The 72,089-nt window shown below is 39.3% G+C and overlaps 2 protein-coding genes and 1 pseudogene across 2 annotated transcripts; 1 reads left to right on the top strand and 2 right to left on the bottom strand.

Annotated features, from left to right (window-relative positions):
- The first annotated feature begins 12,724 nt into the window (after positions 1–12,724).
- On the top strand, positions 12,725–53,387 carry LOC119505310 (zinc finger protein 345-like). The gene is made up of 5 exons (XM_037797998.1): positions 12,725–12,785; positions 15,412–15,522; positions 45,723–45,849; positions 46,109–46,204; positions 49,483–53,387. Exons 2-5 carry the CDS (start codon positions 15,508–15,510, stop codon positions 51,228–51,230), a joined length of 1,986 nt encoding a protein of 661 aa, XP_037653926.1. The 5' UTR covers positions 12,725–12,785; positions 15,412–15,507; the 3' UTR covers positions 51,231–53,387.
- Positions 53,388–60,997: 7,610 nt separating this feature from the next.
- LOC119504974 (non-specific lipid-transfer protein-like) lies at positions 60,998–61,887 on the bottom strand. Its single transcript, XM_037797617.1, has one exon. The coding sequence runs from the start codon at positions 61,837–61,839 to the stop codon at positions 61,417–61,419; it is 423 nt and encodes a 140-aa protein (XP_037653545.1). The 5' UTR covers positions 61,840–61,887; the 3' UTR covers positions 60,998–61,416.
- A 6,729-nt stretch (positions 61,888–68,616) lies between these two features.
- Positions 68,617–71,109, bottom strand: LOC119504782 (annotated as a pseudogene).
- Positions 71,110–72,089: the final 980 nt, after the last annotated feature.

Genomic DNA, 72,089 nt, shown 5'->3' with positions numbered 1-72,089 from the left:
CTTATCCATCCATAAACTAGACAAAGGGGAGTGTGGTCCATATGGCTTTCCCCCTCATAAGCTACATTTTTATACAATCATCTTCAAGATTCATGAGTTCTGGGTTGTAGTTTGATAGTTTCAGGTATTTACTGCTAGCTACTCCAATTCACCAGAACCTAAAAAGAGTTGTCTATATTGTGCATAAGAGTGCCCACCAGAGTGAATTCTTGGCTTCTTTTGGAATCTCTCTGCCACTGAAGTTTATTTCATTTCCTTTCACATCCCCCTTCTGGTCAAGAAGATGTTCTACATCCCATGATGCTGGGTCCAGATTCCTCCCTGGGAGTCATATTCCACTTTACCAGGGAGATTCACTCCCCTGGGTGTCAGATCCCATGCAGGGTGGAGGGCAGTGATTTCACTTTCCAAGTTGGCTTAGCTAGAGAGAGAGGGCCACATCTGAGCAACAAAGAGATACTTGGGAGGAGGCTCTTAGGCACAATTATAGGGAGACCTAGCCTCTCCATTGCAGCAACAGTCTTCCCAAGGGCAAGTCCTGTGGTAGAGGGCTCAACCCATCAAACCACAAGTCCCCCATGTCTGTGAGCACATTAGCAACCATTGAGGTGGGGAAGCCCAACACCCCTGCATTGTCCACCAGCTCCTCAAGGGGGGCTCTGCATATTTTTTTCATTTTTTTTAATTAGCTCTTTTTTTAAAATCTACTATATAAAAAATAAAAAATTTTTAAAAATTTAGAAAAACATACAATAAAAAACATTTCAAACAGACCATAACAAGGGAGGAAGAAAAAGACAACTAACCTAAGATAAGTACTTTAATTCCAACATGTTCTGACTCTACCCGAAGAAAGTAACCTAATGTATTAGTTAGGGTTCTCTAGGGAAACGGAATCAATGAGAGGTGTCTCTGATTATCAAATTGTAAAAGTGACTCACACAACTGTGGGTATGCATGGGTCCAAATTCTGTAGAGCCATCAACAAACTGTCAACTCCAAGGAAGATGTCTGATGAACTCCTCAGGAAATGCTTCACTGGGCAGCCGAAGAAGAAGTGAAGGTCCTCTGTCTGTCTTGCTTATAAGTCTTCAACTGATTAATTGGATCAAATCCAGCCAATTGAATTCTCTCATTGTAGAAGGCACGCCCTTTGATGAGTCATCAGTCACAGGTGCAGTCAATTGACTGATGATTTAATAAACCAGGCTGTTGGTTTATCAACCAGCCTCAAATGTCCTCACAGCAATTGTTAGGCCAGTGTTTGCTTGACCAGACAGCTGGGTCACCTGGCCAAGTTGACACATGAACCTAACCATCACACCTAATATAGCAACATATCTGTGAACTTGTTCCTACTATACCATCAGAAATTAACAGACAAAGTCATTCTTGGGCATTCCCAAAACATTAAATTTAGCCACTACAGCTTATCTGTTCTTACTGGATTATTGTCCCCCTTCCTTAATTGCTCTCTATCACTAGTTTCCCTACATTCTGCATTATAAACCATTTGTTTTACATTTTTCAATGTTCACATTAGTGGTAGCATATAGTATTTCTCTTTTTGTGCCTGGCTTATTTCACTCAGCATTATGTCTTCAAGGTTCATCCATGTTGTCATATGTTTCACGACATCGTTCCTTCTTACTGCTGTCTAGTATTCCATCGTGTGTATATACCACATTTTATTTATCCACTCATCTGTTGAAGGACATTTGGGTTGTTTCCCATCTCTTGGCAATTGTGAATAATGCTGCTATGGACATTGGCATGCAGATATCTTTTCATGTCACTGCTTTCAGATCTTCTGGGTATATACTGAGAAGTGCGATCGCTGGATCGAAGGGTAGCTCCATATCTAGTTTTCTAAGGAACTGCCAGACTGACTTCCAGAGTGGCTGAACCATTATACAGTCCCACCAACAATGAATAAGAGTTCCAATTTCTCCACATCTTCTCCAGCATTTGTAGTTTCCTGTTTGTTTAAGGCAGCCATTCTAATTGGTGTGAGCTGGTATCTCATTGTGGCCTTAATTTGCATCTCTCTAATAGTGAAGCTGAACATATTGTCATGTGTTTCTTGGCCATTTGTATTTCCTCTTCAGAGAACTGTCTTTTCATATCTTTTGCCATTTTATAATTGGGCTGTCTGTATTATTGTCATTGAGTTGTAGGATTTCTTTATATATGCAAGATATCAGTCTTTTGTCAGATACATGGTTTCCAAAAATTTTTTCCCATTGAGTTGGCTGCCTCTTCATCTTTTTGACAAATTCCCTTGAGGTACAGAAACTTCTAAGCTTGAGGAATTCCCATTTATCTATGTTTTCTTTTGTTGCTTATGCTTTGGGTGTAAAGTCTAGGAAGTGGCCACCTAACACAAGGTCTTGAAGATGTTTTCCTACATTATCTTCTAGGAGTTTTATGGTACTGTCTTTTATTTTGAGATCTTTGCTCCAATTTGAGTTAGTTTCTATGTAGGGTGTGAGGTAGGGGTCCTCTTTCATTCTTTTGGATACGGATATCCAACTCTCCCAGCCCCATTTGTTGAAAAGACTGTTATGTCCCAGTTCAGTGGCTTTGGGCACCTTATCAAAGATCAGTCAGCCATAGATCTGGGGGTCTGTCTCTGAATTCTTGATTCAATTCCATTGATCAGTATGTCTATCTTTGTGCCAGTACCATGATGTTTTGACAACTGTGGCTTTATAATAAGCTTCAAAGTCAGGGAGTGTAAGCCCTCCCACTTCATTTTTCTTTTTTAAAGTGTTTTTAGCAATTCAAGGCATCTTCCCTTTTCAAATAAATTTGATTACTAACTTTTCCAAGTCTGCAAAGTAGGTTGTTGGAATTTTGGTTGGGATTGCACTGAATCTGTAGATGAGTTTGGGTAGAATTGACATCTTAATGACATTTAGCCTTCCTATCCATGAACATGGAGTATTTTTCCATCTTTTAAGGTCCCCTTCTATTTCTTTCATTAGAGTTATGTAGTTTTCTTTGTTTATGTCTTTTACATCTGTGGTTAAAGTTATTCCTAGGTACTTGATTTTTTTATTATTGAAAATGCCACCTTTTTCTTGAGTGTCTCTTCAGTTTGTTCATTTCTGGCATATAGAAACATTACTGACTTATGTGCATTAATCTTGTGTCCTGCTACTTTGCTACATTTGTTTATTAGCTCTAGTAGCTGTATCGTCAATTTCTCAGGGTTTTTCAGATATAAGATCATAACATCTGCAAACAATGACAGTTTTACTTCTTCCTTTCCAGTTTGGATGCCTTTTACTTCTTTGTCTTGCTGGATTGCCCTGTCTAGCACTTCCAGCACAGTGTTGAATAACAGTGCTGATAGCGGTCATCCCTGTCTTGTTCCTGATCTTAGAAGGAAGGCTTTCAGTCTCTCACCATTGAGTACTATGCTGGCTGTGGGTTCTTCATATATGCTCTTTATCATATTGAGGAAGTTTCCTTCAATTCCTACCTTTTGAAGTGTTTTTTATCAAAAAGGGATGTTGGATTTTGTCAAACACTTTTTCAGCATCTATTGAGATGATCATTTGATTTTTCCCTTTTGAATTTTTAATGTGTTGTAATACATTGATTGATTTTCTTATGTTGAACCATCCTTGCATGCCTGGAATGAACCCCACTTGGTCATGGTGTATGATTTTTTTAATGTGTCTTTGGATTCGATTTGCAAGTATTTTGTTGAGGATTTTTGCATCTATATTCATTAGGGAGATTGGACGGTAGTTTTCCTTTTCTGTAGCATCTTTGCCTGGTTTTGGTATTAGATTGATGTTAGCATCATAAAATGAGTTAGGTAGTGTTCCATTTTCTTCAGTGTTTTGAAAGAGTTTAAGTAAGATTGGTGTCAGTTCTTTTTGGAAAGTTTGGTAGAATTCCCCTGTGAAGCCATCTGGCCCTGGGCATTTACTTGTGGGAAGCTTTTTGATAACTGACTGGATCTCTTTACTTGTGATTGGTTGGTTGTGGTCTTCTGTTTCTTCTCTGGTGAGTCTAGGTTAATATGTTTCCAGGAAATTGTCCATTTCCTCTACATTATCCACTGTGTTGGCATACAGTTGTTCATAATATCCTGTTACAATTTTTTTAATTTCTTCAGGATCCACCATAATGTCACCTTTCTCATTCACTATTTTGTTTATATGGGTCTTCTCTCTTTTTGATTTTGTCAGTCTAGCTAGGGGCTTGTGAATCTTGTTGATCTTCTCAAATGAACCAACTGTTGGTGTTATTTATCCTCTCTATTGTTTTTTTGTTCTCTATTTCATTTATTTCTGCTTTAATCCTTGTTATTTCTTTTCTTCTACTTGGTTGAGGATTGGTTTTCTGTCCATTTTCTAGCTTCTTCAGTTGATCTATTTGTTCTTTGATTTTGGCTCTTTCTTCCTTTTTGATATATGCATTTAGTGCTATAAGTTTCCCACTAAGTACCCCTTTTGCTGCATCCCATAGGTTTTGATATGCTGTGTTCTCATTTTTATTCATCTCTATATATTTAGCAATTTCCCTTGCTTTTTCTTCTTTAACCCACTGATTGTTTAGAGGCGTGTTGTTTGAACTCCAGGTATTTTGTATTTTCTAAGTTTCTGATGGCTATTGACTTCTAATTGTATTCCATTGTGGTCAGAGAATGTGCTTTGAATGATTTCAATTTTTTTAAATTTATTGAGGCTTGTTTTATGTCCAGCATATGATCTATTCTGTAGAAATTTCTGTGTTCACTAGAGAAGAATGTGTATCCTGGTGATTTGGGATGTAATGTTCTATATAGGTCTGTTAAATCCAATTCATTTATCAGATTGTTGAGGTTTTCAGTTTCCTTATTGGTCTTCTGTCTGGTTGATTTATCTATAGGAGAGAGTGATGTGTTGAAGTCTCCCACAATTATTGTGGAAACATCAATTGCTTTACTTTTGCCAGTGTTTCTCTCATGTATTTTGTGTCACCTTGATTGGGTGCATAAACACTTATGATTGTTATTTCTTCTCATTGAGTTGCCCCTTTTATTAGTATGTAGTGGCCTTCCTTGTCTCTCATAACATCCTTACATTTAAAATCTATTTTACCTGAGATTAATACTGCTACTCCTGCTTTCTTTTGGCTGTAGCTTGCATGAAATATTTTTTCCATCCTTTCACTTTCAATTTCTTTGTGTCCTGGTGTCTAAGATGAGTCTTTTGTATGCAACATGTTGATGGTTCATGGTTTTTGATCCATTCTGACAATCTATATCTTTTAATTGGGGAATTTAATCCATTTGCATTCAACATTATTACTGTGAAGGCATTTCTGGAACCAGCCGTCTTATCCTTTGGTTTATGTTTGCCATATATATTTTTCCCTTTCTCTATTAATGTCCTTTAATGTACCCATACTGAATCTCTTTAGTACTGAACCTTTCTGCATCTCTCTCTCTCCTTTCTTTGTTTCTATGTCAGTAGGGCTCTCTTTAGTATCTGAAGTAGGGCAGGTCTCTTGTTAGCAAGTTGTCTCAGCATTTGTTTGTCTGTGAAAAATTTAAGCTCTCCCTCAAACTTGAAGGAGAGCTTTTCTGGATAAAGTATTCTTGGGTGGAAATTTTTCTCCCTCAGAATATTAAATATGTCATGCCACTGCATTCTTGCCTCCATGGAGGCTGCTGAGTAGTCACTACTTAGTCTTATACTCTTTCTTTTGTACGTGGTGAATTGCTTTTCTCTTGCTGCTTTCAGAACTTGCTCCTTTTCTTCAGTATTTGACAGTCTGATCAGAATATGTCTCAGAGTGGGTTTATTTGGATTTATTCTATTTGGAGTTCGCTGGGCATTTATGCTTTGTGCATTTATATTGTGTAGTAGGTTGGGGAAGTTTTCCTCAACAATTTCTTTGAATACTCTTTCTAGACCTTTACCCTTCTCTTCCCCTTCTGGGACACCGATGAATCTTAAGTTTAGATGTTTTATTTTATCTATCATATCCCTGAGATCCATTTCGATTTTTTTTTATTTTTTCCTTCATTCTTTCTTCTGTTCTTTCATTTCCTGTTCTGTGGACTTCTAGGACACTGAGAAATTGTTCAGCTTCCTCTAGTCTTTCATTGTGAATATCCAGAGTCTTTTTAATTTGGTCAACAGTTTCTTTTATTTCCATAAGATCTTCTATTTTTTTAATTTACTCTTGCAATGTCTTCTTTATGCTCTTCTAGGGTCTTCTTTTTGTCACTTATATCCTGGGCCATGGTCTTCTTGATGTCCTTGAAATCCTTTGCCATGTTTTCATTCCTCAATTGTAGTTCTTTGATTAATTCTGCGAGGTACTTTGTCTCTTCTGATAAGTTGATTTGTGTGTTTGTAGTTGGATTCTCCATATCGTCTGGTTTTATCATACGCATTGAGATTTTCTGTTGTTTTTGGCCTCTTGGCATTTGCTCTGCTCGACAGGGTTCTTTCAAGTTGTAAAAAAAAACTATCTAATTTTTCAGAAACACAGTTTGGTGGCGTACACTTTCTCTAACTAACCAGCAGATGGCATCTGTGTGTCACCTATACCTCTCAAGTCAGTTCTCCACCTTGTCCTCATGGTATGCAGAGAAACGATTCTTGTAGGTTCCAGCTGGAGAACTCAGCCTGGGTGTGTTGCTGGAGCCGTCCTTCCTGAATGCGGGGCACTTGTACAGGTGGCCAGGGAGGAAGGACAGCCTCAATATTCAAATCCCCCCGGTTCCCGGAGCTTCAAGGCCACCACAAGAGTCCAAGCCTTCATTTCATTTCAGCCCCAGCCCCTCTCTCTCACTGTCCCAAAAACCATCGGACTTGGTGTAGCATCCCTGGGTTCTCCAAGCAGGTCCCCCTGCCCAGCCATGATCCTCCAGGACCTCTGCTGAGGGAATGCTGTGCTACATCAGCAGTGTGCACCGTCCCTCAAGGGAAGCCCCGGGCCGCTGGATCGTGCCAGAGCGCTTTCAGCTTGATGCAAAAATGGCCGAATGGGGCATCTCTACACCCCCCTCCTCACACAGTTCCTCCTTCCCAGCTCTGGGACAACTGGCGGGGCTCTGGGCTGTGGGCACAGCCCCGGGAAGGAGTTTATCCAGCCCTCCAGGGAGCCAGCTGCTAGGCGCAGGGTTTCTTTCTGCTTCTGGCTCTCTCCTCTGTTCCCTGGGCCCCAAGGGTATCTGCAGTGGGCTATCTTCCAGGCCAGAGACAAAGAGGCTGGCCCAGCCCCCTCTTGCTGTGTTTTACCGTGTAGTTCCCACAATCACAGCTGCAGACGCTCCTGGGTGTTTCCCTTTTTTTTTTTTTTGAAAGAGCCCATTGGTCTCCAAATGCCAAACCCTGGCTTCCCCAGATCGCCGCGTGGCTGCAGGACTTCCAGCCAGCTTACTCACTCATTTCAGAATGCAGACTCCCAGTTCCACCAAGTATACAACCCTGGGAACTAGCAGATCTCGTCCAGCTGGCGCATCGCTGTAAATGGTATTCTGGGTCACTCTCTGGTCCTTATCTAGTGTTTTTCATGGAGGTGTTCCTTCGTCCTGTCTCACCTAGCCGCCATCTTAGTTTCTCATATAAAAGGATTCTATGAACAACTGAATGCCAAGAAACTAGACAATTTAGAGGAAATGGATAATTTCTTGGAAACACATGAACAGCCTGGACTGACCCGAGAAGAAACAGAAGAACTTAACATACCAATCACAAGTAAAGACATCCAATATGCCATCAAAAAGCTTCCTACAAAATAAAAGCCCAGGGCAAGGTGCCTTCACAGAGGAATTTTACAAAACTTTACAGAAAGAACTGACAACATTCCTACCCAAACTCTTTCAAAAATTAGAAGAAATTTTACCTAACTCATTTATTTTATGAAGCTAGCGTCACTCTAATACCAAAACAAGATAAAGATACTACAGAAAAGGAAAACTATAGGCCAATATCCCTAATGAATATTGATGCAAAAATCCTCAAAAAAATACCTGCAAATCCAATCCAAAGACACATTAAGAGAATGATACACCATGATTGTTCTGGTTTGCTAATGCTGCCATTTTGCAAAAGACCAGAAATTGATTGGCTTTTATAAAGGGGGTTTATTTGGTTACAAATTTAGTCTGAAGGCCATGAAAATGTCCAAATTAAGGCATCAACATAAGGGTGCCTTCACCAAAGGAAGGCCAGTGGCATCCAGAAAACCTCTGTAAGCTGGGGAAGACACATGGCTGGTGTCTGCTTGCTCCCAGGATGTGTTTCAAAATAGCATTCTCTAAAATGTCAGCCTCAGCTTTCAAAAGCCATCTTCAAAATGTGTCTCTCAGCTGCAGCAGTGAGCTTCTTCTGTCAGTTCTTATATAGAGCTTGAATGATTAAATCAAAAACCACACCAAATGGATGGAGCCACACCTCCATGGAAATAATCTAATCAAAGATATTACCCACAGTTGGTTGGGTCACATCTCCATGGAAGCAACCTAATCTGAAGATTCAAACCTAATCAATACTAATACATCTGACTCCACAAGGTTGCATTAAAGAACATGGCATTTTGGGAGACATAATACGTCCAAATTGGCACAATGACTAAATAAGGTGCATCCCAGTCATGCAAGCGTTGTTCAACATAAGAAATTCAATGTTATACAACACATTAAAAAACCAAAAGGGAAAAATCAAATGATCATCTCAATAGATGCTAAAAAAGGATTCAACAAAATTCAACATCCTTTCTTGATAAAATCACTTCAAAGGGTAGGAATTAAAGGAAACTTTCTCAATATGGTAAAGGGCATATATGAAAAATCCACAGCCAGCATAGTACTCAATGGTGAGAGACTGAAATCCTTTCCCCTAAGATCAGGAGTGAGACAAGAATGCTCACTCTCACAACTATTTTAACAAAGGCAATATACAAAATATACTTTTAAAAGGCAATATACCAAATCTAAATGTCTGTAGGTGTGTGTAAGGGAGATGTATGAGGTTCTTGGTGTTGGTGTTTTCGATTGACTTTTTTACTGTATTTTAGTTTACATTTATTTTTCCTTTTGTTGCTTTTAAGTTGTCATTTATTTCTCTCTTTTTTTTCTTTTTTCACCTGTTCCTCTTTCTTTGTGGAAGAAATGGAAGCGTCCTCATATAGATAGTGGTGGTGAATGCATAACTATCTGATTATACAGGGAACCATTGATTGCTTATTTAGGATAGAATGTATGGTGTGTGGATAAAACTGACTAAAAAATATACAGAAGGATACAAGTCCTGGACAAAAGGTGAAGAAAGGGATGTACCTATTCACCACTGGTGTGGAAGTAGGATGGTGCAGCCCATCTGGAAGGCAGTGTGGTAGTTCCACAGAAAGCTAAGCATGGAGTTACTATATGGTCTGCAACCCTATTATTGGGTATACATTTGGAAGAACTAAAAAGAGGGACACAAATGGACATTTACACAGTGGGGTTTATAGTAGCAGTATTCATGATTTGCAGTGGATGGAGCTGGCATAAGGGTACACTGACTAATGAATGGAATGGCAAACTGTGGTGTGTGCATACAGTGGAATATTGAGCTGCTACAAGAAGGAAAGAAGTGATGAGGTGAATGGACCTTGAGGACAGTATGTTGAGTGAAATAAACCAGATAAAATGGAAAAAATTTATAATGCCTCAGTAATATGGACTAACTATAATTTTGCAAACTCTGAGAAATGAATTTGAGAACATAGGTTATCAGGGGAAGGCTTAATGTAAAGATTCCTAGAGTGTGAGCTCTTACAGCAGTTACAACTATTTGTGAGTTGTAAGGGCTATTTCTAACTTCTGGGATGCTGAATTCTTTGTGTATTACCTGGTCGGTCACTGGAACTTTGGTTACCTGTGTGACACCTGAGACTCAGAACCAATGTCCAGCAGCTTTGAATGTCAGCAATATGCCCTCCAGCAAATGTTAAAAGAGTCTGAAAAATGGGATCAGACTTCAATTAGAGATATGAATGAAATGGATGTGGTTAGAACTAAGGTAAATCAAACTAAAGGGTAAAGGATGATATTGTGGTGTTTTAAAACTTCAACTTCTATGTGAGACCAAAGGAAGTGTTTATTAGGTGCAAAACCTATATTTTTTGTAACACACAATATATGTATGTGTTGGAAAATTCCACTCCAAACACTGTAATTACATGAACTTTGCAGAGGAAGTGAAATCTGTTTGTTTTGCACGGGTAAGACCTGATACATCCCAGAGTAATGTGGGCAGACAATAAAAAATGTGTTTGCAAAGCCCCCTTGAGGGACTGGCAAAAATGTGGAAATATTAAATTTCCCCACCAGGGGAATAAATGATTTTCTCACAAACATTGGGGGCTAAAAATTTAGAAGGCCAGGACCTTTATCTTGGCACTTGCCCTTATGAAGTTTGTTACACCAAAGGAGAGGCTAAGCCTACTTATATTTGTGCCTAAGTGTCACCCCCAGAGAACCTCTTTTGTTGTTCAGATGTGGCCTCTATCTCTAAGCCAATTCTGCAAATAAACTCACTGCCCTCCCCCTTCCATGGGACATGACTCTCAGGGATGAAAATCTCCCTGGCAATGTGGGACGTGACTCACGGGGATTGTGGGGAACCAAGCCTTTCATGCTACTTAGACCATATCCGGGGTGGCGGCCTGGAACGCTGGGCCGCAAGCCTGCATGGAACACCGTGCAGGCATGCCTTGTAAAGATGTGTGTCTTGTGACTATGACAGCAGCATTAACCATTGACCCCAGATTGTTTCTTCTTATCTGCAGCAGGATGTAAAGATTAATATCTGAGAGACCCTGAATGCTTTTGATAACGTAGCATAGTCTTGCTTTGTGTAACAAATGAATAAATAACTGGAGCACAGGTACATTAGCACCCACTTGGCATACAATGCTGTGGGTCCCCTGCTCCCTTAAATGTTAACTTTGTGTCTGTGTTTCATTTCTGTGTTGCCCCGTCAGCAACAGGGGATGAGCTTGACCCTGGCATCACGGAATTGAGAAAGCCTTCTTGTACAAAAAGGGGGAAGAGAAGTGAAACAAAATAAAGTGACACTGGCTGAGCCATCTCAAATAGAGTCAAGAGGTCTTTCTGTAGGTTATTCTTATGCATTATAAAACTATCCCTGTTTAGTTTTTAGTGTATTGGGCTAGCTAGAAGGAAATACCTGAAACTGTTGAACTGCAACCCAGTAGCCTTTATTCTTGAAGACAAGTGTATAACTATATAGCTTACACTGTGTGACCGAATGATTGTGAAAATCTCATGGCCCCTACTCCCTTTATCCAGTTTATGGACAGATGAGTAGAAAAATGAGGGCAAAAAGTAAATGAGTAATAGGGAAGGAGGGGCTTATGTGATGTTTCAGGCGTCCTTTTTTACTCTAATTTTTATTCTTATTCTTTTTTGTGTGTGTGGTAACAAAAATGTTCAAAAATTGATTGTGGTGATGAATGAATAACTATATAATGTTACTGTGAACTGATTGTGCACTGTAGATGATTGCACGGTGTGGCAACCCATGGCCTGAGCAAAACAGGCCTGCAGATCTTTAGTGCACAGCAGTCTCCATGACCTAGGCAGCTAAATGCTTAACCTATTGTCTTTCTAAGCCAGTAAAGAAAAAAAAAAAAAAGGGTAAATTGACCTTAAAATGTAACTTTATGCAAGCAGGCAGGAAATGAGAGGCTCTTAGTCTCACAAAAAGAGCAAAATGTAATTGTTCAGGTGTTATTCTAGTCCTTCCTGCACCACCCCCCAGGTCAGAGTGACCTGTTCCCACATCTATGCTCCCCTCACCCTTAGGAAGGCCTTTGTCTTATACCCTTATAAAAGGCTTCCTGTCCTTTTTGCAGCACTTGATTCTCTTCCCTGCGAACACGATGCTCGCCCAGCCTGAGAGAGCTGTCATGATCTCTCCATGACTCCTCACCCTGTAAGTAAGCCCTAAATAAAAGTTCATGTATCAGAAAATGCTTGTTGTCTTCTTTGGTCTCTGGACTGGCATGGTCCTCATGGGCTGTGACACATAGATTGTGAATATATCTCACTAAAATTGAATTTTTTAAAAATCCCAACCTTTTGGTTAAGATCAAGTGTAAAACCCAACCTCATTCACTTAGGCCACACACCTAAACTGAAGTAACATCCTGAGGAGATCTCATTTGCCCTCCTTATTTTTCACTCTAGGCTCTTGCTATTTACTCGAGGGCTCTCCTTTGTCCTCTCACCACCTGCACCGTTGGTTCTGACCAGGGGTTCCCAGATCAGGGGTTCTTGTCCACACAAGAGCCCACCTCCCCGCTAGCTACTACGAGTCAATCTTGTCGTCTTCCAGTGCTTTTTTCCAGACCTGCGTCCCAACCTGCCTCTATCAGGAAACTATCCCCGAATCCACCTACTCCAGATCCTCATCCCCTGCTCTGAGAGAATCTCTGAGTTCCTGGGAGGAGAGCCCAGTCCTGTACGGAAGAAACAAGTCCTCAATATGGCCTCCCCCATAGCGAAGCCACAATGTGGGCGCGGCCATCTTGCCCTCGGCCTTTGTGGCCAAAGGACGCCATGTTTGCTATTAGCGGGCGGTGGCCTCGACACCCCACTGAGCGTGCGCGGTCCCGGCCGGGTTGGGGTGGGGGGTGGGGGGGGGGGGTGGCGTAGTTTCTGACGTCATAGAGAGGTTCCGGAAACGGAAGGAGTCCTCCCATACTGTGGTGGTTGTTACCTACATCACCGTGAGCCGAGAAGTCTGTTGTCCGGAAAGGTAAGTGGTAATCAGTGAAGGTTGGGTTCGTGGGGTCGGTGAGAGGGTTTCTGTGCGCTGAGCGTCAGAAGTCGGTGCTAAGGTGACCACTTCATCCTGGTTTATCCGGGACTCCCCGGCTTGAACCCTGAACGCCGCGCGGCGTGGACAAAACAGACTGGCTGGTCCCTGGGCGGGTGTCTGACTTCCCTGGGGCGTGAGTGTCGGGGACTTAACGGGGCCAGCCATGTGGGGTCAGTAATGCGTGTCTGTGTGCTTGCTATGAGGAGTTGGCGGACCAGCGATGCGCCGTCGGTTTGGACCTGAGTAATGAGTCGATGGGCTTTTTTGGGTTCAATAATGAGGGATCTGAGGTTGTTTTAATTGGTGATGGAGGATCCATGGTTTGGTGATGAGTGTCTGGGGGGCAGTGATGGGACAGTGGAGTGAGTGGTTGGGGGCTGTATCAGGGATCTGTTGGTAGGGACCCTTTTGATGCCCTGATAAGTGGAGACTCACTATTTGGTGCTTGGTTTATTTGTCTCTCTTTTATTCCCCCCTTTAAATCATCCCCAATTTCTTTGATAATCGCTGCCCCATAAATTTTTAGAAAACTACTTTTAATTTGTATTAAATAAAATAAACTTTTTGGTGTAGAGAGTTATGCGTTTTTTTGTAGCCATCAACACATTCAAGATGCCCTGCGAATTGTGAAGTCCTGGCTCCACTATTTATTACCTTTGTGACCTTGGGCAAGTTACTTTAGCTCTGCATCTCAATTGAGAGAATTAAATGATTTAATACATGTGCATGGCATAGTGTAATTGCTTAACAAACATGAGCCCTTACTTTTACTCTTATTTTAGTTTCTTCCTTGTGGATGGCAATTGTAGTGACATTGTCATAGCTATCAAATTTCTGTGTATGTGTACGGCCTTGGCATCTGTCTTACTTGGTCTGAGCCACTTGCCTCGATACTGACCTTTGGCATAGTTAATAAGCAGCTTTCTAGCCCTTTGGCAGAAAATCCCCCAGAGTCCAAACCTACGTCTGCAGCCACCCCAACACCACCACCCTCGTACCTTACCCAGAACCTGCTCCTGGTCTCAAATGATAAGCTAACCATCCCCACCGCCTGTGGATGCCCAATTCCTTTCCACACAAGTTTGCTTTAAACTAACCAATCCTTTGACTTTTAAATGGGAAATTTACTAATCTTCAGCCCTGGACCACAGTATAGACACAAGCCTATGGGTCCCTCTTCTGCTTATGTGCTCCCGAACCACTGGTTGAGCCCCCAGAATCCTGTCTTCAACTCCTCTTGGCAGCCTGTACAGTGTTTCATTTCTATGCACAGATTTGAAGTAGCATGAGTCACATTGTTTTGTATGTGGCTAGCTGAATGAGTTATGAGCTGTGTCCATCTTAGAGGCCACACATCAGCTTCACTTAGGGCAAGAACCAGAAATATCCGCCTTCTTTGTGTTCCCTTGTTCAAACTCCTTTATTCACAAAACATTTATTGTGCCCCTACCTGTACCAAGAACCCATGATCAGGGTAAGAATATTCATGTTATGGTGGAGGTGATAAACAGTAAGTATGTATACAAACAGGTGAGGAAGGTGATTTCATGGAGTGTTAAGTGCAGCTAGGAAAATGGTATAATGGGATAGATGGTGACCACTACCACTGGAAGCCACTGGGGGGTTATAAAGTGGGAGAGTAGAGGGATCTGGGAATGAGTGGGAAGGGAGTCACTGGGGACTTTATTATGGGCCATGTGTAAAATAATCACTATTGAAGAATAACATGAGGGAAATCATAGGAAAAGAATGCAGGTAGAGCTATGGTAGGCAAGCTCTGCTGGAGTCGGAGTAAAATGTTCACACAGTTCCCGGGGCACTTTTATCCGCCATCTGTGTTTTTTTCTGACACAGAGCCAATGTCAGTGGATTTAGGACATTCAGTGGCTGTGGATCAGGCTATTGTTTCTTTTACAGGGCCCAGGGACAGATGTGTGAATGGTAAAATCTCACATTTCATTTCCCCCCTAGTTTATTAGCCCCACTTGTGGGAGCTGGGGTCACATGTCTACACTTACAGCTGGTATAGGTGCAGGGTGGGCAGGCCCATTTGGGGCACAGCTGGGGTTATGTCTTCATTGGAAGAGGGTGCATTCAGTTTAATAGGGCCTCAGAGTATCAAGGAGTGCTGGTTTCTTGGGAAGTTAGGCAGGTCACCTGTGACCTGCACAGTCCCACAGTTAGGCTGTTACAGGATTAGACAAAGCACATGAGATCCTGATGGTGAATGGCTGTTGAGGGTGTACCCTCTGCCAGGTGGTGTGCTGAGGGCCTCGCAAGCTCTGCAGAGTACTGCCATCTTCTCTCCTCCTGGTCTGCAGGTCCATGTCCCCTGGCGTTTCTCAGATCCCACCTCCTGACACCCAGAGTTGGATTGATGGTGCTTCTCCTGCATAAGGACCTGAAGCCTGCCTCTGCCCCGTGGTTATCCTTATAGAGCACCAGGGTCAGGTCACAGTCCCCTGGGCACGGCCCCATCAGTCTCTTCCCCATTAGAGTCCCAGAGACTCTCAGCCTTGGTGCGGGCAGCTTCCCTCATCTGCAGCATCCCCCAAATCTACAGGGGACAGTCGGCTTGGAAAAGGACCAGGGACTCTTCCCAGGAAGAGGCCAGGACAGCGGAACCAGAGAGTGTCCACCATTTTTCCTTCAAGGGACAATGACTCAGGCCCTGGTGAGTTTGGCTTGGTTTCACAATCCTCACTAAGGATTTGAGGGGGGTCATGTGATTCATTGTGATGGAAAGGAAAGAGCAGTAGGCTTTGTGATTTGTGAGTAAGTGGTACAGAAAAGCAGTGTTTAGAGAAAGTCCACTCAGAGAGAAGACCAAAATCTCCCAGGAGATTATGTGGGAAATGTTTTATGAAACCTGATTTTGAAAAACTAGTAGAAGATAATGAAGCAAAATTTGTCTTTTGAAATAAAAAGTAGGCTGCAATTGCAACTTTACACTAATTTTAGAAAGGACAGGAAATGATAAGGATTGGGTTGGTCTTTGTTTAACTTTTTGCTATAGAAAATTTCAAACATACACAAAAGGACCGAAAATAGTAATAGAAACCTCTGTATCTTCATCATCCAGCTTCATCTATTATCAGCTTTTTTGGGTGCAGTTTCCCCCACAAAATTCCAGATGCACATTCGGTGATTTACATTTTTGACAATGAAACAAAGCAGAGAACTTCCTCAGACAAATATAGTTGGGTAGGGAGCAAGCGGATTTTAGAGTTGGTGTTGAATGTAGGATTCCTGGGTTGAACTGATTTCAAGATTCTAATATATGCTGTCAATCTGATTTTCCTTCAACAGTGTTATGAGAAACCAGTTGTGTTGAAGAGTGTATGTGTTCATATATGCTTTTACGTACTTGGATTATCACTGTCAAGATGCATAAGAAACTGAGTAATTTCTTCTGATGACAGGAACCAGAGAATAAAGGCCTAGACTCAGGAGAGACAGCTTACTTTTTCTTTAACCTTTTGATACTTTGTAAATTTTGTAGGTGTGCCTATGTGTTTGTGTGTTTTATCGTAAGCATTTATTATTCCAAAAGATAAACCAATTTCAAATTTGGCCAATTTAATGGGTTTTGAATGTCTAATTTTAATTTGCATTTCTTAATGACTTGAGTTATGAGCATCTTTTTTATATATGTATTTACCATTTGTATTTCTATTTCTTGTCATTATGTTTCCTTGGCCCATTATTTTGTGTTGTTTATTTTTATTAAGTAGTAGGAGCACTTTACGTGTTTTGAGTAGTTATCATTTCTCCTTATTTTGAGTAAGTTCCAAATGTTTTCTCTTAGGTGGTCACTTTATTTTTTGGAGAGCTTTATTTTTAGTTATGTCGTCTTTAATCTTTTTCATTATGGTTTCTGAGTTTTGGGTTTTCCTAGGAAGTCTTTTTGCACCTCAGATTACTATAAAAATAGTTTCCTGTATTCAAACAACTTTATAGTTTTATTTTTCTACATTTAGGTTCTCAATCCACCTGAAACTCATTTTCGTTTGTGATGTGTTTGACAGAAGCCGGTTCAAGCACTGATTGGAAATGCTTACATATCCAAATGTCTCTTCCTAAGTTCATTTGTTGTTAGTATGGGGAATTCTGGATTTTTATATATCAATTTGGCCTTGCTAAACTGTTTCAGTAAGTCTAGTAGTCCATATACTCTTTATGTGGACCTTTATGTCTGTGAATCATGAGGGTATTTTTCTGCTTTCCTGACGAGTTTTTTGATCTATTTTTTGGTGGTCTCACTGTGAAGTCTAGGGACTCCAGTACAGTGGTCAATAGTCTTGATGGTTATGGCCTTCCTTGTCTAGTGTCTGATTTTGTTAGGAATGCTTCTTAACACATACTCACTATTAATGCTCAAGGTGCTGTAGATTTTGGGTGGTTAGCCAATAATAGGTTGAGGGAAGTGCCTTTGTGTTCCTAGTTTCCTAAGAAGGTTTTCTTTCTGTTCACATTCTGTTTTCCTAACTTTATTTTGGGTAATTTGAAAACTCACAGAAAAGTTGAAGGAATGGACCAGAATGGACGAATAAATACCACCTCCTTCAACCTTAGTTTCAATGATTAAGAGTTTGATTTATATAATTAGAAAGCAAAATGGAGAACATATTAGTTCGCTGAACCATTTGGAAAGAAGTTGCAGATATCATGACATTGAACTGATAAATACTGCATCATGCATCTCTTTAGAATAAGGACAATTCTCCTACATGACTAACATTATTGAATATACAAAATGTTCCAAAAAATGTTTTTGTAGCTTTAAAAAAATAATTAAACAGGAGCTGTTTAATTTCTCCACGATGACATTTTAAAAGTGTTTCACAGAAGTATAATTTACAGATAGTAAAATGAATGTATCTTAAGTATAGAGTTCAATCAGTTTTGATAAATGTACCAATCATGTAATCATCAACAAGGTCAGTATATAGAACATTTCCATATCCACTGAAAGTCCTTCATGGTCTATTAAAGTCAGTCTTTTTATTTTAGCCATTCTAGAGGTATATCATGGTATCTCACGGTTATAATTTGCATCTTTCAGATAATTAATGGTATTTATTTTTCTAAAGTGTCTATTAAGTCCTTTGCTTATTTTTAAAATCTGATTGTCTTTCATTATTGATTTGTAGTAGCTTTTTTTAGTATGTTGTGGATACGAGTCCTTTGTCAAAAGTATATATATATATGAACATTTTCTCTATGTCTGTGGTTTTCCTTTTCACTTTCTTAGCAGCGTCTTTTGATGAACAGGTTTTAGTTTTGATGGAATCGAATTTATATTTCCTTAATTGTTAGTGCTTTCTGTATCATATTTAAGAAATCTTTGCCCACTGAAAGATTGTAAAGATATTCCTTATTTTCTCAGAAACTTTATAGTTTTAGACACGTTAATTCATATCTTGAATTACTTTTTGTATGTATTACATAGCAGGAGTTAAGGCTTATCTTTTTTCCATACTGATATCTGGTTGTTCTAGTATCATTTATTGAAATGACTTTTCTTTCCTCACTCTTCCCCATTTAATTATCTTTGCTCAAATGACAGTTGATCATATAATTATGAGTTGATCTAGTGATGCTCTGTTCTATTCCAGTGATCTATTGTTATAGCCTTATGCCAATACTTCAGTGCCTTAATTACTGTAAATTTATAGTAGCTATTGAAGTTTATTAGTATAAATCCTCCAAATTTGTTCTTTTTTCAGATTATTTCAGGTATTCAAGGTCTTTTGCATTCCCATATAATTTTTAAAGTTAGCTTTACAATTTCTACAAAAGGGTGTTGGGATCTTGATTAAGATTGCATTAGATCTATAAATAAATTTTGGGAGGCTTGATATCTTAATGATATTGAGTCTTCCAGTTCATTAACATGACATATTTCTCCATTTATTTGGGTGTTTAAGTTCTTTTAGCAATTTTTAATTTTTGTTATACAGGTCTTATGTATCTTTAATTGTGTTTATTTCTAGGTATTTGATATTTTTTGATACTTTTATTAAAAGTATTGTTTTTTAAAATTCAGTTTTATTGAGATATATTCACATACCATACAATCATCCACAGTGTACAATCAGTTATTAGTACCATCATATAGTTGTGCATTCATCACCACAATCAATTTTTTTTAATTTAATAAATTTTATTTTGCAATAAATTCAATCTTACAAGAAGAGTTGCAAAAACAGTACAAACCCCATACATAGAACTCCATCATACCCCGACCCCCCTCCCCCGATACCCTGATCCACCACCTTTAACATCCTGTCACACCACCATTTCTTTCTTTCCCTCCCTCCCTCCCTATCTATCATCCATTCTCTATTGCTGTGTCCTCTGAACATATGAGAGCTAGCTGCACATATCTTTGAACAAACAATATAATTCACATGTACCTTTCCCATGGACAAGAACATTCTTTTGTGCAATCTCATTAAGTGCAGCTAAGAAGTTCAAGAAATTCAACATTGATACAAAGCTTACATCCTATATTTCCTTTTTTTGTGTGTGTGTGTCCCGTCTGTGTCCCTTTGAGCCTCCTCTCCTCCATCCTCACATCCCATCCAGGATCGTCCTTGGCATTTAATTGTTATCTATTTAGACTTTTTTTTTTTCAATTGTGGAAGCATATATATAGCCTAAATCTTCCCATTCCACCCCCTCCCTAGCATTCCATTAGTGGGGTTAATCACATTTAGAATGTTGCAATGCTATCACCTTCCCACCATCCATTTCTAGAAGCTTCCCTTCACCCCAAACAGAAACCCTACACTCATTTCTTAACTCCCCATTGCCCCTTCCCCCACTTCTCAGAATCCTTACTCTACTTTTCATCTCTATGGCCATATTCTCTGATACTTTCTTTGTGTTTACCGTGGGGCTTAAATTTAACATCTTAAATCTATAACAATCTTGTTTTTCTTTGATACCAGCTTAACTTTAATAGGACACATAAACTATCTTCCTATACTCCATCATTCCCCCACCTTTATGTAGTTCTTTTCAAAAATTATATATTTTACATTGAGTCCAAAACCACTGATTTATCATTACAGTTTATGTATTTTAGATCCTGCAGGAAATAAATAGTGGAGTTATAAATCAAAAATACAGTAGTATTGGTATTTATATTTACTATGTAATCTTTACTGGAAATCTTTATTTCTTCATGTAGTTTCAGTCAGTTGTTTAGTGTCCCTTCCTTTCAGCCTGCTCAGCTCCCTTTAGCATTTCTTATAGGACTGATTACTGGTGATGAAGTCCCTCAGCTTTGGATTATCCAGGAATGTTTTTATCTCTCCCTCTGTTTGTGAATTCTCCAAGTCTCTGATGGTTATTGACTTCTATTTGTATTCCATTGTGATCAGAGAATATGCTTTGAACAAACTCAATTTTTTTTTTTTTAATTTATTGAGGCTTGTTTTATGTCCCAGCATACAGTCCATTCTGGAGAAAGATCCGTGATCACTAGAGAAGAATGTGTGTCCCGGTGACCTGAGATGTAATATTCTGTATATGTCTGTTAAAATTTTTTATATCTCTCTCTCCTTTCTTTGTTTCTGTCGGTAGGGCTCCTTTAGTATCTGAAGTAGGGCAGGTCTTTTGTTAGCAAAATCTCTCAGCATTTGTTTGTCTGTGAAAAATTTAAGCTCTCCCTCAAATTTGAAGGAGAGTTTTGCTAGATAAGGTATTCTTGGTTGGAAATTTTTCTCTCTCAGAATTTTAAATATGTCATGCCACTGCCTTCTCGCCTCCATGGTGGCCACTGAGTAGTCACTACTTAGTCTTATGTTGTTTCCTTTGTATGTGGTGAATTGCTTTTCTCTTGCTGCTTTCAGAACTTGCTCCTTCTCTTCAGTATTTGACAGTCTCATAAGAATATGTCTTGGAGTGAGTTTATTTGGATTTATTCTATTTGGAGTTTGCTGTGCATTTATGCTTTGTGTATTTATATTGTGTAGAGTCTCATAAGAATATGTCTTGGAGTGAGTTTATTTGGATTTATTCTATTTGGAGTTTGCTGTGCATTTATGCTTTGTGTATTTATATTGTGTAGAAGGTTTGGGAAGTTTTCCCCAACAATTTCTTTGAATACTCTTTCTAGACCTTTACCCTTCTCTTCACCTTCTGGGACACCAATGAGCCTTAAATTTGGACATTTTATTTTGTCTATCATATCCCTGAGATCCATTTTGATTTTTTCAATTTTTTCCCCATTCTTTCTTTTGTTCTTTCATTTTCTGTTCTGTGGTCCTCGAGGATGCTGAGTCATTGCTCAACTTCCTCTAATCTTGTATTATGAGTATCCAGAGTCTTTTTAATTTGGCCTACAGTTTCTTTAATTTCCAGAAGATCTTCTATTTTTTTATTTACTCTTGCAAGTTCTTCTTTATGCTCTTCTAGGGTCTTCTTTATGTCTTTTATATCCTGTGCCATGCTCTTCTTCATGTCCTTTATATCCTGTGCCGTGCTCTCATTGCCTGTCTTTAGTTCTTTGATTAATTGCACCAAGTACTGTGTGTCTTCTGATCTTTTGATTTGGGTGTTTGCGTTTGGGTTCTCCATATCGTCTGGTTTTATCATATGCTTTAAGATTTTCTGTTATTTTTGGCCTCTTGGCATTTGCTTTACTTGATCTCTAGTATGTCAGAACCGCAGCTTGGTGGCGTACACTTTCTCTATCTAACCAGCAGATGGTTTCTGTGAGTCACCTATTCCTCTCAAGTCAGTTCTCCCCAACTTTGCCTTTGTGGTGTGTGGGGATCTGACTCTTGTGGGGTCCAATTGGTGCACTTAATTTGGGTGTGTTGTTGATGCTGTCCGCCCTGAATGAGGGGCGTGTGTCTGAGCGGTTAAGGAGGAAGGGCAGCTTTAATAATCAAACCTCCCAGGTGTTCCCAGAGATTTAAGGCTGTTCTCTGCCACTGACCCACAGGTCCTTGGTATTGGCGTAGGTTCCCTGGGATTTCCGACTGGTTCCCCCTTCCTTGCTGTGCTCTTCCAGGACCTCTGCTGAGGGAGGGCCGCGCCACGTCACAAGTGTGCGCCGGCCTCCAGGGAAGCCCTGGGACGCCTGACCTTGCAGGGGCGTTCCCAACCCGCTGCAAAGATGGTTGAATGGGGCGCGTTAACTTCCCCCTTTCCACACAGCACCACCCTCCCAGCTCCGGGACAATCAGCTGTAGGTGTATTAAAGGCCACTGTCCACGGTTGACACTGTAGCGTGTGCACAGGCTGCGGGAAAGACTCCCTGTCACACTGGGCTTCCCTGCGCAACTCTGGGCTGCAGGCCCGGCCCCGGGCAGGAGCATCCCCCACTCGCCGGGGAGATGGCTACAAGTCCTTTCGCCCTTTGGCTCCCCTTTGTTCCCCTGGGCCTGAGACAGTCAGCAGCGGGTGTGGGAAGGGGTACCTCCATGCCAGACACTGAGGCGTTAGCCCAGCCTGCTCCCGCCATGCTTCACTGCAGGGCTCTCTCTGTTGTATCTGCAGCTGCTACCGGGCTTTTTTTTTTTTAGAGAACTAGTCCATCTCCAAACGCCAACCCCCCGTTTCCCCACACCATAGTGTGGCCGAGGAACTTTCAGCCGACTCACTCACTTGTTTCAGAATGCAGACTCCTGGTTTCACCAAATGCACAGTCCCTGTAGATTTGTCTGGCTGGTGCTACTCTGTAAATGGTGTTCTGCATCACTTTCTGGTTTTTATCTAGTATTTTTCACAGAGGTGTTTTTTTGCCCTGTCTCACCTTGCCGCCATCTTAGGTTCTCCCACAATCAATTTTTGAACATTTTCATTACTCCAAAAACAAAAAAAGAAGAAAAATAAAAGTAAAAAAGAACGCCCAAAACATTCCATCTCCCCATCCCACCTATTTTTCGTTTAACTTTTGTTCCCATTTTTGTACTCATTTGTCCACACACTGGGTAAATGGAGTGTGAGCCACAAGGTTTACACAATCACATAGTCACATCATGTAAGCTACGTAGTTATACAGTCGTCTTCAAAAATCAAGGCTATTGGGTTGCAGTTTGACAGTTTCAGGTATTTGCTTCTAACTATTCCAATACACTAAAAGCTAAAGAGGTATATCTATATAGTGCATAAGAATACCCTCCAGAATGAATTCTTGACTCCATTTGAAATCTCTCAGCCACTGAAACTTTATTTTGTTTCATTTCGCTTCCCTCTTTTGTTCAAGAAGACTTTGTCAATCCCATGATGCTGGGTGCAGGCTCATCCCCAGGATGTCCCATGTTGCCAGAGAGATTTACACTCTGGGGAGTCATGTCCCACATAGGGGAGAGGGCAGTGAGTTTACCTTCCAAGTGGGCTTAGAAAGAGAGAGGCCACATCTGAGCAACAATAGTGATTCTCTGGGGGAGACTCTTAGGCACAGTTGTTAGTAGTCTTAGCCTCTCCATTACACTAACAGATTTCCTAAGGGCAAGCCCCAAGATCAAGGGCTTGGTCTACTAAATTGGTAGTCCTCAATGCTTGTGAGACTTATCAGTCATTCCCCAGGTGTGAAAGTTTAATATTTCCGCATTTTTTTCTGAGTTCCTCAGGGGGGCCTTGCAAATTTTTATTTTCTGCCCAGATTACTTTGGGATGTATCGGGATTTCACAATAACCTGTTCAAACCTACCAGATCTCGCTTCCTATTCAAAGTTCCATGTATTTATGGTGTTTGAATAAACTGACTGTACATGTTAAATTATTTAGTGTGCTACAGAAAATATAGATCCTGCACCACACAAACGTCTCTACCCTTGGTCTCACACAGAATTGAAGTTTTAAAACACAGTCAATATTGACCTTACCCTTTGGCCAGATTTGCCTTAGTCCTAACCAGATCCACTTCATTCATACCTCTAATTGAAGTCTGAACTCTTTCAGCTTTTTTTTAACAGTTGTTTTATGAGGTAATACTGACATTCATGGGTGCTGAACTCTAGCTCTGAGTCTCTGGTATCAAACAGTACCTGAAGTTCTAGAGACCAACCAGGTTTTACACAAAGAGCTCAGCATCTTAGAATTTAGAGATAGCCATTACAACTCAGGAATAGATGTGACTGCTGTAAGAGCTTACAAACTAGGGACCTTTACAATAAACAGTTCTCTGATAACTTGTGCTCTAAGATTCAATTCTCAGAGTTTACACATTATAGTTAGTCCATGTTAGTGAGGTGTTATAATGTTTGTCTTCATTTCTGGTGTATTTCACTCAAAATGCTGTCCTCAAGATCGATTCACCTAGTTGCATGTCTCAAACATCATTCCTTCTTGCTTCCGCTCAATATTCTACTGTATGCATACACCGCAGTTCACCATTCTGTTCATCAGTCTATGTAACCATAGGCCACCATGGTGATTACTGCCACCATAAACACCAGTGTGCAAATGTTGATTTGTGTCCCTGCTCTCAGTTCTTTCAAGTATATAGCCAACAATGAGTTTGCAAGACCTTATGGCACCCACATACTTTGCTACTTGTGGAACCACCACACTGTCCTCCGGATAGCCTTCACCATTCTAATTCCCCATCATCAGTGAATAGGTACATCCTTCTCTCCATGTTTTCTGCAGCACTTGTATCCCTCTTTTTTCCTCCTGCAGTCTTATAGAGATATGATCACATACCACACAATCATCTGTGGTGTACAATCAGTTGTTCACAGTATCATCATATAGTTGTGCATTCATCACCACAGTCATCGCTTGAATATATTCATTACTCCAAAAAAAATTTTATAAGAATAAAAATATAAAATAAAAAATAAAATAAAATAATAAGGTCTGACGACACCACCACCACCAAGAATCCCATACCTCTCCCTTATATCCCCCTCTTATAGACAATTAGCTTTGGTATATTGCCTTTGCTACATTTAATGAAAGCATATTACAATGTTATTGTTAACTGTAAACTCTAGTTTGCATTGATTATATTTTTCCCCAATACCATCACCTTTTCAACACCTTGCAGGGTTAACATTCATTTGTTCTCCCACGTGTAAAAACATTTTTGTATTTGTACATTTAGTCACCATCACTGACCACTGTAGGTTTCGCTAAGTTATACAGTCCCAGTCATCAGCTGTCTTTCTTTCTGATGTCATACACACCCGTAGCCTTCCTCTTGCAACTTAACTCACAGACATCTTTGTTCAGTGTACATACAATATTGTGCTACCATCACACAGTATTGTACTATCCATTTCTGGGTCTATACAGTCAATCCTGTTGAACATTCTATACTCCTGCAGCATCAAATGCCCAATCTTTACCCTCTTTCCAACTCCTGATAACTTGTGTTCTCAGCTTTAACTCTCAAAGTTTGCTCATTAATGTTAATTCATATTAATGAGACCATACAGTATTTGTTCTTTTATTTCTGGCTACCTTCACGCAACATAACTTCCTCAAGATTCACCCATGTTGTTTTATGTTCTGTGACTTTGTTCTGTCTTACAGCTGCATAATAGTCCATCATATGTATATACCATAGTTTGTTTATCCACTCGTCTGTTGATGGACATTTGAGCTGTTTCCATCTCTTGGCAATCATGAATAATGCCGCTGTAAACATTGGCTTACAAATGTCTGTTTGTGTTTTAGCTTTCAGTTCCTCTGAGTATATACCTTTAATGGAATTGCTGAATCATATGGCAGTTCTATACTTAGCTTCTTGAGGAACCGCCACACTGCCTTCCAGAGTAGCTGCACCATTCTGCATTCCCACCAAAAGTGAATAAGTGTTTCTTTTCCTCCACATCCCCTCCAGCACTTGTAATTTTCTGGTTTTTTGGATAATGGCTATTCTAGTAGGTGATCTCACTCTAGTTTTGATTTGCATTTCCTTAACAGCCAGTGAATTTGAGCATCTTTTCATATGTTTTTGAGCCATTTGTGTTTCCTCTTCATTACAGTGTCTATCCATGTTCTTTGCCCATTTTTTAATTGGGTTGTTTGTCTTTCTGTTGTTGAGTTGTGGTATCTCTTAATGTATTCTGGATTTTAAACCCTTATTTGATATGTGGTTTCCAATTACTTTCTCCCATTGTGTAGGTTTTGCATTCATGATAAATTCCTTTGGGGCACAAATTTTTTTTTATCTTCATGAGGTCCCATTTATCTATTTTTTTTTCTATTATTGTTTATGCTTTGGATGTAAAGTCTAGGAAACCATGGCTTAACACAAGGCCCTAAAAATATTCCCTTACATTTTCTTCTAGGAGTTTGATAGTTAAGGCTCTTATAGTTATGTCTTTGACCCTTTTTGAGTTGATTTTTGTATAACGTGTGAGGTAGTGGTCCACATTCATTCTTTCATAAATGGAGATCCAGTTTTCCCAGCACCATTTGTTAAAGAGACTCTTCTTTCCCAGTTGAGTGGTCTTTGCTTCCTTGTCAAAAGCCATTTGGCCATAAATGTGAAGGCTGATTTCTTTTTTTTTTTTTTTCCTTAAATTCAATTTTATTGAGATATAGTCACATACCATGCAGTCATACAAAGTGTACATTCAGTTCACAGTACCATTACATAGTTGTGCGTTATCACCAAAATTAGTTTTTGAACATTTTCATTACCACACACACAAAACTAATAAGAATAAAAATTAAAGTGAAAAAGAACAATTAAAGTTAAAAAGAACACTGGGTGTCTTTTTTTTTTTTTTTTTTTTTGCCCCCATTTTTCTTCTCATGCATCCATACACTGGACAAAGGGGAGTGTGGTCCATATGGCTTCCCCAGTCACATTGTTACCCCTCATAAGCTACATTATCATATAATCGTCTTCAAGATTCAAGGGTTGTGGGTTGTAGTTTGATAGTTTCAGGTATTTACTGCTAGCCATTCCAATTCATTAGATCCTAAAAAGAATTATCTATATTATGCGTAAGAGTGCCCACCAGAGTGACCTCTCGACTCCATTTGAAATCTCTCAGCCACTGAAACTTTATTTTGTTTCATTCTGCTTCCCCCTTCTGGTCAAGAAGATGTTCTCAATCCCACAATGTTGGGTCCAGGTTCATCCTTGGGAGCATATCCTGTGTTGCCAGGGAGATTTACACCCCTGGAAGTCAGATCCCACACAGGGGGGAGGGCAATGATTTCACCTGCCAAGTTGGCTTAGCTAGAGGGATAGAGCTCATTTATTTTTATCATCAAATCATATGCATTGCTCTATTATATGGTTGTTCCACAGTTTGCTTATCAACTCACCTATCGAAGGACACCTTGGTTGCTTCCAATTTTGGGCACTTATGAATCCTTGATACTTTTTAAACAAATGGATTTAAGAGCCAATATACTCAAGGTCACTTGTTGGGTACCTGAGATTCTGTCTCTAGCTATTGTCAAGACATACTGAGGATCATAAAAGAAACAGGGAATCAGTGAGCTGGTGAAACAGAAGTATCACCATCAACTCAACTCAAAGGATATATCGATCAAACACTTGTTTCTCTGACCGATGTGCATAGCAGCCAATCTGTGACACTGGGGTTTCAAAGGGAGGAAGTTTTTTTACTATGCAAGCAGAGCAGATGGTCTGTTGGCCTAAAATCTGTCTCCCCAAGTCTAAGGAGTTTAGGGTTGTTACGGATACAAACAAGGGGAGGTGGAGTTGTTATCATTACAGTAACAAGTAAAATGTAAAGGAGTGGAGCTAGGCTAAAGTAACCATTAAAATAACAAGTATAAGCAACTATAGTACCATGTAAAGGGGTGGAACTAAGCTAGAACTAAGCTAAAATAACCATTACAACAGCAAGTATAAACACTGTAGTCAGAGGTTAGTTCTGGGCTGACTCAAGTTCCCTCAATAATAAACATTAATGGGCTTTCTTTGTGATCATAAGACTCTAAAGTTGTAAAATAGGATAAGGGGCTACAAGCAGGGCCAGTCATGAGGTTTTTGCAATCACAAGATACAGGATATGTTATACAATCATTATTAAAGATCAGGTAGCTGGGTTGCAATTCAGTGGGCTTCAGTAATTTCAGGTATTTCTTTTTGGCTCTTCTACAATATACTAGAAAGACAAAGGCATCTATATAATGATTTGGTCATCCTAATTATGTGTTAATTCTGAATTTCTTGGGTTATGTTTCCTCCCGTTTTGTATTGTTCATTCCTCAATCTTGAGGGACATCTGGGCAATGACCACTCTGACTTCTTTATGTTGAAAAGGGGCTTGGGCCTTATGGGGTAAAGGAATGAAACTGGTGGTTGTTCCTGGAGAGTTTCACAGCTTAACTGGCATAGGAACAATTACGAGACTTTAAGTTCTGCAAAAAAAACTTTATAAGCAAATTGAAAATTATAGGTTTAAATAAAAAGAGTAGAAAGATTATGATTAGATGATTTATAAGTATGTCATATTGGGGAAATAACTTTTTAAAGATTTTTTTACAGAATCCAGGGTGTTCCTTGCAGTTTTCAGGAATAGTGTGGGCAATATCTGGCTGAGCTCTATATAAGGGGAACTTCCGGAATGACCTTCTGACTCTATTTGAAATCTCTTAGCCACTGAAACTTTATTTTATTTTATTTCTTTTCTCCTTTTTCATCAAGAAACTAATTCTACAATTCCAGGGAGGTCACCTCAGAGAGTCATATCCTACCTAGTGGGAGAGGCACTGATTTTATTTTCAGAGTTTGAGTTAGAGAGGGGCCACATTGGAGCAAAAAAAGAGGTTTTCAGGGGGTGACTCTTAGGCATTATGTCATCACGGAAATAAGTTGTATAAATGCAAGCCTGAAGATTGAGGGCTTGGCTTATTAGCATATTTCTTTATCATGAAGCGGAGCTCAGATATTCTAGGGTTTATTTTCATATATGTCCCTGTTATAAGTTTAAATGGGGATGATATATGTTTTCTAAAAAATAAAAAAGAGTGGATTTTAGATTTTTGCTTGGCAATATTACTTGGTTGCAGTTTTAGTAAATTAGGAGCTCTTTATTGCTCGAGAGAATAGCAAAAATTCCCTGAGATTGGGAGGTTTAATAGTTTCATGTTTTCTTTCTCCAGTCCCTCAGGGGACCTTGCAAATACTTTTTATTTTATGTCTAAAACATTATGAAATGTATCAGGTATTATATTAACCTGTATAGAATACTAAGATACTATTCTCTATCTTAGGTTCTGTGTTACATAAAGCTGTTAGATTGTTTAAATGAACTGACAAGAGAGGTTAAATTAGATTGTTTGCTACAGAAAATTAAAAAAAAATCTTTGGTAAAGTAAATTTCTCTTTTTGGTCTTTCATAGAAATTGAAGTTTTAAAATACAGATAATATTACCTTTTACTTGGTATTCTGTTTCACCTTAGTCTTTAATTAGATTAGCCCCATTCACATCTTCAAATTGAAGTTCGATTCTTTCTTTAGCTTTTCTAACAGTGGTTGTATGGAGTCATCTTTTAAGAATAAAAGCTGTTCCTTTAACACCTTTAGAGCTGAAGAACCTTAACTTTGGGTCTCAGGTGTCACACAGACATCTAAAATTCCGGGAAGATACTAGGTTACACACACAGGGCAAAGCATCTCAGAATTTAGAAAAAAATAATTAAAGCTTAGGATCAAATGCTAAACAAGCTTAGAGTCTAGTTCCCTAATTCCCTTATGAATATTTTTAATGAAGCTATTTGTAGAAATAAAAAAAATTGACAGTTAACTTATTTTGAGGTTACTAATTGCAGATTATGGCTGAAGTTTTGTTCTGTTTTATCCTTATACTTTTACTAGGGTTATGTTAATTAAAAGATAGAACATAATTTATAGGTTTGCCTTCCCTTTTAAGGTCTTTAATTGTTGAAGATGAAGCACCAACTTACAGCTGACTGCATGTGTTTTTAGGGAAGCATCAGAGTAAAACAATATAAATGGCAAGCAAATTTGGTTATTTCTGTGACAAACAACATTTTTAAAAATAACTAAAACTATGGTTAATATCACTATACTTTTGTTGCATATTACACAGATCACTATCGGGACAAAACAAGGAGAGTGACAATGTTAAGTCTTTAAGAATCTCATACAATTTCTAAATATATGAGTAACATTTCACTTATTCAAATTTAAGGAATAGAAGATTAGAAAATCCCTTTTAATTTCAAAATATTTCCCAAACACTTCTTATGCAACTCATAATATATTAAATAAAACTATTTTCAGTACCTCACTTTTTCCAAGGTGAAAGAACAAATCCTTTATATCAGTTTGAAATAAACTATACTTATTCTACTTTAGTATAAAACTGCATCTTTTTAATAAAGCGCATCTTGCATGCTTTACATATCTGCATACTTTAAGTTACTAAAAAGATTTTTGGAAGTGTCTTTAGCCGTTTTAAAATATAATTATTCTTAAAATAAAGTTTGTCAAAATAATAACTTAATTTTGTTAAACACAATCATATTTTTGTTATCTTAAAGATTTAATAGATGTAATGCTAGTTTGCATAAATTTAGGGAGAACATACCCAAGTAGAATAAGATTGTATGCTTAACAATGGTAGCTCATAAGGCATGGTTTCCAGAAATACTGCAATTTTCAGTTTACTATTTTATTAGTATTTTAGTGAGGTATATTATGCATAAAAACAGTTTTCTTGAAAACAGTATAGTATGTAGTATTTTCTTTTTTTTTTTGTATTTATTTCCTATGTATTTTATTTTATTTTTTATTTTATTTTTTATCTTCATTTTATTGAGATATATTCACATACCACGCAGTCCTACAAAACAAATCGTACATTCGATTGTTCACAGTACCATTACGTAGTTGTACATTCATCACCTAAATCAATCCCTGACACCTTCATTAGCACACACCCAAAAATAACAAGAATAATAATTAAAGTGAAAAAGAGCAATTGAAGTGAAAAAGAACACTGGGTACTTGTGTCTGTTTGTTTGTTTCTTTCCCCTATTTTTCTACTCATCCATCCATAAATTAGACAAAGTGGAGTGTGGTCCTTATGGCTTTCCCAGTCCCATTGTCACCCCTCAAAAGCTACATTTTTATACAATTGTCTTCGAGATTCATGGGTTCTGGGTTGTAGTTTGATAGTTTCAGGTATCCATCACCAGCTACCCCAATTCTTTAGAACCTAAAAAGGGTTGTCTAAATTGTGCGTAAGAGTGCCCACCAGAGTGACCTCTCGGCTCCTTTTGGAATCTCTCTGCCACTGAAGCTTATTTCATTTCCTTTCACATCCCCCTTTTGGTCAAGAAGATGTTCTCCGTCCCACGATGCCAGGTCTACATTCCTCCCCGGGAGTCATATTCCACGTTGCCAGGGAGATTCACTCCGCTGGGTGTCTGATCCCACATAGGGGGGAAGGCAGTGATTTCACCTTTCAAGTTGGCTTAGCTAGAGAGAGAGGGCCACATCTGAGCAACAAAGAGGCATTCGGGAGGAGGCTCCTAGGCACAATTATAGGGAGGCCTAGCCTCTCCTTTGCAGCAACCGTCTTCCCAAGGGTAAATCCTATGGTAGAGGGCTCAACCCATCAAACCACCAGTCCCCTCTGTCTGTGGTCATGTTAACAACCATTGAGGTGGGGTAGGCCAATACTCCTGCATTCTCCACAGGCTCCTCAAGGGGGCTCTACATATTTTTTTCCTTGCTTTTTTTTTTTTAACTTTTTTTTTTTTTTAAATCAACTGTATGTTTTTTTTGTTTTTTTTTTTAATCATCATTTTATTGAGATATATTCACATACCACGCAGTCATACAAAACAAATTGTACTTTCGATTGTTTACAGTACCATTACATAGTTGTACATTCATCACCTAAATCAATCCCTGACACCTTCATTAGCACTCACACAAAAATAACAAGAATAATAATTAGAGTGAAAAAGAGCAATTGAAGTAAAAAAGAACACTGGGTACCTTTGTCTGTTTGTTTCCTTCCCCTACTTTTCTACACATCCATCCATAAACTAGACAAAGTGGAGTTTGGTCCTTATGGCATTCCCAATCCCACTGTCACCCCTCATAAGCTACATTTTTATACCACTGTCTTCGAGATTCATGGGTTCTGGGTTGTAGTTTAATAGTTTCAGGTATCCACCACCAGCTACCCCAATTCTTTAGAACCTAAAAAAGGTTGTCTAAAGTGTGCATCAGAGTGCCCACCAGAGTGACCTCTCGGCTCCTTTTGGAATCTCTCTGCCACTGAAGCTTATTTCATTTCCTTTCACATCCCCCTTTTGGTCAAGAAGATGTTCTCCGTCCCACGATGCCAGGTCTACATTCCTCCCCGGGTGTCATATTCCACGTTGCCAGGGAGATTCACTCCGCTGGGTGTCTGTTCCCACATAGGGGGGAAGGCAGTGATTTCACCTTTCAAGTTGGCTTAGCTAGAGAGAGAGGGCCACATCTGAGCAACAAAGAGGCATTCGGGAGGAGGCTCCTAGGCACAATTATAGGGAGGCCTAGCCTCTCCTTTGCAGCAACCGTCTTCCCAAGGGTAAATCCTATGGTAGAGGGCTCAACCCATCAAACCACCAGTCCCCTATGTCTGTGGTCATGTTAACAACCATTGAGGTGGGGTAGGCCAATACTCCTGCATTCTCCACAGGCTCCTCAAGGGGGCTCTACATATTTTTTTTCCTTGCTTTTTTTTTTTTAACTTTTTTTTTTTTTAAATCAACTGTATGAAAAAAAAAAACACATACAATAAAAGAACATTTCAAAGAGACCATAACAAGGGAGTAAGAAAAAGACAACTAACCTAAGATAACTGCTTTACTTCCAACATGTTCCTACTTTACCCCAAGAAAGTTACCTAATATAGCAACATTTCTGTGAACTTGTTCCTACTATATCCATCAGAAATTAACAGACCATAGTCATTCCTGGGCATCCCCAGAACATTAAATAGCTTATCTATTCTTCTTGGATTATTGTTCCCCCTTCCTTAATTGCTCTCTATTGCTAGTTCCCCTACATTCTACATTATAAACCATTTGTTTTACATTTTTCAAAGTTCACATTAGTGGTAGCATATAATATTTCTCTTTTTGTGCCTGGCTTATTTCGCTCAGCACTGTCTTCAGGGTTCATCCATGTTTTCATATGTTTCACGAGATTGTTCCTTCTTACTGCCGTGTAGTATTCCATCGTGTGTATATACCACATTTTATTTATCCACTCATCTGTTGAAGGACATGTGGGTTGTTTCCATCTCTTGGCAATTGTGAATAATGCTGCTATGAACATTGGCGTGCAGATATCTGTTCGTGTCACTGCTTTCCGAACTTCCGGGTATATACCGAGAAGTGCAATTGCTGGATCGAGTGGTAACTCTATATCTAGTTTTCTAAGGAACTGCCAGACTGACTTCCAGAGTGGCTGAACCATTATACAGTCCCACCAACAATGAATAAGAGTTCCAATTTCTCCACATCCCCTCCAGCATTTGTATTTTCCTGTTTGTTTAATGGCAGCCATTCTAATCGGTGTGAGATAGTATCTCATTGTGGTCTTAATCTGCATCTCTAATAGCTAGTGAAGCTGAACATGTTTTCATGTGTTTCTTGGCCATTTGTATTTCCTCTTCAGAGAACTGTCTTTTCATATCTTTTGCCCATTTTATAATTGGGCTGTCTGTACTATTGTCATTGAGTTGTAGAATTTCTTTTGTCAGGTACATGGTTTCCAAAAATTTTTTCCCATTGAGTTGGCTGCCTCTTTACCTTTTTGAGACATTCCTTTTAGGTACAGAAACTTCTAACCTTGAGGAGTTCCCATTTATGTATTTTTTCTTTTGTTTCTTGTGCTTTGGGTGTAAAGTCTAGGAAGTGGCCGCCTAATACAAGGTCTTGAAGATGTTTTCCTACATTATCTTCTAGGAGTTTAATGGTATTTTCTTTTATATTGAGATCTTTCATCCATTTTTAGTTAATTTTTGTGTAGGGTGTGAGGTAGGGGACCTCTTTCATTCTTTTGGATATGAATATCCAACTCTCCCAGACCCATTTGTTGAAAAGACCATTATGACCCAGTTCAGTGACTTTTCCAAGTCTGCAAAGTAGGTTGTTGGAATTTTGATTGGGATTGCATTGAATCTGTAGATGAGTTTGGGTAGAATTGACATCTTAATGACATTTAACCTTCCTATCCATGAACATGGAGTATTTTTCCATCTTTTAAGGTCCACTTCTATTTCTTTTAGAAGAGTTATGTAGTTTTCTTTGTATAGGTCTTTTACGTCTTTGGTTAAGTTTATTCCTAGGTACTTGATTTTTTTAGTTGCTATTGAAAATGGTATCTTTTTCTTGAGTGTCTCTTCAGTTTGTTCATTTCTAGCATATAGAAACATTACTGACTTATGTGCATTAATCTTGTGTCCTGCTACTTTGTTAAATTTGTTCATTAACTCCGGTAGCTGTATCATCAGTTTCTCAGGGTTTTCCAGATATGAGATCATATCATCTGCAAACAATGACAGTTTTACTTCTTCCTTTCCAGTTTGGATGTCTTTGTCTTGCCAGATTGCTTTGGCTAGCACTTCCAGCACAGTGTTGAATAACAGTGGTGATAGCGAACATCCTTGTCTTGTTCCTGATCTTAGAGGGAAGGCTTTCAGTCTCTCATTATTAAGTACTATGCTGGCTGTGGGTTTTACATATACACTCCTTATCATATTGAGGAAGTTTCCTTCAATTCCTACCTTTTGAAGTGTTTTTATCAAAAAGGGATGTTGGATTTTGTCAAATGCTTTTTCAGCATCTACTGAGATGATCATTTGATTTTTCCCTTTCGAATTGTTAATGTGTTGTAATACATTGATTGATTTTCTTATGTTGAACTATCCTTGCGTGCCTGGAATGAACCCCACTTGGTCATGGTGTATGATTTTTTTAATGTGTCTTTGGATTCAATTTGCAAGTATTTTGTTGAGGATTTTTGCATCTATATTCATTAGGGAGATTGGCCGGTAGTTTTCCTTTCTTGTAGCATCTTTGCCTGGTTTTGGTATTAGATTAATGTTAGCTTCATAAAATGAGTTAGGTAGTGTTCCATTTTCTTCAGTGTTTTGAAAGAGTTTAAGTAAGATTGGTATCAGTTCTTTCTGGAAAGTTTGGTAGAATTCCCCATGAAGCCATCTGGCCCTGGGCATTTATTTGTGGGAAGCTTTTTGATGACTGATTGGATCTCTTTGCTTGTGATGGGTTGGTTGAGGTCTTCTATTTCTTCTCTGGTCAGTCTAGGTTGTTCATATGTTTCCAAGAAATTGTCCATTTCCTCTACATTCTCCAGTTTGTTGCCATGCAGTTGTTCATAGTATCCTCTTATAAATTTTTTAATTTCTTCAGGATCTGCAGTTATGTCACCTTTTTCATTGATTATTTTGTTTATATGGGTCTTCTCTCTTTTTGATTTTGTCAGTCTAGCTAGGGGCTTGTCAATCTTGTTGATCTTCTCAAAGAACCAACTTTTGGTGATATTTATCCTCTCTATTGTTTTTTTGTTCTCTATGTCATTTATTTCTGCTTTAATCCTTGTTATTTCTTTTCTTCTACTTGGTTTAGGATTGTTTTGCTGTTCATTTTCTAGCTTCTTCAGTTGATCCATTAGTTCTTTGATTTTGGCTCTTTCTTCCTTTTTAATATATGCGTTTAGTGCTATAAATTTCCCCCTTAGCACTGCTTTTGCTGCATGCCATAGGTTTTGGTATGTTGTGTTCTCATTTTCATTCGTCTTTATATATTTAGCAATTTCTCTTGCTATTTCTTCTTTAACCCACTGATTGTTTAGGAGTGTGTTGTTTAACCTCCAGGTATTTGTGAATTTTCTAAGTCTCTGATGGTTATTGACTTCTAATTGTATTCCATTGTGGTCATAGAATGTGCTTTGAATAATTTCAATCTTTTTAAATTTATTGAGGCTTGTTTTATGTCCCAGCATATGGTCTACTCTGGAGAAAGTTCCATGAGCACTAGAAAAGTATGTGTATCCTGGTGATTTGGGATGTAATGTTCTGTATATGTCTGTTAAATCTAATTCATTTATCAGATTGTTTAGGTTTTCAATTTCCTTATTGGTCTTCTGTCCGGTTGATCTATCTATAGGAGAGAGTGATGTGCTGAAGTCTCCCACAATTATTGTGGAAACATCAATTGCTTCCTTTAGTTTTGCCAGTGTTTCTCTCATGTATTTTGTGGCACCTTGATTGGGTGCATAGACATTTATGATTGTTATTTCTTCTTGTTGAATTCCCCCTTTTATTAGTATGTAGTGGCCTTCTTTGTCTCTCAAAACATCCCTGCATTTAAAGTCTATTTTATCTGAGATTAATATTGCTACACCTGCTTTCTTTTGGCTGTATCTTGCGTGAAATATTTTTTTCCATCCTTTCACTTTCAATTTCTTTGTGTCCCTGTGTCTAAGATGAGTCTCTTGTATGCAACATATTGATGGTTCATTTTTTTTTGATCCATTCTGCGAATCTATATCTTTTAATTGGGGAGTTTAATCCATTTACGTTCAACGTTATAACAGTGAAGGCATTTCTTGAATCAGCCGTCTTATCCTTTGGTTTATGTTTGTCATATATATTTTTCCCCTCTCTCTATTAATATTCTTTATTGTTCCCATAGCAAATCTCTTTAGTACTGAACCTTTCTCCAAGTCTCTCTGTCCTTTCTTTGTTTCTCTGTCTGTATGGCTCCCTTTAATATCTCCAGTAGGGCAGGTCTCTTGTTAGCAAATTCTCTCAGCATTTGTTTGTCTGTGAAAAATTTAAGCTCTCCCTCAAATTTGAAGGAGAGCTTTGCTGGATAAAGTATTCTCGGTTGGAAATTTTTCTCACTCAGAATTTTAAATATATCGTGCCACTGCCTTCTCACCTCCATGGTGGCTGCTGAGTAGTCACTACTTAGTCTTATGCTGTTTCCTTTGTATGTGGTGAATTGCTTTTCTCTTGCTGCTTTCAGAACTTGCTCCTTCTCTTCCGTGTTTGACAGTGTGATCAGAATATGTCTCGGAGTGGGTTTATTTGGATTTATTCTATTTTGAGTTCTCTGGGCATTTATGATTTGTGTATTTATGTTGTTTAGAAGATTTGGGAAGTTTTCCCCAACAGTTTCTTTGAATACTCTTCCTAGACCTTTACCCTTTTCTTCCCCTTCTGGAACACCAATGAGTCTTATATTCGGACGTTTTATATTATCTATCATATCCCTGAGGTCCGTTTCGATTTTTTCAATTTTTTTCCCCATTCTTTCTTTTATGCTTTCATTTTCCATTCTGTCATCTTCCAGGTCACTGATTCGTTGTTCAACTTCCTCTAGTCTTGTAGTATGAGTGTCCAGAATCTTTTTAATTTGGTCAACAGTTTCTTTAATTTCCATAAGATCATCTATTTTTTTATTTAGTCTTGCAGTGTCTTCTTTATGCTCTTCTAGGGTCTTCTTGATATCCTCTGTGTCCCGTACTATTGTCTCATTGTTCATCTTTAGTTCTTTGAGTAGCTGCTCTAGGTGCTGTGTCTCTACTGATCTTTTCATTTGGGTGCTTGGGCTTGGGTTATCCATATTGTCTGGGTTTTTTCATATGCTTTAGAATTTTCTGTTGTTTTTGGCTTCTTGGCATTTCCTGAACTTGGTAGGGTTTTTTTAGGATTTGTAGACCAATTGAAGTCCTTATCTCTAATTGATCAGATCTACAGCTTTGTGGAGTACACTTTCTCTAACTGACCAGCAGGTGGTGTCCACGAGCCACCTGTTCTGCACAAGCCAGTTCTCCCCTGCTTTGCCTTTGTGGTGAGTTGGGGAGTGAGTCTTGTGCGGTCCAATTGGTGTACCAAGCTTGCGTGTGTAGTTGGTGTTGCCTGCCCTGTATGTGGGGCGTGTTTCTGGGCGGTCAGAGAGGGGGATGGCTCTAACAATCAAATCTCCCTGGTGATCCTGGAGTTTTAAAGCTGCTGCAATAGTCTAATCCTTCAGTTCAGTCCTGCCACAGTTTGTCTCTGCCACTGACCCACAAGTCCTTGGTATTGGCGTATGGCTCCTGAGAGTTTCGAGTGGGTCCCTCTTCCAGGCCGTGCACCCCCTGGTCCTCTGTGTAGGGATGACTGTGCTATGTCACAGGTGAGTGCCGTCCCCCCAGGGCAGTTCTGGGCTGCTGGGCTGTGTAGGTTGCCTCCCAGTCTGCTGAAATGATGGCTGAATGGGGCTTTGTTAATTCAGACTGCTCCACCTTCCCAACTCTGGGACAATCAGCTGAGGTTGCAGGGAAGGCTAATGTCCACGCCCAGTTTTGTGGTGTGTGCCTGTTATTTGAAGCACTTCCGTCACACTGGGTTGTCTGGGGCAGCTCTGGACTATGGGGCTGGCTATGGGCAGGAGTGTTTCCTGTCCACCAGGATGATGGCTGTGAGTGGACACCCCCCTTTTCTTGGGAAGTTGTGGTATTTTGTGAATTTTCTCAGCCACTGGATCATTGCCTTTTGTCTCAGAGCTCTCTTAGTTCTGCTGTTGTCTTGACCTGCCCAAATTGCAAGTCTTTGAGGCTTTCTGTATTGGGCTTCTTAGAGTAATTGTTTTAGAAAAAGAAAAAAGGATTAAAAAAAAAAAAAAAAAGGCCCTCCTCACAGATCTAATGGGTTATTGACATGCTAAGAGACAAAGCAATTAGGGCCGTTAAGGAAAGGTCCACAGGGCAGAGAGATCAGCTTTTCTTTGGGATTTGCATATGAGCCTCAGGGCCTGAGCTCTGCCCTTCCCCTTTCTATGTTCACCAGAACTCCAGAAATCCTCCGCTTTTATTTTGGAGTTTTCCGTGCTGTTTTTTTCTATGCCTGTCTCTTCTCTGCTGGGCTGGCTGCTCTCAGATTCTCTGGTGTCTGGTCTCAGTCTATCTATGGTTGGAGTTTGGATCAGTAGAATGAGTTTCTGATAAGGGCTGCCACTGCAGTTCTCCCTTCTCCTTCCCGGAGTTGACAGCCCCTCCTCCCAGGGGACTGAGCCTGGCAGGGAGGGGTGCGGGTCCCCTGGCCACAAAAACTTACAGATTTCGCTGATCTCAGCAGTTCCACGTTTTCATGAGTGTTGTATGAAGTATGCCCAAAGTCATATTGTTCTGTGGTGTCCAGTCCCCGCAGTTCCTGGCTTTGTACCTACTTTCCTGGAGGAGTAACTAAAACATACAGCTCACCAGTCTGCCATCTTGCCCCACCTCTCCGAGGGCTGATTTCTGAACTCTCATTTCAAATCCATCGATCTGTATGTCTGTCCTTGTGCCAGTGCCATTTGTTTGATTTCTGTGGTATTGTAATAAGTTATAACATTAGGAATATGAATCCTCCAACTTTGTTCTACTTTTTCAAGAAGGCTTTGGCTATTGGGGCCTCTTACCTTTCTTTATAAACTTGATGATTGGCTTTTCCTTTTCTGCAAAGAAGGTCATTGGAATTTTTGATTGGGGTTATGTTGAATCAGTAAATAGTAAATTGCTTTGGATAGAATTGACATCTTAACATTTAGTCTTCCAGCCCATCCTCATGGAATGTCTTTCCATTTATTTCAGTTTCCTTTGATTTCTATCAGCATTGTTTTGCAGTTTTCTGTCTGCACGTGCTTTATATCCTTGGTCAGATTTGTTTCTAGATATTTGGTTCCTTTAGTTGCTGTTGTAAATGGATTGTTTTCTTGATTTCTTCTTCTGATTGTTCATTACTAGTTGTATAGAAACATTACTGAATTTTGCATGTTGATCTTGTACCCTGCTGCTTGGCTGAATTTATTAGTTCTAGGATCTTTGTTGTCGATTTTTCATGGTTTTCTGTATATGTGATCACGACATCTGCAAATAGAGAAAGTTTTACTTCTTCCTTTCCAATTTGGATGCCTTTTAGTTCTTTCTCTTGTCTAATTGCTCTGGCTAGAACTTACAGTACAGTGTTGAGTAACACTGCTGGGTAGGCATCCTTGTCTTGTCCCTGATCTTAGAGGGAAAGCTATCAGTTTTTCACCATTAAGTATGATGTTAGCTGTGGGCTTTTTATATATGCCCTTTATCACATTGAGGAAGTTTCCTTCCATTCCTAGTGTTTTTTTGTTTGTTTGTTTGTTTGTTTTTATCTTTTTATATATATATATATATACTTTTTTTTAAATTTTTATTGGGATTGTTCAGATACCATACAATTATCCAAAGATCCAAAGTGTACAATCATTTGCCCCTGGTACCCTCATACAGCTGTGCATCCATCACCACACTTAATTTTATTTCAATTTTTAGAAAGTTTTCATTACTCCAGACAAGTAATAAAGTGAAAGATGGAAAAAAAAAAAAAGAAAGAAAAAGAAAAGGAAACTAATCCTCCCATATCCCTAACCAACCCCCCTCAATTGTTGACTCGTAGTGTTGGTACAGTACATTTGTTACTGTTTATGAAAGAATGTTGAAATACTACTAACTGTAGTATATAGTTTGCAATAGGTATATATTTCTTCCCTATATGCCCCTCTATTACTAACTGCTAGTTGTATTGTCATACATTTGTTCTGGTTCATGGAAGAGTTTTCTAATATTTGTACAGTTAATCATGGACATTGCCCACCATAGGATTCAGTTTTATACATTCTTATCTTTTGACCTCCAGCTTTCCTTCTGGTGACATATATGTCTCTAAGCTTCCCGGTTCCATCTCATTCACGCGCCATTCGGCACTGTTAGTTATTCTCGCATCTTGCTACCGACACCTCTGTTCATTTCCGAACATTTAAGTTCATCCTAGTTGAACATTCTATTCATACTAAGCAACCACTCCCCATTCTTAAGCCTTGTCCTATATCTTGGTACCTTATATTTCATGTCTATGAGTTTACACATTATAATTAGTTCTTATCAGTGAGACCCTGCAATATTTGTCCTTAAGTGTCCCTATTCCCCCCTCCTATCTGCATTTACCTTGGTATATCACCTTTGTTACATTTAAGGAAGCACAATACAATGATTCTGTTAGTTACAGTCTCTAGTTTACATTGATTGCATCCCTCCCCCAATGCCTCCCCATTTTCAACACCTTGCAAGGTTGACATTTGCTTGTTCTCCCTTGTAAAAGAACATATTTGTACATTTTATCACAATTGTTGAACACTCTAGATTTCACCAAGTTACACAGTCCCAGTCTTTATCTTTCCTCCTTTCTTCTGGTGTCTCACATGCTCCCAATCTTTCTCTCTCAACCATATACATAGCTGTCTTTGTTCAGTGTACTTACATTGCTGTGCTTCCATCTCCCAGTATTGTGTTCCAAACCACGCACTCCCATCTTCTCTTATCACTCTGCAGTGTTCCCTTTAGTATTTCCTGTAGGGCGGGTGTCTTGTTCACAAAATCTCTCATTGTCTGTTTGTCAGAAAATATTCTGAGCTCTCCCTCATATTTGAAGGACAGCTTTGCTGGATATGATTCTTGCTTGGCAGTTTTTCTCTTTCAGTATCTTAAATATATCACACCACTTCCTTCTTGTCTCCATGGTTTCTGCTGAGAGATCTGCACATAGTGTTATTAAGCTTCCTTTGTATGTGATGGATCGCTTTTCTGTTGCTGCTTTCAGGATCCTCTCTTTGTCTTGACATTTGATAATCTGATTATTAAGTGTCTTGGCGTAGGACTATTCAGATCTATTCTGTTTGGAGTATGCTGTGCTTCTTGGATCTGTAATTTTATGTCTTTCATAAGAGATGGAAAATTTTCATTGATTATTTCCTCTATTATTGCCTCTGCCCTTTTTCCCTTCTCTTCTCCTTCTGGGACACCAATGATACCTAGATTCTTGTACTTTGTTTCATTTTTAAGTTCCCAGAGACGTTGCTCGTATGTTTTCATTCTTTTCTCCATCTGCTCCTTTGCGTGTAGGCTTTCAGGTGTTTTGTTCTCCAGTTCTTGAGTGTTTTCTTCTGCCTCTTGAGATCTGCTGTTCTATGTTTCCATTGTGTCTTTCATCTCTTGTGTTGTGCCTTCCATTTCCATATATTCTACTGGTTGTTTTTTTGAACTTTCAATTTCTGCCTTATATATGCCCAGTGTTTTCTTTACAGCCTCTATCTCTTTTGTGAAATATTCTCTAAACTTTTTGAATTGACTTAACATTAGTTGTTTAAATTCCTGTATCTCAGTTGAAGTGTACGTTTGTTCCTTTGACTGGGTCATAGCTTCATTTTTCTTAGTATAGGTTGTAGTTTTCTGTTTTCTAGGCATCTGACCTCCTAGGCCACCCCAATCAGCTTTTCCCAGATGAGAACAGGCTCAGGTCACAGAAAGAGGTAATATTTCAGTATCTGGTTTCCCTGATGGTTTTTCTTAGAGGATTGAGACACCTGTGCTTTTCTGCCAGGCAGATGAACCTGTCACTGCTTGTGTAAGAGGGTGTGGCCTGTGGCTCTCCTCCCCCAGGCTTTGGGGTCTGGTTCCAGAAAGACTGAAAGACAGTAGAGCTGGGCTCCTCCCTTTCCTCTTGGGAAGCTATGCACCCTCCGGAGATGTCATTTGCATATCAATAAGTTCTTTGTTTCTGTGACTCTGCTGATCAAAGTGTTTTGATTTTAAAATGTCTGAGGCTGTCTTTACTGCAAAGCGCTGAGGGCTGAGAACAGCTGTTTTCTCCACAGAGAGAGAAATGGACAGAAAAACTCCCAGGTTCACCCATCAGCCAGAGATAGCACCCAGTCCTCTGGGCTCCCTGTCCTGAGACAGATATGTCCCCCAACTCTCCCAAGGTCAGTTGTCACCAAAAGCCTCTGTCTGCTTGTTGAGCATTCGCTGTCTGTATTGAGCAGTTAATATTGAAACCTCACTTGGAGCTGAGCTGAGAGAGTGCACTGCATGGCTTCCGTGAGGGAGGGGCTCTCGGCTCTCAGCTCTCAGCGTGGGTCCGCAGTTTTACTTACAGATTTTATGCTGTGATCTTGGGCATTCCTCCCAATTCAGGTTGGTGAATGATGGGTGGACAGTCACGTTTGTCTCCCTGCTGTTATTCCAGGTTATTTACTAGTTTTTGGTCATTTATGAATTGTTGCTGGGGGAACTAACAGTGTTCCACTCCTCTCTATGCTGCCATCTTAGCTCCTCCCCCCTAGTGTTTTTGAGTGTGTCTGTCAATAAGGGTTGTCAAATGCCCTTCCTGTGCATTTTAGATGATCATGTGTTATTTTTTCCCTTTGTTCTCTATGTGGCATGTTACATTAATTGACTTTCTTATGTTGAACCACCCTTGCATACCTGGGATAAATTGCACTTGATCATGGTGTATAATTCTCTTAATGTGCTGTTGTATTTTGTTTGCTAGTATTTGGTTGAAGATTTTTTGCATCTGTATTCATAAGAGATATTTGTCTGTAATCTCTTTTTGTGGTAATTTTATTTGGGTTTGGTATGAGGATGAAGTTGGCCTCAAAGAATGATTTGGGATTGTTTCCCTCCTCTTCAGTATTTTGGGAGAGTTTGAGCAGGATTGGTGTTAATTCTTCTTAGAATATTTGGTAAAATGCCCGTGTGAAGCCGTCTGGTCCTGGGGTTTTCTTTGTTTGGAGGTTTTTGCTTACTGATTTAATCTCTTTTCTAGTTATTGCTTGAGACCTATTTCTTCTTGAGTTGGTGTAGGTAGTTTGTGTGATACTAGGAATTTTTCCATTTCATCTAGGTTCTCTAATTTGCTGGCATACACTTGTACATAATATATACTTAGGGTCCTTTTCATTTTGGTGGGATCAGTAGCAATGCCCCCCTTTTCATTTCTGATCTTAGTTATTTGCATCCTCTCTTTTTTCTTCGTAAGTCTAGCTGAAGGTTTGTCGATTTTATTGATCTTTTCAAACAACCAACTTTTGGTTTTGTTGATTTTCTGTATTTTTTTTTTTTAATGCTCTATTTCCTATATCTCTGCTCTCATCTTTTATTTCCTTCCTTCTGCTTGCTTTGGGTTTAGTTTACTCTTCTTTTTCTAGTTCTTACAGTTTTGAGGTTAAGTCTCTGATTTGAAATTACTCTTCCTTTTTAATGTAAGCATTTAGAACTATAAATTTCCCTGTCATTCTGCCTTTGCTGCATCCCATAAGTTTTGGTATTTTGTATTTTTGCTTTTATTTGCCTCAAGATATTTTCTAGTTTCCCTTGTGATTTCTTCTTTAACCGATTGGTTGTGCTTTTAAATTTCCACATATTTGTGAATTTTCCTTTTCTCCCTTTGTTGTTGATTTCTAGCTTTATGCCATTGTGGTCAGAAAAGATACATTGTATGATTTCAATATGTTTGAACTTTTTGTGACTTATTCCCTGATGTAACATACAGTCTATCCTAGAGAATGACCCATGTGCACTAGAGAAGAATGTGTGTTTTGTTGTTTTGGGGTGAAGTGTTCTATGTATGTTTGTTAGGTCTAGTTGGTTTGTAGTACCTTTCAAGTCTCATTATTTTTTATTGTTCTTCTGTCTAGATGTTCTATCCTTTATTGACAGTAGTGTATTAAAGTCTCCTACTATTAATGTAGAACCATCAATTTCTTCCTTCTAGTCTGTCAGTATTTGCTTTATATATCTTTGGGCTCTGCTGTTAGATGCACATTCCTCCTAATTAACATTGTGTTTTGAGAGACTAAAGTTTTTAATTTTGAGGAAGCCCAATTTGTATTTTTTTCTATTATGATTAATGCTTATTTTGTCCTGAATTATAAATCTTTCACCACTCCAGGATTATGAAGACTGCGTTCTGTTATTGGCCTCTAGAAGCTTTATAATTTTTGCTTTCACATCTAGATTTATGTCCATCTTGAATTTTTGTTTATTATGTGATATATAGAACATTTTTTCCTTCAAATGGATATCTAGATACTCTAGCATCGTTTATTGAAAAAGGTTTCCTTTCCCCATTGAATTAGATTTACATGTTTGGCAAAAATCTGTTATCCTTACATGTTTGTCTATTTCAGGAATCTATTCTGTTCCATTTTTTCTCTTTTTATAGTTATGTGCTGATAGTAGACGCTATAAGCTTTTAAAAAGTCTTAAAATCTAGTAATATAAATTCTGCATCTTTTTTCTCCAAAATTGCCTTAGTTATCACTATCATTTTCTATTGTATATGCATATATATACATATATATTGCTTTTAAGATTTTTTTCTATTCCTTCCTTCCTTCCTCCTTCCCTTCTTTCTTTTTCTCCCTTCCTTCCATCTTACCTTTCTTTCTGCTTACTTTTTAGCCTTTTGACTGTGATATGTCTCTGCATGGTCTTTTACTGTATTTATCCTTCTTGGAGGCTTTGAGCTTCATAGACACCAAATTGATTTTTTTAAAAAAGGTTATTTTAAGTGACTTTTGAACACTAACTTAACTACATCCTTAGGAGGTTATAGTCTGTGGGCAAAAAAAGAACTTCAACAAAATATCAAATTTCACTTAGGTCTACTATTAGTAATTTAGTACTATAACTCTGAAACATATATACGTACATTCACACAGTTATATAAAACATACAAGTAAATTATTAAAAATATTAATACCATTATCAAATATGATTTTCAATCTAAGTGAAAAGACATAGCTATAACATTTGAAAGATTAAGAAAAAACCTGTTTCAAATTTAAGTTAGAACTGTTAACAGTTGCAAAATTTTAATTCCTAACTCTCTTCACTAAAAGAGCGTAGAACCAATGAAACCCCAGTGGAAGTAAAAATGAAAACCAGGTAGCTAAGTGAAATGCACTCCTATGTAATAGATCATGCTGAAAATGAATGGAAATCTCTTCTTGTACCTGTCTTCTTCATCACCCAGTGCAGACCACCTCAAGTAAAGAGAGGTTTTCTATTATAGGGATCAGTGTCTTTTCAAGATGTGACTGTGGGCTTCAGCTGGGAGGAGTGGCAGCAACTGACCCCAGCACAGAGGATGCTGTACAGGGACGTGATGCTGGAGAACTACAGCCACCTGGTGTCTGTGGGTAAGCATTGTGGTCCTATGCAAGCTGACTGTGCCCCTTGGACTAGCAGCTCCTTTCTTTCTCTGTTGCTGAAAGCTTTGCAGGGATGGAGGTCTTAGGAAGTATATAATGCATTTGTCCTTAAGTTAAATTTCACAGTCTCCCTTTAGAGACTGCATTTTTATCTTTCTTTTAGCAGTAAACTTCTTGCTGAAGTGCAAAATGGGAACTTTATCATATGGCCCTTAACTCCCAAGTTGATGTCATTTCTTCTCAACAGGATCTCCAGTTCCTAAGCTATATTTGCCTTTCAAGTTGGAGCGAGGAGATAATCCAGGAATGTTTGAAGGGAAAATTCCTAGTGATCCTTGCCCAGGTGAGTGTGAGTCTTACACATGGGAGACAGAGGAAGTATAACTCCAGTGAGAAAGGAAGAGGCCGATAATCTCATGGGTGTTATTTGGAGAGGCCTTTTGAAGCTCTAAATGAGTCTTACAGAAATCCAGTGAGCCTCAGATCTCTTTCCCCATAGCCATGGCTGTCTCCTGGCTTTGGTAGTATTGTCAGCTCCCTTATCTGCATTCTTAGCTTTCCTTTTCTCAGACCTTGCTTTCTTGGTTTGTCCCTCCCTTTCCCTCAGCATTCCTATTTTCTCTTCTTCATTCAGATCCATCCCTTTGTGCATTGAGATGTTTATGGATCTGCCTTCTTTACAAATTACTCTGTGAGATACTCCTAATCTTTCCAGTCCCTTTTTGTCTTCTCCTGTTTATGCCTCCACGAAATACCTGCTAATTTCCATTTGCAGTTGGGCTCCCTATACCTGCTCACAGTATGCACTGCAGTGAGCTACCTGCCACACTCTTTCTTACTTCTTTCTCCGTATCCCTGTGAATCTAATCTGATTGTTATATTGAAGGTCATCACTGCATCCTACTGGACTTAGTGTTTATTGGTTTTTAAAATCCTTCTTGAAGTACCCTCCAACTCGACTAACTGGTATGACCCTGATTAATTGACTGATTCATCCCTTGTTCATCTCCTTCAATGAAGTTCCCCAAAAGCCTTACTTTTTTCTGTCAGATATTCTCTTTATATAAAATCCTCCCAATTGGGCTTATTTTTCCTGAAAATTTAAGCTGTTTTGATCTGTGTTCTGATGACTACTATATTGATATTTCAGTTTCTTTATTTCACTGGTAATCTAGGTAATCATTATTTCTAGAACAGTTCCCATGGAATGCCTCTTTTAGTATGTATCAGAATTAGCATCATAATCATTCCCTTATCAGAAACATTTCTCAACTCCATTTTCATCAAATTCTACAGTATTTCTTAATTCCTTTTTTTAAAACTCTACTTTTAGCAATCTCTTTTGTTTTTTCTTTTATGAAGTGTTTTTTGACCTCCCCTATCTGTCAGTTCTGATTAGTGTCATTCAAGATGTAATCTTTTGCCTAAAAATTCTATTTCTTATTTGGATTTTGTGATTTGTTTCTTTCCTTTTTTTCTCCTTCTTTTTGGTGTTTTTATTAGTAGTAGTAGTAGTACTGTCAGATTGCTTCACAAGAATCCTCCTTTTTATCCTGTCTCTATTCTAACAAAATAAACAAACAGGGACTCCTAATACCTAACCTATTACATGTAAAATTCTCTTCTTTAACGATTCTCCACAATAGCACAGCTTGTTATCAAACATTTTCTGTTACTAGTTTCCACAGTTCACTGTCCTCTATATTTTTACGGTATTCCTACTGCTCTTCACACACTTGATATTCTTCTGAATATGAGGGCCTTTGTTTATGGAATATGCTGTTTGTCAGTTTAAGCCCAGTGTTTATCTTCTTTCTAAAATATTGTTTATCCCCCTCTCCATTTAGCTTGCTCTTAGATGTTCCACCCCATTTAATGACTATAAACAGCTGCTGCAAAACATATCTGGCTTCTATTGGTTTGGTCTGTGTTATGTCTGAGCCTTTTTTTTGCTTATTAGAGTTTAACTTTTTATAAAATAACTAATTCTTAGCTTTTCTTTTTCCAGTACTGAGAATTTAAGGTTTTTAACAAATTGTTCATTGGGTGCTTCTTTGTGTAGCTAAGCATGGGAATGATCTTCTTACTGATCCATTCACAAAGTATTTCTAAATGCTCAACTTGAAGATCAAGTAGAGGCAATCCATCAAAAGGGAGAAGCAAGACAGAGATAGGACTAGGAGATAAATAAGGAAACTAGAAGGTCAGTCAAGAAAGCCTGACATCTGAATTACAGCAGTTCTAGAAAGAAGAGAGAAAATGGAGGGTGAAAACTGACACAGAAATAATGCCATAAAATAAATTTCCTTACTGAAAGAGCATGTTAAATGATGAATAGCAGAGTGTATGCAAATAAACTGACCTTAACTGAAATTATAATGCAACTTCAAAATGTTAATTAGGAAAGAATATCCTAGAAGTTTCCCAAGAGGAAGCAAAAAAAGAAAGGACTCAAAGGATCTGGAATCATTGTCTTTGGACTTCAGTGGTAAAACTGGAAGTTAACAAATACAAGAGTAATACCTTTAAAAGTTTAAAGGGAATTATTTAGTCTAGAATTTTATACCCTGCAAAACTATTAATCATTGTGTTGGTATACAATACTGACATTTTCAGACATGCATGATTCATGGAATTCATCTCCTCTGTATATTTCTGTCAGCAAAGTACAGGAAAAAGAAGACATGGGATCAAGGTAGCAGGATCCAGCAAAACATAAGTGAGGGAATCCCCAGGATGAAGGAGGAGGTAGATCTCACGGTGACAGTGGTAGATCTCACGGTGACAGTTGTACAGCAGTACTAGAGAGCAGTCAGGGCTGATCGGCACTCCTCAGGAAAAACAGTCTTCAGAAATATGAAGTTGCCAAAATAAGTGAAATGATGTCTGCTCTAGAAGCCCATGAGAAAAAGAACTTTTAAGGTGGTTTGAAGAAATTGGAAAAAAAGTATTTCAGAACATGGTACACTAATTTCCCCCAAATACACACCCTCACACACACGCACACATTTGAATAAGTAGGCAGAAGAAGAGCAGGCTAAGTGATGAAGAGAAACGTGCATATATACAAATTTTAAGCAAACCTGGATTTGACACGATAATTAGTAATCTTATCCTACTGATATAGAATATATTTGTTGGTTTCTAAAGAAATACTGTACATAATTGACTTGGTATAGGAGGCTTTTGAGAACAGGAATTACATATATAGTTTGAACATTGTAGCAACATGATGTAGCAAGGTGGCTGGTTGGTTTTGTTTGTTTTAAGGAACTGAGAGTAAAATTTGAGAAAGGCTAAGTTTATATATATAGCCACATTCAATGGAAGCCATAAGTTTCAAGATTTAACATACAAGTTAAGGGAAAATGTGGTTTCAGGGGCAAGACAAGAAATGTGTAGAGATGACAATAGGGGAAGGAAATAGGAAATAATGGTCAATAAAACGAATAGGAATTTTGATATTTATTTTTTTTCACGTTTAATGAATACCACCTCTGTGTCAAACCCTGGATCGGTATTCCGAATAGCAGTACATGTAATTTGGGGGCTAAGGAGCTTGCTTTCTTTCTGATTTTATACTTCTTGTTGAATCAATTTAATCTTCCTTTTTCCTTTCAGATGAAGAATTTAGACTTAGAACCACAAAAGTGGGAATTACTGGAGAATGTTTATTCCCTTTTGAGGTCATGGATCAGTTCACAAGGGATGCTTCACTTTGCTCCATTATAGAAGACTGGCAACTCATGGCAAACCATGGTAAATTTTTTGGTCAACTTGGTGGTACATCAGAACCTAATATGCATCAGAGAAATCATACAAAGGTAAAACCTTATGAATGTTCTAAATGTTTGAAAGCCTTCTCTCAGAAAGCAAGTCTTGTAAGGCATCAGTTAATTCATACCGGTGAGAAACCCTTTGACTGCAATGAATGTGGAAAAGCCTTCAGAAGTAAGTCAGAACTCATTAGACATCAGAAGAGTCATATTGGGAATAAACCCTATGAATGTGCAGAGTGTGGAAATGGCTTTTCTTGTAAGGCAGATCTCTTGACACATCAGAAAATTCATACTGGAGAGAAACCCTATGAATGTACTGAGTGTGGAAAAGCCTTCTCATTTAAGTCAGATCTCCAGAAGCATCAGAAGGTTCATACCAGAAAGAAACCTTATGAATGTACTGAATGTGGGAAAGCCTTCTCCCTAAAAGCACTCCTTATTAGGCATCAGGTAATTCATACTGGTGGGAAACCCCATGAATGTAATGAGTGTGGGAAAGCTTTCAGCTTAAAGTCAGAACTTGTCAGACATCAGAAGATTCATTCTGGGGAGAAGCCCTATGAATGTAGTGTGTGTTGGAAAGCCTTCTCCCAGAAAGGAAACCTCATCAAGCATCAGTTAATTCATACTGGTGAGAAACCACATGGATGTAAAGAATGTGGGAGAGCCTTCAGAAGTAAAGTACAACTCATTAGTCATCAGAAGATTCATACTGGGATGAAACCCTATGAATGTGCAGAATGTGGAAAGGGCTTTTCTCATAAGGCAAGTTTCCAGACACATCAGAAAATTCATACTGGAGAAAAACCCTATGAATGTGCTGAGTGTGGAAAATCCTTTTCATGGAATTCAGATCTCAGGAAGCATCAGAGAATTCATACTGGGGAGAAACCCTATGGATGTGCTGAATGTGGAAAGGCCTTCTCATGTAAGTCAGTTCTCAGAGAGCATCAGAAAATCCATACTGGAGAGAAGCCCTATGAATGTACCGAATGTTGGAAAGCCTTCAGCAGGAAATCAAAACTAATCAGACATCAGAGGACTCACTCTGGAGAGAAACCCTATGAATGTACTGCATGCTGGAAAGCCTTCTCCCAGAAAGGATACCTCATCAAGCATCAGTTAATTCATACTGGTGAGAAACCACATGAATGTAAAGAATGTGGGAGAGCCTTCAGAAGTAAAATAGAAGTCATTAGACATCAGAGGATTCATACTGGGGAGAAACCCTATGAATGTGCAGAATGTGGAAAGGCCTTTTCTCGTAAGGCAAGTCTCAAGACACATCAGAAAGTTCATACTGGAGAAAAACCCTATGAATGTGCAGAGTGTGGAAAATCCTATTCATGGAATTCAGATCTCAGAAAGCATCAGAGAATTCATATTGGAGAAAACCCTGTGAATGTGCTGAGTGTGGAAAATCCTCATGTTAGTCAGTTCTCAGAGAGCATCAGAAAATCCGTACTGGAGAGAAACCCTGTGCATGTACTAAATGTTGGAAAGCCTCTCAGAAAACACCTCATTAAGCATCAATTAGTAAGTACTAGTGAGAAACACCATGAATATGAGTGTGGAAAGCCTTTATCATGAAGTCAGTACTTGTCAGACAGTGGAATACTCATGGTGGGGAAAAACCCTTTGATCATACTGGGTGTTGGAAAGTCTTCTCCCATAAAACACACTCCATGAGGATCATTTGTGAAAATCCTCAAGGTATTGCCTGGAAGAGGCTTAAGAAATAGAATGCATCAGAGAATCCAGTGTGGGAAAAATTGTGACTGTGCTTAATATGGGATGGCCTGCATTTGGAAGTGAGAACCAGTTACCCTTTATAGAATTCACACATAAATGTTCTGAATGTAGATGTCTTAGAACTGTTACAAATACCACACAGTGGATTGACTTAATAGGAATTTATTGGCCCATGGTTTTGAGGCTAGAAGTCTAAAATCTAGAAATCAGCCAGGTTTGCTTCCTCCCAGAAGACTGCAGTGTAGTAGTACTGGCTGCAGGCAGTCCTTGGAGTTACTTGGCTTTCCTGTCACATGGCGATGTCCTCTTCTTCCTCTTCAGGTTCCCACCAACTTCCTCCTCCCTGTTGCCTTATAAGGCCTCCAGTAATCCAGATCAAGACCTACCCTGATCCGGTTTGCCATACCTTCACTAAAGTTAACATCTTCAAAAGGTCCTATGTATAATGGTTTCACACCCACGGGGATGTGGATTAAGATTAAGAACATGTCTGTATTGGAGTAAATAATTCAGCCTACCACAGTGGAACAATGAATGATATAGCTCCAATCTTCTTAAACTAGGAAACTTATATGAGGAAGAAACTGTCATGTTGGTGTATTTAAAAAAGCACTCTTAAAGAAACACTTATAAGGGATGTGATTCCAAACTTCTTATGGAAAATTAAGGGAAACAATTCTAAGTTATAATTTTATTCACTGTGGAGTATGAAGCTTGTCAAAGTAAAATCAGTTGGAACAACACGGTAATCAATTCCATATCTGGACGGTTCCCAAATAATAGAATTTATATTTCTAGATACATTATATAAAATATCATAATGTTGGGAATTTCTTATGTAAATTTTACGTAATTGTGACAATAAAATTCCTCTGTTGAGTACATAGAATTACTTATATCATGTTTGTATTGAGCACTGCCATTTAAAATTGTAAATAAAATATACTGGTGTAATGTGTTTGTTGTTAAATTGTAAAATAAATACCAGATTTCCAATTAGATATAGTAAATTGCTCAAAGAGGCATTGTCCCTGGGAACCCTCTAGAATGATGTAAGGTATTTAACAGAAATAAAACCTACCACTAAAGATGAGAAAGGAAAAGAGATTCCAACAACTGAGAAATTTGAACAAATATAGGGAGTATGGAAAGAAGTAGTGACGAAGGAAGCCACATCCTTGAGTGTGCATGTCATGAATAGGATTTAAAATGAATCTGCCCAGAAGAACCTCAAAATGATCTGAGCCTCAAACACTATGAAGCAATGTGGAAATAAAATATGTTGCTGATAATGGGGAGTAATTGCAAGTTTGGAGAGGAATTTACCCATTCTAAGCACGACCTGCCTGAGCAGGTATCTCCCTTCACAGAATGAAAAATCAGAGTCCATTTCTAAAGAAACGTGACGACTCCAGAAGAAAGCTCTCTGCGTTTGGAAATTTTAATACCCTTCCAATAGAAAACCTGATTTTCCACCAAAACATCCTAAAGTGAATTACACATATGTAGAACTCCCTATCAGTTTTCTGTGGCATCACTTTTAAATCTACATAGGCAACCTCATAAAAAACTCTTGAGATCCTTCCAGTAGGAGTGGGAACAAGCAAAGAGAAGTAGCTGACATCCACATAGAGATAATCCAGCTAATGGAGAATTGCTTTAAAATACCTAATATTCTCAGAGACATTTGATAATGTAAGTAATGGACTAGGCAAAACTATGATATAAAAACAACGTGATTGGTACATGAAGGAGCTTTTGGAAATTAAGATAAAAGTATCAAATTCAATAGAAGGCCTAGAAGATATATTTGATTCTTTGATGAAAGTGGAAATGGCCAGATCTCTCCATTGTAAAGGTACGTTTTCCCTTTATAATTAGTTCATCTGTGATGTGATATTTTGAGACCATATGAATATTCTGTTTTTTACCCAGTGATTAAGCACATATTGATAATTCTTGCCTTAATAAAGTACATTAAATATTGCAAACTGGTAATTTTCTAATTCAGTTATTTCTAATTTATTTGCTGTCAGCCTTCTATAAAGAATCTCTTCACCTTTCTGGTTATTGTTTTTCATAATATGGAATCACGGTTTTCTTTTTTACTCAGTACATTGTAATCAGGTATTGTTTTGGTTTGCTAAAGCTGCCAAAATGCGATATACCAGAAATGGGTTGGTTTTTACAATGGGAATTACTAACTTACAATTTACAGTTCCAAGGCCATAAAGATGTCTCAATTAAGGGATCAAGATGATATTTGGACTCTGAAAACAGGCTGCTGGCAGCTGGGACACCTCTGTCACATGGTAAGGCACATGGCCATTGTCTGCTGGTCTTTCATTCCCAGGTTTCATTATTTTCAGCTTCTGGTTCCAGTGGCTTCCCTTCTGTCCTATGGGTCCTCTCTTACATTTTTCGAGGCTTTTCTCTGAGTTTTTCTTAATTTCATCTCTCAGCTTCTCTGGTGGATTTTTTTCTCTCTCAACTCTATGCTTTTTCTGTCTTTTATTCTCATAAAGGACTCCAGTAGAAGACCCACCTTAAATGGGCTGAGTCACGTCTCAATGGAAATAACCTAACCAAAGGTCCCACCCACAATAGGTCTGCATCCACAGGAATGGATTAAAAGAACATGGCCATTTTCTAGGATGCATAACAGCTTAAAACCAGCAGAAGTACCATTCTTTTTTTGATGCTCAGAACTATTTCAAATTTGGCCATAATTAGAGAGATTAGGAGATAAGAATTCCAAATCTCCAATCCTGAGCTTAATAAAACTAGATTTTGAGTAAATTGTTAAATTTGGTGATGAGAGTTTAAGAAAAGTTCCCATATTTTATCAGTGAAAGAAGAAACAACTTCATTAGCAAAGAGAAGAAGAGAGAACATTATAGTTCTGAAGATATAGCAGATGTGAAATAATTGCCTCAGAGAGTGGTGCATATTGTATAAAACTAATTTCTATTTTGAATTCAATCTGTAGAGTTAGTGCAATTCTGATAAAAAAAACTCAGGAGGTATTTTGTGTTTGTATGTAACACTTGGTAAACTTTTTAAAATTATATAGAAGTACAAGATGATCTACAAAATACTAGCAAACCAAATCCGGTGACATATAGAAAGGATTATACACCACAACTAAGTGGGATTTATCCTAAGAATGAAAGGATGTTTTAATGTCCAGAAATCACTATAATACACTACATTAGTAGAAGGATGGGAAAAGAAACAAATGATCCATCTCAGTAGACACCTATCCTCATAAATATCATCTATTAAAAACCCACAGCTGACATGTTTTATGAGAGACTGGATGCTTTCCACCTAAGACGGGAACAAGACAAGGATGTCTACTCTTGCCACTTCTATTCAAGAGTGTACTGGAGGTTCTAGCCAGGGCAAGAAAATGAAATAAAAGGCATCCAGATTGGAAGTGTCAACTCTCCTGTTTGCATATGACATCTTGTATATATAAAATCCTAAGGGAACCACTAAAAAACTATTAGAAATTAATAAAACAAGTTTGCAGGATACAAGGTCAATAGCAATGAACAATCCAAAATTGAAATTAAGAAAACAATTCCATTTACAGTAGCATCAAAAAGAATAAAATTCTTAGGAGCAAATTTAATAAAATAGCAAGATTTGTATGTTGAAAACCATCAAACATCATTGCAAGGAATTAAAGATCTAAATAAATGGATGGGAAGACAATATTGTTAAAGTGGCAATATTACAAATACTGCAAATACAAATACAACACTACAAATGGCATGAAATTCCTATCAGAATTCCAGCTTGATCAAAGATTAACAAGCAGATCCTAAAATTCATATGGAAATGCTCAGGGTACCCAGAGTAGCCAAAACAATCCTAAAACAGAACAAAATAACTCATACTTTTTTATTTCCAAAAGTTAGTACAAACCTACAGTAATTAAGGCTGGGTGGTGCTAGTGTAAGGATAGATGTATATATCAATGGTATAATTTGAGAGTCCAGGAATAAACTCATTTATCTTCAATTATTTTTTGACAAGGATACCAAGACAGGTCACTCAGGAGAGAGTAGTCTTTTCAACAAATGGTTCTTGAACAAATGCATATCCACATGAAAAAAAAAGTTTGACCCCTACCTCACATTGTATACAAAAGAAACTCAATTTCATAAAAGATTTAAAGAAGTTAAAGGCTGTAAGAACTAAAGCTCTAAAACTTTTAGATGATACAGGTGTAAATCTTCATGACCTTGGATTAGTTAAGCCTGAACAACCAAAGAAAAAAGATAAATTGGACATCATCAAAGTGAAAGACAACCCAAAGAATGGTAGAATATATTTGCAAAGCATATATCTGATAGGGATTTCATATTCAGAGTATAAAAGTAACTCTTACAGCTCAACAATAACAGGACAAATAAGCAAGTAGCTAAAATTTGAATAGACATTTTCCCAAAGAAGACATACAAATGGCCAATAAGCACATGAAAACATGCTCCAGATCACCAGTGATCAGGTAAAATGCAAATTAAAACCACAATGTGATACCACTTCATATAAATTAGGATGGCTGTAATTAAAGAGACAATAACAAGTATCGGCAAGGATGTGGAAAAATTTGAACCCATTACATTGCTGATGTGTATGTAAAATGATGCAGCCACTGTAGAAAACATTTTTACAGTTCCCAAGAAACGCGTTTCCGTATGACTGCAATTCCACTCCTAGGTATATAGAACAAAATGAAAACAAATGTCCATCCCCAAATTCATCCATAGCATTATTCATAGTAGCTAAATGTGGAAACAACCCAAGTGCACCTCAACTGATAAATGGGTTAAAAAAATGTGAATGTGCTATATACATAATAAGATATTATTAAGCCATAAAGAGAAATGAAGTACTAGATACTTGCTACAACCAGATGTACCTTGAAAACATGTTATGTAAAATAAGCCAGGCACAAAAGGCTGTGTATTGTATGATTCCACTTACATGAAATATCCAGAATAGACAAATCCGTGGTGACAGATTAGTGGTTGCCAGGGGCTGGGCAGAGAGGGTAAGGAGTGACTGCTAATGGAATGGGATTTTTGAGGGTGGGGGTACGATTGATTTAAGTGTCCTGTAATTTGATGGTTATGGTTGCACAACCTTGTGAATATGTTTAAAAATTATTTTAAATGGGTGATTTTTTTTTTTTGGCATGTGAATTGTATTTCAATTTTTTAAATGGAATTTTATTGAAATTTATCACATACAATACAGTCATCCAAAGTGTACAGTTCAGAATATGAACATATAGTTGTGCATTCACCACAATCATTTTTTTTTTATATAGTTTGAGCTGGGCCTCTAATAAAGAAATATCAAGTAGTAAGACAAAGAATTCCAATCTGTAATAGTTCTCTGCTGGCAAGGGATAAGCCATTCAAAATTAATTTTATTCAAACCCCACCCAATTTTCTGGGCTAAGCTCAAATGCTATTTAGTTAATCATTCATTCATTCATTTATATATTGGGTTAAAACAATGCAGATTTATTATTTTGTTGTTTCAAAGGTCAGAAATCCTAAATGAGCCTTACAGGAGTAGAATCAAGATGTTGGCCAGGCTGGTTCCTTCTAGAGCCTCCAGAGGAGAATCTGCTCCTGGCCTTCTCCAGCTTCTAGAGGTCACTGACATTCCTTGGCTCAAGGCTGCTCACCCCAATCTTCTTTGGTCATCATATCACCCCTTCCTCTCTCTGACCTCCCATCCCCCTCTTATAAGGACCCCTGCAATTACGTCGGACCCACCCAGATAATCCAGGATATTCTCCCCACCTCAAGACCCTCATCCTCACTACCTCTGCAAAGACCTCTTCTCCATATAAGGTAACATAGTCCAAGTTGTGGGGATTAGGATGTGGGCTTTGGGGGGTCGTTATCAGCCAACCACAGAGCTTATCAACCCAAAGTGCAAAAGAGGAATCAGTGGATCACTTCTGAGTTATTCATTCCTACTGCCTAAGTGAGGGCCTCCTGCCTATTCTTTTTTTTGGGGGTGGGGGGTTGGGGGTTAAAACATCTGGTTTCAATACTAGCAGACGCTGGCATACGAAACTCTTTTATTTTTATTTCTTTGTCATTTCCAGAGCTCATTCTCTTTACTAATACATCTCCATTGACTCTTAATTCCAAAGAAGTTTTAAATAATATACTTTCTCAAACATGTTTCGTTTTTTAATAGTCAAAGCTCAGCATCAGAAAAAATTAACTCAAGCCAGAGAAATTCTCTTTGTAAACATTATGTTCTTAACAGAAGTAAACTGCTCTTTTCCCTTAAGCAAAATAGAACATAACCATGTGACACCTTCTGTACTTAGTTCTCAAAATGTGAATGGGAACGCTTTTCTGAAGTCAGTGATATACAAAGGAACCAAACAAAATTGCAAAAAAACATGGAAATGGAAAACTCTCTGCTGAAAGGAACCGTTCTTTGTTGATAAAGGGAGGTTCAAACATGTTTTAAATATTTTTAAACAAAGGCCTAGCTGATGTTCCTTAATCCATCCATCCAGCTCAACTTTCTGCACAGGCAGCTGCTACACTGGAGTGCCCATCCAGAAGGGAGGGCCAGAAGCATTTCCTTAGCGTCCCACATTCCTGGGGGACATGGGGCTTAGCAAGGTTAATGGCAATTTTCAACTTCCAATGTAAGTACATCATCTTCATAAAAGTTTTACAAGGACATCCTGGCAAGAACCAAACTACCACGAAGGGTAATGTTCTGGGGCCCTGAACATTCCGGCAGCTCGCTTTTCTTGGCTGTGTGGTGCAAATCGGCAGGAACCTGCAGGAGGGTCCCATGGAGAAGGCACTTGGAGAAAATAAAGCCAAATATACCATGCTTGCTCAACACTCCTTGCGCTGTGGAAAAGGGGAGCAAGTGGAGGGCAGTCAGATTTCAAAACGTCTGATCAAGACGGGAAGAGGTCTGGGCAGCAGGGATGGAAGCGGACGCACGGAGCCATCTGCAACCAGGCCTGGCATCCCTGTCCATCCTGCCAGGGTGCCGTTGTCAACCCTGCATTCCGCCTCAGTGTGAGCACCGACACAGCAGTGCTCTGAGCAGGACCCTCGCGCCATGGGGGCACAGGTCATCCAGGGAAACCATCCGTGGTCCGCCCTGGAGAGCAGAGGTCCAGGGTGAGTGATGGAACCACTGAGCCATGGGTGGCAGCAGTCTGCGTTGGGCCTCAGGGGGACCACTTACAATTCCATGAACAGCTAAGTTGGAGTCTCATGCCATTCAGTGAGGAATTTCGTGACAAGGATCGGTCATTGCCAGCCACTGGCCTGGGCTTGAACTAGCATCCTTCAAGGGTTTTCCGAGTACAGTGTCCTGCACGATCTCGCCCTCGGCGCTGAGCGTGGCCCCGGCCCGCGAGAAGCGGCCCGTGAGGCCGGTGGTGTAGGTGGTGTAGTCGCCGCTCGGGCTCGACTCGAACAGCACCACCTCCAGGAACGCCATCTCCTTGGCTCGCGCCGCGCCGGGCCCCGCGGCTGCCAGCAGCAGCCCGAGCAGCAGAGGCGGCGGCGGCGGCGGCGGCCCGGGGCCCCTGGGCGTCCGCCCGAGCGCGGCCTCATGGTCCTGCGGCGGGAGGGCGCGGCCGGGCATAGTCGCGGGCCGGCGGAGGACCGAGCGCGGGCGGGCGCCTCAGAGCCCCATCGCGGCAGCGGCAGCGGCAGCTTTGTGGGTCGCAGGCTCCGCTCGGCTTCCCCAGCCGTTGCGCCGCGGCCCTTTCATCTGCTCCACGTGAGGGGTTATCCCCGCCCCGGCAGCGCAGTGACCCGCTCTCCCCACCCTCGCCGCGCTCTGCCTCCGCCGCCGCCGGGGGGAGCCCTCCTGCCTATTCTGACTGTGATCTCCGAGGCTAACCTATCTCGTCGCCCGCTGGTTTCCTCCAGTCAGTACAGGCCCGAGCTGCCTCCTTTCCCAGTGCCCTGGATCACCTCCACCCCCTACCCCCTCCCCACCACACACCCCCACCTTCTTTCATCCCTGTCCAGGAGGAAGGTGCTGAAATTAGTCTCACTCAGCCTCTCCATTCCATGAAACTAGAGTCAGCAGCCTGGGGGTCACCCATCCCTCCAGCCCTCTGGGACTGTATCTTGCCTTAATATGCAAGTGGAATGATTGTGACCCTCAATCCTCAGAGAATTGGAAGATCTGCAGAGATAAAGGATTTGCATTTTTCTCAGTCACATCCACTTACAGTTTTCAAATTTTCAACTGGAAAATGCAGGAATATGCAAGTCACCCTTTCCCCAAAACTCTTCAGCCCACATTAAACACCCAGTTTCTTCAGCCTCCAAAGAGCCAACAACTCAAGCAGAGTGCAGTTAGTGGGTTGACAGTTACTCACGACCACTTAGAGATCCAAAGAAATAGTAATGATAATGTCTTTATTATCTTGTAGAGCTGCCTATTCCTCTGAAGAGGGTACTCAACCTAGGGTAGGTGTGCTTAAACTTGTCAATTAAAAGTAATTTTGTCTCTTCCCATTTAGAATAGTCTTTTTGGGAGGTGTCTTAATTTAAAGTTAAAATCTATAAAGGCCTGTTTTCTCACTCACAGCTTTGCCCATCCCCATCTCGTCATTTCTAATACAGTATCTGGACTCAGGCAGAAGCACACATATCAGCAGGGTGACATCCACAATCAATTTTTGAACATTTTCATTACTCCAAAATATAAAAATAAGAATAAAAATAAAAGAACACCCAAAACATCCCATACACCTCATCCCCCATATTATTCATTTACTTTTTTTATAGTCTCTAGTTTGCATTGATTGTATTTTTCCCCAATACCACCCCATTTTTAACACCTTGCAAGGTTGACATTCATTTGTACTTCCTCATGTAAAAACATATTTGTACATTTTATCATAATTGTTGAACACTCTAGGTTTCACTGTTCTGTAGTCACAGTCTTCATTTTCCCTCTTTCCTTCTAGTATCCCACATGCCCCTAACCTTCCTCTTTCAACCATACTCACAGTTATCTTTTTTTTTTTTTTTTTTTTTTTCAGTAAGAGCTATTTTAATTTTCTATTAAACATTCTTCCAAAGGCATTATTTTACCCAATATCTCATTGAGTTATAAGAAAGAGCAACATTAGCATTAGAAAAACTATGAAGACAGATAAATGAGGATAATTAATTAAACTAAACTTACGTGAAAAAGGAAAATTTAAAAGTCTGAGAGCTTTGCAAATCTAGTTAAATTATTATAAGATTGGTTCAAAAAGCTGTGCATCTCAAAGCAAACTGTTCAATTATTTTGAACAATAGCCATTTTATGACTCTAATACACTGATTTTTCAAAGAGGAAATCCACTTTTTAAACATTTTTATTTTTAAAATAGGGCTATGTTCAGCTATAAGATGTTTTCCCCTGAACTCTGATCATAATTCTTTTAAGTTGGGAGGAAAATACCATTTTTGAGTGCATGAAATGCAAAATAACTTTAAAAAAAAAATACATCCCAGTAGAGAATTTTAAAAACTGTTAATGGAAAATAGGTTAAGGTAATTAAGTGCACCACACTAATTACCGATCAACTACTGGAATTGTTTCTTCCCTAATTCTCTCAAGGAAAACTCTTAAATTGAATCTTCAGGAGAATAATCCTTAGATACACTTTATAAGCAAAATGAGAGCTTTTGTTTACATAGTTTTTGGATTTAACTGTTCCTAATTTTATTCTGAAACTCAATTTTACCCCAAACCATAATTACCATATTAACTTTGCAATGCACAGTTGTATGCAATTCAGCAAAGCAGTGGTATACCATTAGGTTCTATTCACCCAAAGCTAGGGAAAAACAAGACTGGTCACACCCATTAAAAAACAAATCTATCTTATGCTATTTGCCAATGTGTACTTTCAGTCTAATTTCTGACAATGAAATATAGGAATATATTTCTATATATCTCATCTTGATTTTCAAAAGTAGCCAAGGGGAGTTCTTCACAGCTTAGCTTTGTCTGGCTGAAGTTGAAAATTTTGTAACTTCATAGCCAGACCCATGTTGCCAGTGATTTTCAATTTGCCTTGAAAGTAGGCCGTCTGAGGATTAATTTTACCAGTCATTAAAGCTAGTAAGTCCGAGTCAGCCATTGTGATTGTGCAGTCAGCCTTCTTATCTGAGTTAGGCAGCACTGATCCTTTGCCGTTCTTCACATCCACCACCCAGCTGGCTTCTTTACCCTCAGGGCCATCCTTCACTTTGAAGGCAAAAATACCGCCAATTTTCTTCACAAATTGTTCCCCTTCCTCTTCAAGCTTCTTCTCAATTTGTTTAAAGACAAGATTTGCCTTAAATCCATCAACTGCAGAGCTGGCTGGAACAGCCTCAATTTGATGAGTTCTGGCAGCTTCAGGAAAACCCATCTTGTAAAGTGTTACAACGACAGCTCCTCCAATGCCTAAATTATGCTGCAGAGCCTCACAGTTATCTTTGTTCAGTGTACTTACATTGTGCTACCGTCACCCAAAATTGTGTTCCAAACCTCTCACTTCTGTCTTTTCTTATCTGTCTATAGTGGTCCCTTTAGTATTTCCAATTAAGCAAGTATCTTGTTCACAAACTCTCATCTGTTTGTTAGAAAATATTTTAAACTCTCATATTTGAAGAACAATTTTGCCAGATATAAGATTCTTGGTTGGAGGTTTTTCTCTTTCAATATCTTAAATATATCATACCCCCTCCTTCTTGCCTCCATGGTTTCTACTGAGAAATCTGCACATAGTCTTATCAAGCTTCCCTTGTATGTGATGAATCACTTTTCTCTTGCTGCTTTCAGAATTCTCTCTTTGTCTTTGATCATCTGATTATTAAGTGTCTTGGAGTAAGTCTATTGAGATCTATTCTGTTTGCGGTATGCTGCACTTCTTGGATTTGTAATTTTATGTCTTTCTTAAGAGATGGGAAATTTTCAGTGATTATTTCCTCCATTATTGTTTCTGCCCCTTTTCCCTTCTCCTTCTGGGATACCCATGACAAATATATTCATGTGCTTCATGTTGTCTTTCAGTTCCCTGAGATGGTGCTCGTATTTTCCCATTCTTTTCCCTATCTGTTCTTTAGTGTGTAGGATTTCAGATGTCCTGTCCTCCAATTCATGAATCCTTTCTTCTGCCTCCTCAACTCTGCTGTTGTATGTCTCCATTGTGTTTTTCTTCTCTTGTGTTGTGCCTTTCATTTCCATAGATTATGCCAGTTGTTTTTTCAGATTTTCAATTTCTACCTTATGTTCACCTAGTGTTTCTTTATATCGTTCATCTCTTTTGCCGTATCTTCCCTAAACTCATTGACTTGGTTTTTTAATTGATTTAGCATATTGATTTCAAAATCTTTGATAGTTTCATTAAAGTGAAACAATATCTCAACTGTATCTCAATTGAGGTGTAAGTTTCTTCCTTTGACTAGGCCATATCTTCATTTTCCCTAGTGTGATTTGTAGTTTTCCGTTGTCTAGACATCTGGTTTCCTTGATTCCCCATTCAGATTTTCCCAGGCCAGAATGGGCTCACCTTTCAGAAGGGGCCTATATTCAGTGTCAGGTTTCCCTGAGGGTACGTCTTGGAAGTTTGACAGACTTTGCTGTGAGGCCTCTAGCCTCTATGCTTTTCCTAACCTGCCCAGCAAGTGGCACCTGTCACCCTGTCATTCCCCACGGATGTAAAGCAGTGTGGTCCCCTTAATTCTCAGTTTAAAGTGTTTCTGTTCTGGCTGCTTTCCCCCAGGTTATGGGGTCTGAGTTCTGAAGGGAGGGTAGGCACTAGTGCTGGGCCCCACCTCCTTCCTTTTAGGGAAGGTACACCCCCTAGGGAGTTATCTTCTGCACTTGAATCACTCCTTTGTCTCTCTGACTCTGTTAACTCCATCCCTGTCTGGGTCAGAGCACTGTGAACTGAGAATGATTGGGGCTTTCTCTACTGAGTCACTCAGGTTGAGAGAGAGAAAAAGGGAAAGAAAGCCCCTTTGCAGAGCCAGTCCATGGCCCCCCAGTTTCACCTTTTGGCCAAAGATAGTACCTGGTCTTCTGGGCTTTCTTTCCTGGGACATGGGAGTTTTCTGGCTCTCTAAGGTCAGCTGTCTAAAAACTTCTGTGTGTTTTTTTAATTTATTTTTTTCCATTAGCCCCACCTCCTCTCCACTGGGAGCAACCTCAGAGTACTTTGCTGCTTGTTAGAGGTTTGTCTATGTTTGTAGTTTGTATTCAGCAATCCACATTTGTTAATTAAAACTCCAGTTGGAGCTAGGCTGAGCTATATTCGCTTGCTCTGGGAATGCTTTCTCCCGCAGCAAGATTTTGCAGCTCAGCCTGCCATGGGGGGTGGGGGCTCCTGGCATGGTTCTGCAATTTTTTACTTACAACTTTTATGCTGCAATCTCAGCCATTCCACCCATTCCACGTTAGTGTATGATGTGTGGACAGTCATGGCTGTCTTCCAGCAGTTGTTCCAGGTTATTTACTAGTTGTTCCTGGTTGTTTATTGGTTGCTCCATGGGACTAACTAAATTCCATACCTCTCTATGCCACCATCTTCTCATTTACTTTTTGTCCCTGTTCTAGTTTGCTAATACTGCTGGAATGCAAAACACCAGAAATGGAATGGCTTTTATAAAAGGGGGTTTATTTGGTTACACAGTTACAGTCTTAAGGTCATAAAGTGTCCAAGGTAACACATCAGCAATTGGGTACCTTCACTAGAGGATGGCCAGTGGTGTCCAGAAAACCTCTGTTAGCTGGGGAGGCACATGGCTGGCATCTGCTCCAAAGTTTTGGTTTCAAAATGGCTTTCTCCCAGGATGTTCCTCTCTAGGCTTCAGCTCCTCAAAAATGTCACTCTTAGTTGCTCTTGGGGCATTTGTCCTCTCTTAGCTTCTCCAGAGCAAAAGTCTGCTGTCAAAGGCCATCTCCAAAATGTCTCCATAAGCTGAAGCTCCTCTCAGTTCCAGGCTGTTCTTCAAAGTGTCCCTCTTGGCTGTAGCAAGCTTGCTCCTTCTGACTGAGCTTATATAGTGCTCCAGTAATTTAATTCAGACCCACTCTGAATGGTTGGGGCAACACCTCTGTTCTAGTTTGCTAATGCTACCAGAATGCAAAACACCAGAGATGGATTGGGTTTTATAAAAGGGGGTTTATTTGATTGCACAGTTAGAGTGTTAAGGCCATGAAGTGTCCAAGGTAACACATCAGCAATTGGATACCTTCACTGGAGGATGGCCAATGGTGTCCGGAAAACCTGTTAGCTGAGAAGGCATGTGGCTGGCGTCTGCTCCAAATTTCTGGTTTCAAAATGGCTTTCTCCCAGGCTGTTCCTCTCTAGGCTGCAGTTCCTCGAAAATGTCACTCTTAGTTGCACTTGGGATATTTATCCTCTCTCAGCTTCTCCAGAGTAAGAGTCTGCTTTCAACAGCCATCTTCAAACTGTCTCTCATCTGCAGCTCCTGTGCTTTCTTCAAAGTGTCCCTCTTGGCTGTGGCTCCTCTTCAAAACATCACAGCTGCATTGAGTTCCTTGTGTTTGTCAGTTCATTTATATGACTCCACTGATCAAGACCCACCCTGAATGGGTGGGGTGCTCCATGGAAATATCACATCAGAGTTATCACCTACAGTTGGGTGGGGCACACTTCCATGCAAACAACCTAATCCAAACATTCCAACTTAATCCTCACTAATATGTCTGCCCCACAAGATTGTATCAAAGAATATGGCTTTTTCTGGGGGTCATAATACATTTAAACCAGCCCAACCTCCATGGAAATTATCCAACTAGAGGTCTTGTCCACAGTTGATTGAATCACATATCCATGGAAACACCCAAAGGATTACAAAATCTGATCAACACTAATATGTCTGCCCACACAAGATTGCATCAAAGATAATGGCATTTTGGGGGCATAATACATAGAACTGGCACAGTCCCTTTTTTCCACTCATTCGTCCATGCACTGGGTAAAGGAAATGTGAACTGTAAGGTTTTCACAATCACATGATCACACCATATAAGCTATATAGTTATACTCTCGCCTTCCAGAATCAAGGATACTAGATTGCTGTTCAACAGTTTCAGATATTTCCTTCTAACTATTCTAGTAAACTAAAAACTAAGAAGCGATATCTATAGAATGCATGAGTTACCTCCAGAATGACCTCTTTACTCCGTTTGAAATCTCTCAACCACTGAAACTTTGCTTCATTTCTATTCCTCCTTAAGATCACGAAGACTTTCTCAATCCCATGATGCCAGGGCCAGGTTCATCCCTGTGAGTCATATCCCACATTGCCAGGGAGATTTGCACCCCTGGGAGTCATGTCCTATGGAGGGGGGATGGCAGTGAGTTTACCTGCCAAGTTGGCTTAGAGAGGCCACATCTGAGCAACAAAGAGTTCTCTGGGGGAGACTCTCAGGCACAATTATAAGTAGGCTTAGTCTTCCTTTGCAGTAACAAGCTTAATAAGGGCAAACCCCAAAATCAAGGACTGGTAGTCCCCAATGCTTGTGAGAATATCAGGAATTCCTCAAGTGGGGAAGTCTAATATTTCCACATTTTCCCCCAGTCCCTCAAGGGGGCGTTGCATATGCTTTTTATTCTCTGCCCAAATTGGGATGTATCAGGGCTTCACACTAACATGTGCAAGACAACTGATCTCATCCCCTATTCAAGGTTCCATGTAATTATGGTGTTGGAGTAAACTGACCATACTAGTTAAATTATATAGTGTACTACAGAAAATAAAGATTTTGCACCAAATAGACATCTCTTCCTTTGGTCCTACACAGAATCCAAAGTTTTTAAATGCAGTTAATATCATCCTCTATCCTTTAGTCTAATCTATCCCAAACTCAACCATGACCATTTCGTTCACATCTCCAATCGAAGTCTAATCCCATTTCAGCCTCTTTAACAGTTGATTAGTGAGGCATAATGTTTGTCTTTGCATTTCTGGCTTATTTCACCCAACATACTGTCCTCAATGTCCATTCCCCTAGTTGCATACCTTAACTTCATTCCTTCTTGCTGCCACTCTATATCTCATTGTATGTATCCACCACAGTTCATCATTCAGTTCATCAGTTGATGAACTTAGGCCACCTCCATCTGTTGCACATCATGAATACTGCCACCACAAATAACAGTGTCCAAATGTCCACTCATTTCACTGCTCTCAGTTCCTCCCAGTAAAACAACTGATAACTGTATAGGACCATATGGCAATCCCATAGTTAGCTCCCTTTGGAACCACCACTCTGCCCTCCAGATGGGCTGCACCATTCTACTTCTCCACCAACAGTGAATAGATACATCTCTCTCTCCACATTTTATCCAGCACTTGTATCCCTCTGTTTATTTTTTAAAATTTTATTCACACCCCATACAATCCATCTTGAGTAAACAATCATTGATTCCCAAAATAATCACATATTTATGCATTTGCCACCACAATCTATTTGAGGACATTTCCATTTCTTTCACAATGAAAGGGGAATAGGAGGGGGAAAATGAATTTAAAAAGATAGAGGAAAAAATAAAATATAATGAAAAGGTCATACAACAATACCAAGAATCCTGTACCGTTCCCTTATATACCCCTCTTACAGACCTTTAGCTTTGGCATATTGCCTTTGTTACAAGTAATGGGAGCATATTACAATGTTACTGTTAACTATAGACTCTAGTTTGCACTGATTGTATTTTCCCCATATCAACCAGTTTTCAACACTTTGCAATGTTGACATTCATTTGTTCTCCCTCATGTTAAAACATTCTTATATTAGTACACTTAATCACCATCATTGGCCACTCTAGGTTTCACTAAATTATACAATCCCAGTCTTTATCTTCTTTCTTTCTGGTATCATACATGCCTCTAGCCTTTCTCTGTCACCCGCACTCATACTCATCTTTGTTCAGAGTACTTACAATATTGTGCTACCATCACACAGTATTCTGCTATTTCTGGATCTTTACAATCAGTCCTGTTGAACATACTGTACTAATTCAGTATCAGATGCCTGATCTCTACCCTCTTTCTATCTCCTGATAACCTGTGTTCTCAACTTTAACTTTCAAGGTTAGCTCATTAATGTTAGTTCACATCAGTGAAACTATACAGTATTTGTCCTTTTGTTTCTGACTAATTTGACTCAATGTGATGTCTACTGTCTATCATTTTGTCTTTTGGAATGTGGAAGTCATATTTTTTTTCTGTTGCTCTTTCTACCCTTACTGATATTCTTCATTTCTGCACTCTTCTCCAAACCTCTCTCTCCTGTCTTTTCCTATCAGCCCGTGGCACACCCTTTACTATTTCTTGTAGAGCAGGTCTCTTGTTCACAAACTCTCAGTGTCTGAGAAGATTTAAAACTTTCCCTCATTTTTGAAGGGCAGTTTTGCCAGATATAGAATTCTTGGTTGGCAGTTTTTATCTTTCAGTATCTTAAATATAACATACCACTGCCTTCTTGCTTCCATGGTTTCTACTGAGAAATTGACACAGTCTTATCAAGCTTCCCTTGTATGTAATGAATCACTTTTCTCTTGCTATCAGAATTCTCTGTCTTTGACATTTGATAAACTGACTAAGTGTCTTGGAGTAGGTCTATTTGGATCTGTTCTGTTTGGGGTATGCTGCACTTCTTGGATTCATAATTTTATGTCTTTCTTAAGAGATGGGAAATTTTCAGTGATTATTTCCTCCATTATTGTTTCTGCCCCTTTTCCCTTCTCCTTCTGGGATACCCATGACAAATATATTCATGTGCTTCATGTTGTCTTTCATTTCCCTGAGATGGTGCTCATATTTTCCCATTCTTTTCCCTATCTGTTCTGTAGTGTGTAGGATTTCAGATGTCTGTCCTCTGATTCATGCATCCTTTCTTCTGCCTCTTCAAATCTGCTGTTGCATGTCTCCACTGTGTTTTTCATCTCTTCTATTGTGCTTTTCATTCCCATAAGTACTGCCATTTGTTTTTTCAAGCTTATGAATTCTTCTTTATGGTCACCCAATGTCTTCTTTTTTTTTTTTTTTTTTTTTTTTTAGATTTTCAGCAACAATGTTTGTGGCTTGCATATATGCAAGTACTGAACTACTGAATTAATCTCACTTCATATTAATTCTTACAAAATTCATCACTTCATAATTCTACATTGTTATTCTACATAATTTCAATAAGTTTTATTCAAGATTCTTGACTCTTTGCTGAATTGTATGCAAAAGGGTCCATATAAAGTACTTTGTTTTCCACTGTGAACTTTCTGATGTGAAATCCAACTGAAGATGTTCCTAAATTGAGTTTAAGATTGCTGCTTCCTCAGCATAAGAAAATTATTGCTAAGGGATGAGTTATCACTGATGACATGCCTTCATTCATGACACCAATAAGAGTCTTATACAGTGTGAATTATCACTTGTTGCTGTATGAATAAATGATTGTGTGAAGTCTGGTAAAGTCTTCTTGGTCTGTCAGTTGAAGCAGAGGATGAAGACACTTCCACTTTCATTATATTTATGAGTTCTCTTATGTATATCATATATACTAAGGGTTTGCTACATAGGTGACATTTCTATTGGTTCTCCCCTTTATGAACAGGCTTAAATTGATGAAGTAGTCAGAATGACTAAAAGCTCTACCAGGCTGATGACAACCATGTTCCTTTAATGTGTGAGTTCTATAGGATGTTTAAAGGTTGACATAAGGACTGAAATCATTTCCATATTCAAGACATTTCCATATTCAAGACATTGATAGTATAAGTTCTATTATGTAATCTAAGGCCAGAATATTGGCCAATGCTTTTCATATACATGGTATCCATAGTGTTTCTCTCCAGTTTGGTTTCCCCACATAAACAATATTTTTATGGTATCTCCTCAGTGTGAGTTATCTCATGTTGTCTCAGGGTAAAACACTGAGTGAAGGTTTTACCACACAGATGACATTCATAGGGTTTCTCTCCAGTATGAGTCCTCTCATGTTGTCTCAGGGCATTACAACGAGGGAAAGCTTTCCCACATAGGTGACATTTATAGGGTTTCTACCCAGTGTGTGTTCTCTCATGTTTTCTCAGGTTAAAACGCTGAGTGAAGGCTTTCCCACAAAGATGACATTCATAGGGTTTCTCTCCAGTATGAGTCCTCTCATGTTGTCTCAGGGCATTACAACGAGGGAAAGCTTTCCCACATAGGTGACATTCATAGGGTTTCTCTCCAGTGTGAGTCCTATGATGTCGTCTAAGGCTAGAATTAAGGGCAAAGGCTTTCCCACAAAGATGACATTCATAGGGCTTCTCTCCAGTGTGAGTCCTATGATGTCGTCTAAGGCTAGAATTAAGGGCAAAGGCTTTCCCACATACATGACATTCGTAAGGTTTCTCTCCAGTGTGAGTTCTCTCATGTTGTCTCAGGGCAGTATAACGAGGGAAGGCTTTCCCACATTGATGACATTTGTAGGGTTTTTCACCAGTGTGATTTCTCTCATGTCCTCTAAGGCTAGAAAGATGTCTGAAGACTTTGCCACATAGATGACATTCATAAGGTTTCTCTCCAGTGTGAGTTCTCTCATGTTGTCTCAAGGCAGAACAATTAGTGAAGGCTTTCCCACATAGATGACATTCATAAGGTTTCTCTCCAGTGTGAGTTCTCTCATGTCCTCTAAGGCTAGAATAATGGGTGAACGCTTTCCCACATAGATGACATTCATAAGGTTTCTCTAAGATGTGAGTTCCATTGTAATGTGCAAGCCCAAAACTTTGAATAAATGATTTACCAATTAAATGACATTCATATGATTTACTTCTATTATGAATTTGTGTTTGCTGATTAAAAGATGACTGGTCACTGAGGACTTTTCCAAATAGTTTGCTGAAGCAGGGTTTCTTTCTCTTGTAGGTTAACACATGTTGAGTCACTCTGGATCTATGAGTAAAATCTTCTGGCAACTCACTACATGGAATGCCATTCTTTTGAGTATGAGATTTCAGTTTCAATGACATGATGGTAGATGTGTCTTTCCTGCAGATATGTTGCATGGATAGCATTTCTTGTTTTTTAAGACCAATTTCCCTCCCTGAATTCTGGTTTTGGAAAAATCGAGTTCCATCTCTCCACAATTCCTCTCCTTGCTCCAGCTGGAAATGTACATTTGATATGCAGATATGATTTCCCACGGAGATCAGATGACTGACATTCTCCAGCATCACATCTCTGAACAGTTTTCTCTGGGACATGTCCAACAGGGCCCACTCTTCCTGGGTGAAGTCTATGACTATATCTTTCAAGTTCACTAATTCCAGTGGTTCCATTGTCAATAGCTCAGCTGATAACTGTCTCCATCTGGATTTTCACTCACAACCAGATAAGCACTGGAGGGTCCTGTCCCATATCAGGGGGAGGGTGATGAATTTATTTGCAGCATTGGGCTTAGAGAAAGTCCACACTTGAGCAACAAGAGGTTCTCTGGAGATGACTCTGACAATGCTTTCATCACATTCCAGGGCTCAGAGCTTCTTTCTCTTCTCTCTAGAGAAAGGACCATTTTCATGGAGGATTCTCTTTTTATACAGTTGATAATGTCATCAGACTTGTAATCGAGACGCGGCCCGAGCGGTGCCAGGGCCGTGGCGACTCCCCCGCGGGCCCCCCGGGCCCAATGTCTTCTTTATATCCTTCTTCTCTTTTGCCAGATTTTCCTTCACCTCGTTTATTTCATTTAGAAGATTTGCTTGAACATCTTTAGTTGTTTCAACTCCTGTATCTCGTTTGAAGTGTAAGTTTGTTCCTTCACTGGCCTATATCTCTGTTTTTCCTAATGTGACTCATAATTTTTTGTTGTCTGGGCATGTGGTTTCCTTAATTACCCCAATCATATTTTCCCAGACCAGATGGACCCAGGTCTCAAGAGAAAGGTCCAATCAGTATCAAGTTTCCCTGAGTATGAGACTGTGCAGCTCTTCAGGCTTTCCTGTGAGGACTCTAGAGTCCGTGCTTTTCCAATCCCATCCATCAGGTAGCACTTGTCAGTCTGCAGCTCCCTGCTGGTGTAAAGAGCCCCTGTCACAGCCAGGGGCTGAGGGTGTCAGAAGCCAAGCTTAATTGTTTCTGGGTTTTTTCCTCCCAGGCCCTGGGGCCTGAATTCTCTGAGGGAGGGCAGTCACTTGAACTGGGCCCCACCCCCTTTTCTTAGGGAAGATACACCCTTTAGGGGATTATCTCCTACACTTGAATTCCTCCTTTGTCACTCTTGACTCTCTTAACTGCACCCTTGCCTGTGTCAACGCTGACAATTGAAAATGCCTGAGGCTTTCTCAAATGAGCTACTTCAAATGAGAGAAAAAAAGGAAAAAGAAAGAAAGTCCCCTTTCAGAGACCATCCCCAGCTCCCCAGTTTCACCGGTCAACCAGAGTTGATACCCAGTTCTCTGTGCCCCTTTTCTTGGGACACAGATGTTTTCCAATAGTCTGAGCTAAGCCATCTCCAAAAGCCTCTGCTTCTATTTTTCTCCCCATCAGCCCCACCTCCTCTCTACCAGGAGAGACCTCAATGTTCCTTTCCTGCTTGCTCAGGGTATCTGTGCTTATAGCTTGTTTTCAGTAGCCCAAATTTGTTAATTAAAACTGCAATTGG

The sequence above is a fragment of the Choloepus didactylus genome, chromosome 10 (assembly GCF_015220235.1).
Source record: "Choloepus didactylus isolate mChoDid1 chromosome 10, mChoDid1.pri, whole genome shotgun sequence".
NCBI classification, from domain to species: Eukaryota; Metazoa; Chordata; class Mammalia; order Pilosa; family Megalonychidae; genus Choloepus; species Choloepus didactylus.
Note: the sequence above shows the minus strand (reverse complement) of the source record. Positions and strands in the feature narration are given on the sequence as shown.

Bases quoted from the DNA above. Each gene is read 5' to 3' on its own strand.
- LOC119504974 (XM_037797617.1), bottom strand. From the start codon at position 61,839: ATGGGTTTTCCTGAAGCTGCCAGAACTCATCAAATTGAGGCTGTTCCA.
- LOC119505310 (XM_037797998.1), top strand. The intron at 45,850-46,108 runs GTAAGCATTGTG...TCTTCTCAACAG, and splicing joins CAGCCACCTGGTGTCTGTGG to GATCTCCAGTTCCTAAGCTA. The intron at 46,205-49,482 runs GTGAGTGTGAGT...TTTTCCTTTCAG, and splicing joins TCCTAGTGATCCTTGCCCAG to ATGAAGAATTTAGACTTAGA.